Raw genomic sequence first — 60,948 nt, 5'->3', positions numbered from 1 at the left:
AGTTGGGTGGCTTTTACACGTCACCAAGGGATTAATACAGTTTATCTTGAAGTATTATTACCCATGATACATATTTTTGTTACATCTTGAACCTCAAATGTTACATTTTCAGAGTATCAAAAACTGTCTGATAAGTAGTCGTACTAACAACATTGTAATTAAATGCAGTACTTGAATAGATGCACTTAGTTACTTTCTACTGTGATATATTCTGGCTTGTGTAGTTGTTTTATATACTAAGCAACTGTTTCTTTCATTAGGCTTTTTCAATAAAAAAGGAGCCTGATAGTTGCACCCAGTTTTAACGAACGTCACACATCGCGAGGGGGCGCTCGAGCTTCTCCTTGATGTTGTACATCGAAGAAGAAGAAGAGTCAGCATTGTAAACACAGGGCTATGGCTGACGAGAGGGCTGCAGAAGAAGACAACCTTAACGACATTATGGGGAACCAGCTGCAGCTTTTACCAGGTAACGGTGCCCCTCAGCGGGGGACAGGGTTACCTGCCGGGTCTCATCGGGTCAGCGTCCGTCTCCCCGTGCTGCTAACTGCAAGCTAACACTTCCTCAACAGGCCACCGTCACACATCACACCCTCACAGACTCATTTTATAGACCTCACACTTTGTTTCGTTTTACCATCAGCGTGGCTTATTAAGAGGATAACAAGCAAAAATAAGCTCTCCAAAATTGTTAGTGATTTGCAAGCCACACAAACAACTTACGATATATTTGACAGTGTTGCAATCAACAAGGCTAAACACAAACATAGCTAACAATCTCTATAAGAGGTATTTTATTACTTATTAGCCATAAAGGCATTACACTGAAAATGATGAGGGAATGCTTGCTTTTTTATCAAATTTCCTTCCTTAATTGTATAACTTACCGCTCCTTCATGCCCATTTGCACTATTGTATATGTTTTAATGGTGTGTAGACACATATCCATTGAGGTGCACAATAAAGTCGATCTAATCTAAACTACTCTAATGTATCTAAAGTTGCAGCTGCACACTAGACTCACCACTGTGCTTGTGTGCTATGACAGATAATGAGGAAGAGGAGGAGGAAGATGACATGGAAGATGACATGGAGACTGAAGAACGAGACAGTGAGGGGACAGAGAAGCACACCACCATCAACTTTGATCCCAGTCTTCCCACATCACATTCTGTGAGTCATGCCACTTTTATTTCTACAGATAATGGCCCAAATGGAGATTTTTTTAACATCAATTACTAATTGATCATTCAGAAGTAAGGTAGTAGCAGCTGTTGTGGTCTGGTGGTGTTGACTGTTTGTTGTGCTGGCAGTACCTGGGCTCAGACATGGAGGAGTTCCACGGCCGTACGGTCCACGATGAGGACAGCTGTCAGACCATCCCTGTGCTGCCTCACACGGCTGTGATGCTGGTGCCCGGCCAGACGCTGCCTCTGCAGCTCTTCAGGCCGCAGGAGGTCAGCATGATGCGGAGCATCATCCAGAGAGACCGCACCTTTGCAGTGCTCTCACACAGGTCAGTAGAAGTAGACACTGCACTATTGGCAGATAAGGCTTTATAATGAAATATCCCGGCCAGTAATGAACATTTCCTCTGTTACATTTAAATCAATATACCATGTTTTTCATATAACCTTAGTTTTAAATAGCTTTCTTATTTTGCCCAGTCAATGTTTTGCAATGTCTGCATCTGCCAGTAAGCCATCACAAGAACATGTGGCACTTAGCTCCATTTCAGCTTAAAACTGGAAGTTCTCTGCAACTAGGTGGAAAAAAAATATTTGCGTATATCGGCAATTAGCCAAAATTAGTTTTTGGGCAATTTAGCCGCGAATGAAGAACACGGAGCACTTTCAGCACATACATTTACGTACACAGCGTGGGGATGTCATATTGTAATGCACCTTAATACATGGAGTAAAGGGCACCATCACAAAGCAATACTTAACAATAACAACACCCATAATGCTTCACCATTAAAACACCATAGACTGTAAATATAAGGAAAACCCAGACACTCATCACAGAGGTCACAATATCAATCAATCCAGCAGAGCAATAGCCTATAGGCAAAACACAGAAGATCAACAAAATATATGACATCAAATGAACTTACCAAAGCTGAAGTAGATGGTCAACTTCATTCATTTTCTTTCCGTTTTACTGATTTTAATTGCTATAAGCTGCTCTCTCTCGTCTCCTCTTCACAACTACACTTTTCGCGGCACACGTACTTACAGCCAATCAGCTCTGAATTATGAGATGACGTTTTGGTGGGGGTTCCAACACTTGGCCCCACTGGTAATTTTTTTTTGCCGCACACATTGAATAGAAAAATACTCTGAGCATGCGCAGTGTAGTTTTTACAGCACCCATTCATTTTGACAGCAGAAAGAGGGGCTTGCCCCACATCGCTCTACACGGCTCAATAGGCACACTGTAGACACTAATTACAAGAACGCAGACTAAAACAGCAATGTACAGACAAATCAGATGACTAAACATGATCTTAAAATATATTTTAAGATATATTTATTTTGTATATTTTTTTTATTATTATTTTAATTACTTTCTGCTAAATAAACTAATGACGAGTCGCCACTGCATATGAGGAGAACTATTTAACTTAACTGTCTAAGAACCTCAATCTCATAGAAGTAAAACACTTAATGACTCGGGTATCCTTTTAAAAATATTCTTGGAGTGTCATTGTAAAAGGTTTATTTGGTATCTGTTTCAGCAGTGATGCAGGTGAGCCGGACGCAGAGTTTGGGACGACAGCTGAAATCTATGCATACCGAGAAGAGCAGGAGTATGGCATTGAAACTGTGAAAGTGAAAGCTGTGGGAAGGCAGAGGTTTAAGGTCCATGAGATAAGAACTCAAGCAGACGGGTAAGTTTAATTGTGTCTTAAACCATTACAGCAAAGGTTAGGACTAAATATATGTGCACATTTTAATGAGAGCTTGAATATATAAATAAAAATGTTAACATTATGTTGTGGTCTTCATGTTGTGAGCCTGTGGCTGTCTGCAGGAATCTGAGCCCTGCAGGTATTCATCATCTAGGCATGGACTGATTTAAACAGGAATATAAGCTGAATGTTATCATCTGCTATGAAACATATTATAAGACAGAAAACCAGCAGCAGTTTAGACTAGGACTCAAAATCAGTGGATCATCTACGTATATATGAGTGTGCCTCTACATTAATTTCTTCAAATTGAAAATATTCAATCTCTTCATTTGTTCTATAAAAACAATTAAGATTAACTTTGAAGTTTCAGTTTCTTACATACTGTACGTGATGCGTATTTACTCAGCAAAGTCAGGACTTTTTTCAATGTGACTCAGTTGGTGCTCTTATAGTTCACACAGCTAGAGGGCAGACTAACTATTCACAGTCATCTTCAAAAAGTAAAGAGAATAACATTCAAACTATTTGTTTGTGGAGTTACTTCTTTACATTTAAAGATTCAGTTTTTTGTACAATAATAATTCGTTGTGACTTGTTGAGGAAGGGTTCATTCTGTTTGAGTTATTCTGCTTCATGCTCTCGAGAGGGTTTAGTTTATTTGTAATCATCTGTGTGGGTTTTAAGTTGAGTCCTCTTGTTGGAGGGTACAGTAAACAACGGAAGCATCTATGGAGAAAAGCTGCCTATTAAACCACTGTGGTTGTGCTATATATCATGGTTACTTACATCCTCCACCGTTCAGGAAATCATTGAAGCTTTAAAGTCCATTAAACTTGATCTCCATACAGTCAGATGTGTAATGCGCATAAATCGGTTGCCATAATCCTGTTGACCTTGTGTTGTGACCCCAGCAACCATAGAATTGAAGTTATTGCCCACTTACAGGGAATCTGCTGTTCTCCGCTCTTTGTTCTGTACATAGCCTTCTCTACCTCTCTGTAATGCCTCTCAAACATTTCTGAATGTGCAACCTTTGGATGTTGGATCTCTGAATAAAAAGCAAAAAACAAACATTTAAACATACCTTTCTACTGCCATCATATTGTGGCAGTGTTGTGGATTTATTTGCTGTTTGTTCATACATAAGAAAGAAAATGAACATTGTGTTTGTGCATGATTGAAGTTAATAATGTTGTGTTTATTCTTGTACATGGTTACACCTGAAGATCTTTATTTTATTTCTCTTGTGATGTTGCTTAGTGAACGTCTGTTTGTCTGAGCTCCACAGTGTGTGTTTGGTGAAGTATTTCTTATGGCTGACAGAGACATTGTACAGACGGCACCTTTTTATGATCATCTCCCCGTTACAAACATCTTGTCATACACCTGATAGCATTTAGCCATCACACTATTTGTTTAATCTGCTATTCATCCGCTCTGTTTCACTCGCCTTCTGTTGCTCTCTTTCACATTTCTCTCCCTGCTTGTCTTTCTTTCCCTAACTTATGTTTTTGTCTCCCTTGTATATTACATCAGGATCAGACAAGCCAAAGTACAGATCCTTCCAGAACGAATCCTTCCAGATCCCCTCTCTGCCGTGCAGATAGCACCCCTCACCAGGCTCAACATGCACCCCTCCTGCAAACCCCCGACTCAGACCTGCAAGCAGGCCCAGCGCTGGTGGAATAACTACCAGCAGGTCAGACACAAAAACACTTAGAGAAAATGCAGTACACATGTGCCGCATGCAGATTCTTTTGCCATTACATACTTTACAATAACTTCATTCTCCATCACAAGGAAATGGAAATGGGACATGACAGCTCTGGTTACACCAACTGATAATATTTAAAGGGGCCCTATCATGCACATTTCAGGTTCAGATTTGTATTTGAAGCTTCTACTGTGAGATATTTACTTGCTTTAATGTTCAAAAACTCTTTATTATTCTCATACTGCCTGTGCTGCAGCAACTCTTTTCACCCTCCGTCTGAAACCAGAGCCCAGTCTGCTCTGATTGGTTAGCTGACCGGCTCTGTTGTGATTGGTCAACCTCTTAGAGATATCCCACCCCTTAGCCTATCATGTACAATGTGTTGGAGCACCAGCCAATAGAAGTACACATGTTACATAGTGATGTCACTATGTAACTGAAGTCAGCAAAGGACAACAATGGAGGCGTTACAGAGGGGGGGGGGGATTTTAGCCTTTGCAGACTATTTAGATTCACAAAAACCTACATAACCACAGGGAATAACACTTAAAGGGAGACCCAATAAAGCATAAAAGGGCCTCTTTAAATAGTTTTGGGCTTTTAACTTGTGGAAGCCTGGGATTTTCAACATGTAACTCTTAACACAGGAACATTGTCGTGAGTGTGATGTTTGAAAGTCCACATACTTTTAACCATTACGTGTATTAACAATGTGGATAGCAGAGGGAAACTGTCAAATGAAGATAAAGTTGGGTAATGTGTCGTCTGTTGTTCCTCACAGAGGAAGTTTCACTGTGCCAGCCTGACGCCATGGCCACCCTGGGTCTACGCACTTTACGACTCTGTGAGTACTGCGGCCCGTGTGCACTGGAATTTCCTCCATAGATAAACATAACATAGGAGTGAATGTAAACCATGTTCTCTCTACCTCCTGTGTACCACCACACAGGAGTCGCTCATGAACAGAGTGAAGAAACAGCTCCATGAATGGGACGAGAACCTGAAGGATGACTCCCTCCCTACGAACGCCGTAGGTCAGCCTCTGTTCAATGTGTTACAGATGGATAGCAGACGCGTTCGCACATGCGCACGTACGTCTCTTTGTTTGCGTTTTTTATGCCCCTGTCCTTTCCTTCCTTTCATCCCTGTCTCTGCCTTTCTGTCTGGTTTGTGTCAGACTTTTCCTACAGAGTAGCGGCCTGTCTGCCCATAGACGACGCTCTGCGGCTCCAACTGCTGAAGATCGGCAGTGCCATCCAGAGACTTCGCTGTGAGCTGGACATCATGGACCGGGTAAGGAAGGGTCACCACCAACCCCTCACTACGGCCCCTTCCTCCTCTGGCTGTGCAGCCATCCTCTCCCTCACTGTGTGATAAGATTGGCTGTCCCTGTTGTACTTCTTTCCCTTTTTCCTCTGGTGTTCTTTGGTATATCAACTATGCCTGTCAGGGGATGTTTTTGCTGCGATATTTCAGTCTAAACTTGGCCATCACAATGTAAACTGTTCATGAACAATTTAGAGTAAGCAAAGATTAATTGAATCACTAGTAACAGAACAGATCTAACAGATCTCTAATAAACATGCAGTATACATGATCTGTTTGTCACTTTGAGCATGGTGATTTTAACTAACCAAAAATATCATCATGTCATTCACACAGCAGAACAACGTTAATGAATATTTAAGATTTCATGCTTTGCTACATGTTTTCTAATACCTGTAATAAAAGTGTCAACATGTCACCAAGCAAGCTATTACCAGATTAAGATGACTAAACAACAATTTAAAAAGAAGATCACAAACCAATTTTAGTTTTTGATGTGCTGAAAACAGCACTTTCTGCCCTTTTTGTATAATGATTTACCTACATAAAATATATTTGGTGATTTCAAATAAAACTAAATGTTAATTTTGTCAGATACCTGAGATAAATGTAAAAAAAAATACTTTTTCACTTCTCTTATTGTCTCACTGCAGATTTCGAAGGAATAATTCAGCATCATAATCACTAATTAAATCTACCAATCGATTAATCATTGCAGCCCTAATCCCTTTAGCTTTAGGTCAATGTACATTTTAATGTTATAACGACAGGAAGCACTAAGTACTGCTGTAAAGCTGTCGCCGGACGTTTGAATTGCTTCTTTTAAAGTGCCTGCCTATTATCTGCTCTTTCCATGCCGTCTGATTGTGGGTAATATCCTCCTTTTCTCTTTACACTCTTACCGGACACACAATCTATACCTGACCTTGTGTCAGCCAGCTCTTGGCTCTTGTGGAAGCATAAAGGATGGATTATTATAGCATCGTCAGTGAGAACAGTGACTTTTAACACTTCATTATCTCTCCTCCTCAGTGCACATCACTGTGCTGTAAGCAGTGCCAGGACACAGAAATCACCACGAAGACTGAGATCTTCAGGTGAGGACATCTTGTGCATGTTGTATTCATCTATCAAAAGCTTTTAAGAGACGGTTGACACATTTAAAGAGAGAAAACTAGCAGCCTGAATTTATTTTTTCTGTTTTGTTTTTATAACTGCACATAAAAGTTGCATTAAGATTGGAGTTACAAAAGAATAATTGGTCCTTCACACTCTAATTTGGGCACCAACACTCACACACTGTTATGGAAAGTAATTTCATAACTGTTTATGACGTGTTATGGTTAATGTATTTGTCCAAGAGTCAAACACAGTAGCTCTAACGCCGATGAAGCTGTCCAGGCCCTAGCTCTACGTTTATAGGAAGAGTGCATTAACTGTTTTGTCTGAGCACATCCAGATAATCAGAGTAAATGAATGATTATGTGTTTAATATGATTTCTAAGTGTAGAGACTAACAGAACTGCATACCTAGCTAATGCATTTTCAATTAGGGACCAAACCAAAAGTGAAGTGCAGTAAATTGCTGCATAATAAAGTGACTGAAAATGTGTCTTTTTATGTGGTTTTAATCTTGGCAAGTACCTGTAAGATTAAATAATCACCTTGTTGAATGCTGAAAACAAGATTTTCAAATCTCAAGTCTTAGCTTTTAGTTTAGTTTAGTATTTTCATAATTAAAACACTTTAAATGCATAATTCAGACATTTTAAGGAAGTTTGGTTCCATTTATTTCTTTTTTATGGAGTCTCTAATCAGCTTCTGGCTGTTTCATTCCTTCATCTAAAGGTTCATTCTGGTGTTTTTGTGTCAAAATCACTGATGAAATATTCCACCTGCTGTCCTTTCTCTGCAGCTTGTCTCTGAACGGCCCCATGGCTGCATACGTCAACCCTCACGGTTACGTCCATGAAACGTTGACCGTCTACAAAACCAACAACCTCAACCTGGTGGGCCGGCCATCCACGCTGCACAGCTGGTTTCCAGGGTAACTTTGCAACACTCATGGCATTAAGCTCATACTCCTCCCTCGGACTCTCTAATAATGTAACACCTAACGCACAGTGAATGGACTTAATCAGACCTCTCACTGTGCCTTTCAGTGCTTTTAAAATGCATTTTCATAAATGTGAGACAAACCTCTGACCCATTGCACTGGGGGTCTCAAATAAGCTTTAATTGAATATTTCCCTAACTGTGTGGTGACATAAATTGAATAGTCTACATTGCCTTAAATCAGAAGCCTTTGGCCTTTCAGTGTTGCATCAATATCAAAAGTGTAATTTCTTATCAATAGGACATCACTTTTTAGTGATCTGAGTTCATTGTATGACGCCAGTCTTGTGTAGAGAGCAGCAGGGGAAAGATATATCCTCCAAGCTCTCTTTTTCTCATCATAATACACACCAATACACAGATCTGAGAAGATACTGTGAACTTGTGTCAATCATTTTGACAGTGAGATATTTGATTTATGCTTAAAGAATAAAACTGAACTGAATTGTGTAGTATTTAACGTCATGTAGATCAAGTGCTGCAGAAATGTCTGCTACATTTAGTTGTTTGGTTTGTAAGTTATGAGAGTTTTTGAAATCATGGTACACTTTGCCATAGGTTTCTTATTGCATTTAGAAAAAAACATTAGAAGACAGCATTAAGTATTTGCAATGAATAAAGTATATAGATACAGCTTTCAGTTGTATTTATTAGTGTCTAAATGATTGTTTCTGAATGACACATACTAAGTAAGTGCAAGTATGAATTGTGCATAATGGGTTGCATTTAATTAATGAAAAAAAAGTCATTTTTAAAGGGATATTTCACAGAAAATATATGTTTTAACAATCATTACTCAGGGACCAATTAAAAAAAATATATTAAAAAAAAATAAGAAAAATGATTGCATCACCATTTAACCTGTGGAATCATACAACAAAAACCGATGTAATTTCTATTGCAAAGACAAAATGGAAACACACCTCTGACTGCACTGCCAAACATTAGCATGCCATTTGCACATCTTATACATCTTTTTGTGCAACATCAGCCCCTTTCTTTGCAACTGTGTTTCCCAAACTCTCAACGCTGTTTCAATTTTCTAAGGACATCTTGATGCTTGAGGATCAGCCGTGACTGCTCAAACGAGCCACAATATTAACCCTTTTAAAGACTAAAACATTACAATTTAAGCCCCCCTAAATTAAAAAAAATGGTTTTGCCCACTGCTACACTGTTTGAGTTTCACTGTGCGGACTGATGCATGAGTAGTTTTACTCTAAAAGGCTGGTTTAACATAAAGTTTGTAAGCCATTTGCGTCTAAAATGCCACTTGTGTTACGAGCAAACTTAAACCTCCGGAGCACACACTGAAGACTTACTTTCCAGGGAATTAGACGACATCTTGTGTCAAGTAGTTCAGTTATATGAACAATATTTTCAAATGTTCATAGATTATGTACTTTTTAATAAGGTAGAAGAAATATAATAATGTTATATATCTTGTCTTTAATAAATATTGTGCTATTCTTTGCTCTCAGCTACGCCTGGACCATTGCTCAGTGTCGCACCTGTGGGTCTCACATGGGTTGGAGGTTCACCGCCATCAAGAAGCACTTGTCTCCGCCTCGCTTCTGGGGTCTGACCCGGTCGGCCTTGCTCCCCCGCATCCCCCACGGCGAGGTGGAGGAGGGGAGAGAGGGCTCTCGCCTCTTCTGCCTGTGACGACGCACCATCATGTATCGTCAATAAACAACAACAAAAACCCTACAGACCCCCAAAGCCTACATCTCCATGCACTCTCTCACTACAATTACTGTCACTAATAAACACAGCACCTGTCACCCATGGCAGTAAATCCATCATATTAGTGGAAAGGTCAGTTAGCCTTTAAATGGCACTCAATTTAGACCAGGAGGGAACTATTGTCCTTAAAAGCTATTGAGAAGTGGAGGCAGCAGTTAGACAACTAAGTGCATTGAGAGAAAATGAGGAAAAAAAAACAGAGCAACAACAGATTGGTCCATAACACGTTTTAGAAACCTAGCTTGCAGCTGGCTGATCTGCACCGCTGTCCATCTGATTCCATGGTAGCTGCAGACATACACAACAACAAAAGCTATGCTTAATGCATCATTTCCCTTCCACTAATTTCCTCTGTATGATGGAGAGGTTTTCTGCATGCAGTTGAGATAGAGATATCTGGCTGATATGTTTCTGATTTGAGCTGCTGTGGGTCAGTGGAGGAGATGAGAGGGGACTTGTTTCTCTAAGGGTATATTTTGAATCTAGGAATCATATAGGATGTATTTTTATATGCAATAAGATTGGAAAGTTGTTATTATCACAAAAAACGAGATGACAATGTGTGAAGTCCCTGAGATAATCAGCTTTGTATTAACTGAGAGCCCATTGTCCTGTCAGGTGATGTGCTCTGGAAACAAACAAGAAAACATTAGAGAAAACCTGAAGTCTAATGAAGGACTGTTTTTATAAAAAGGTTAAAGCTAGTTTGTTCATGTTGTATGGCATGTTAAAATGTTGTGCCTACGCCCCAGAGTCTTTTGATAAGTTTAATGATTCAATGAGCCACAGAGGACTGAAATATTGTAACTGATGAACGGTGTTTTTTGTTGTGTAGTGTCGCTGTTTTCAGGATTTTACATCTTGCGATCTTTGTTGCAAGGCACTGGCTCATGTTTGTATAAATGTATCTGTAAATGAGAGGCCGTTAGCATAGCATTTGTTGTGTCATATAACTGTTGTTCTACTGTTTGTAGAATTGGATTCTTAAGTCGCACATATCTACATGTCTTAGAGAACAGAGGAAAAAAAAACCTTGATCGCAATAAAAACAAATCTAGAAGTGAAGATGTTGGTCTATCTAATTAACTGTTTTTGGATGTTTTTCTCGAAGGAATACATTTTGTCAAGGGGAGTCATAACTACTCTTAAAAAGGCGGTAGCTGTCAATAATAAAAAATATATATGATCTAAACCTTATTGCCTAAGCTAAGCAGTATGTCATACAGGTGTACATTCCTGAGTTTTGTTGACACTCAGTGAGGGAAATATCGACTCTAATGATAAAGGATAATGACTCGGTGGTTTCATGCAGGGACCTTTTCGGATTCATATTTTAATTAATCATACATTTTGTTATCTTTCCTTAAAAACATATTTCACGTTACACCCCTATAACACTGGGACTCAAGGCGGATCAGTACAGCAGGAGATATTCATTATTTTTAGTCCGGCATTCTTCTTGCTTCTTGCTTGCTTCTTGCTTTTTGCTGCTGCCTACATTACCCATAGTGCAACTCAGCCTCTCACAATTTAGTCAGTTTCAGTTGTGTTAGCCATGGTGACTTACCTGAGGCAATTTATTAGATTTTGTGCAGCTCTATCAACAGCCAGAAAAGGCTTCATCTAACTTTTATTTTCAAAAATGCCGTTGAGAAGACCTGGAAATTGACTTTAATGGACCTCTTTAATTTTTTTTCCTGTTGTACCCTTCAGCAGTTGCATATCGATGTGTTTCATGAAGAAAGATAACAGGTATAATCTAAAAAGTGAATGTCTCTTTGGTTATATTATCTGTAATACTGCTTATTCAATGTTCACCAGGCTGTCAGACTTTCCTTCACCTCAAACAATGAAATGTACGCTTCACAGAAGAATTTAATTACCCGTTTCCAAAGAAAGCTGTTTCTCCTTTTTCCATGACAATCGGTGTATAAAAGAGTAAAAATAAATATGCAGTTCTCCTCCTCTGTATGTTTACTGTGTTATATGTTCCAGAGGCATCAATTTCAAAGAATTCAGATAACGTGTGTGTGTCTTTGTTTGTGTGAGAACATAGAGACCTTGTTGAGGTGATGAATGGAGCTTGACAACATGGGAATAATAGTCCTCTGACTACTGGCAAATTGAGATATGCTTTTTTGTGTGCTTTCTCCAAATAATGAGTTTGCGGTGTATTCATCATTTTGTGCAGATAATGTGGGCATCAGATCATTGTGTGCCGGTATATAGTACCCCCCCCAACAACACTTAATTACAGGGGTCAGTAGCCTGCCTAACGTGAAACTGTTTAGGCAGAAGTCTTTCAAACAAAACATGTGTAACTCAAATGCCAATGTTGGGGAATTATGACTGATGTTCCGAAGGTTGTCTTCTACTGCCACAGTCTAGTCTGTCTTTGAAGAAAAAAAGAAACGCTATTAAATTCCAAAACATAACTTGAAATGCCACGGAAAAAAGTATTTAGCATTTTAGATATTAAATATTGAGAAGTCACATGTTGCATTGCATGTCCTAAACAATGTGCAGATGTTCCCACTCGGAGACTCATTATTAGACTATCACTGCCGGTGTTGTGTCAAATGATGCACCCCCATCATGAAATGCCCCCCTTGTCACGGGAACCCGCATTTCTAAACGAAATAAAGAAATAAAGTGACATATTATCCATACTAAAATTGTGTACATTATCACACATAAAATAAACATTCATTTTGAAGATTAGAGTCCAGTGACATGGTAAGCAATCAAAGTCAGTGTGAACAACATGTCATATTCATCTTTAACCCTTGTGTTGTGTTCGAAAGCTGTTACCGTTCATGGTGTTCTCAGGTCAATTTTGACCCATGATTTATCTCCATCTCCAAAACACTCCAAAATAATGACTATCATCCAATATTGTTTTAACTCCATCATAACCTTTAAATTACAACAGGATTGTTTGGTCATTATTTTGGAGTGTTTTGGAGATGGATTTTAGTATGGATAATATGTCACTTTATTTCTTTATTTCATTCAACATGTATTATTAATTACTGTGTGTATGTAAATGTGTTGGACAATTGCAGGACTAGCCCTCACTCCATATTTGTTTTATTTCTGACTCGGATGATAAACCAGGCCTGTCATAAAATGCACCCCACCCCAGAAGATGTTTGTATTAATCCCACCCTCAAGCATTTTTCAGGGTATAGTTGTAGGACTAGTACCAATGAATGGAGCAAGTTTCATGAATGTGACACTTTTATTTTGTAAGATAGCAAGGGGGGGCATATTGTGATAACCAGGCCTGTCATAAAATGCACCCCACCGAAAAAGATGTTTGTATTATTCCCACCCTCAAGCATTTTTCAGGATATAGTTGTCGGACTAGTACCAATGAATGGAGCAAGTTTCATGAATGTGACACTTTTATTTTTGTAAGATAGCAAGGGGGGGCATATTGTGATAACCAGGCCTGTCATAAAATGCACCCCATCCAAAAATATGTTTGTATTATTCCCACTGTTGGAGCTATATATCTCTTTATATTATTTAATAGTTTAACATTTATTTTCTTGCTGTTTATAGTGATTATTGTAAATGTATTCTTAGTTAGCGTCATAAGTTAAAGTAGTTTCTATGCTCTTATTTTGAAGGCACGTTTGGGTACTGGGTGATTAGAGCACCTGGTGTAATTGTATATATTGGAGACAGGTGGGTGGTTGGAGCCAGAGCACTAGTAGGCAAACGTTTTTTTTTACCAGGGTGTTTCAAGCCACACAAAGGAAAGCCATAGGAAAGGCTTAAAGAAAAGAGATATAGGAAACCTGTTCATTGTATTTTGTTATTGGAATAAAATGCACAAATGGAGGTTCTTGTCTGGACTTGGATGATCATTGCCCTGCGTAAGATCTGCTAACTAGTGCCTCAGCGGCTGTTTTAGGTCTATAGGATTTTGGCCGCTACACCCACCCTCATGCATTTTTCAGGGTATAGTTGTAGGACTAGTACCAATGAATGGAGCAAGTGTCATGAATGTGACACTTTTATTTTGTAAGATAGCAAGGGGGGGCATATTGTGATAACCAGGCCTGTCATAAAATGCACCCCACCGAAAAAGATGTTTGTATTATTCCCACCCTCAAGCATTTTTCAGGATATAGTTGTCGGACTAGTACCAATGGATGGAGCAAGTTTCATGAATGTGACACTTTTATTTTGTAAGATAGCAAGGGGGGGCGTATTGTGATAACCAGGCCTGTCATAAAATGCACCCCACCCAAAAAGATGTTTGTATTATTCCCACCCTCAAGCATTTTTCAGGGTATAGTTGTAGGACTAGTACCAATGAATGGAGCAAGTTTCATGAATGTGACACGTTTATTATGTAAGACAGCAAAAACGTGGCAAAAATATGCTGACAAAGACTATGTAACATTTGTAAACATATATTTTGATTATTATATGACAAATATGTAAAATTAAACAATACATTTTAAAGCACGTGTATACAGACAGGACGTAACAATAAGTTAAAAAAAAAGATTAAAAAAAACAAAAACTGAAAAGGAAGTGACGAATGAATTTCGACACCACTACCATCAAATACGGAGCGAAAAGTTTAACCACAAGAATCAAGACTATATGAGCTACCACTAAACAACTCACAGTCTGAAAATTACCATTAATAAAAACCCTGAACGTTTACTTTTCGTTTTAAACATCATTTTAAGGTGTAAACGTGTCATTTAGAAATGCGCGTTCCCGTGACAAGGGGGGCATTTCATGATGGGGGTGCATAATTTGACACAACACCGGCAGTGATAGTCTAATAATGAGTCTCCGAGTGGGAACATCTGCACATTGTTTAGGACATGCAATGCAACATGTGACTTCTCAATATTTAATATCTAAAATGCTAAATACTTTTTTCCGTGGCATTTCAAGTTATGTTTTGGAATTTAATAGCGTTTCTTTTTTTCTTCAAAGACAGACTAGACTGTGGCAGTAGAAGACAACCTTCGGAACATCAGTCATAATTCCCCAACATTGGTATTTGAGTTACACATGTTTTGTTTGAAAGACTTCTGCCTAAACAGTTTCACGTTAGGCAGGCTACTGACCCCTGTAATTAAGTGTTGTTGGGGGGTAGCCTACTATATAGTAAGGTTTAAGCAACATTTTAACAAAAAAATCGGGGCTTTCATCCATTCTTTGATTCATGCATTCACTGTCACTGAGAGAAAACGATTGATTACAAAATGGTCATTTTATGGATGAACTATTCATTTAACTACATCAACCTGTTTGGTTGATGTCAATTTGGTTGGTAAACATAACATGTTTCCCATAACCATTTCAAACCACAAATCAACCGAAGTAACACAGCTCTAAGTGGATATTAATTATACTTGACTTAAAATGTTTGACTTACAAGAGCTCAACACTTCCTCCTCTGTACAATGTTTCTGCAACAGGAGATAGTATAATCATCTTCTCAAAACGGCCCTGTAGGCCTACAGTCCAACACATCACTTGCTTTTGCCATCCAGCATCCAGCAACATATGGACCGATCTCAATCATGGCAAACCTTTGCAGGTTTGATTCTGGAAAATACTTCCAGAACATGCCATATTTTCAAATGTCAGGGATGTCGACAGATAAGTGTTTTTTTTTTTTTATCTCGGTCTCTCCTGTTCTGAAGAAACAGTTGTTTCAATGCAGGGAAAGCTCACCGGCTGCTCCACTTTTTCTATATCCAGATTGTTGCGCATTGCCTTCATTTTAACTCGTAGACATTTTTGAAGCTCATATACAGTGTGCTGACCAGCATCGCCTCTTCGTGGATTGAATCCCTGCCGTCAGACTGCCGATGGCACAGGAGTCTCCTCAGCCTCTTCGGGAGGTGGCCGCTGAACATAAGGTAGATGCAGGGATTAGCGCAGCTGTTCAGACTGGCGAGCAACATCAGGATGGTGAAAGTCGCAGCTGGAGAGACAGAACAAGTTAAAATCATCATGTGCTTGCAAATAAATTGTGTTTTCCACCTAATGAATATCTTGTGTGTCTTGTGCGTAAATGCGCATTTCTCTCATATATTTATGCCATTACTGATAACGTTTTGAAACGGAAACTCAAAATGAAACACAGTTAAAATCATAAAAAATAACCAGATCAAACTGAGCATCTGTCAGAAATACCATAATGACTTACTTTCTTTTGGTGCATGTGCGTCCCAGGCGGACCAGAGCTGGACTGTGAAGAAAGGAGCCCAGCAGACAATATAAGCCAGCACGATGGCCACCGTCATTTTCAGTGTCTTCACCCTGGCCTTGGACATGCCGGCCACACCGCTGGCTCTGGAGGGCAGAGGCAGCCCCACGTTGCGCTGCTGCTGAGTCTTTTGGTACAGGTTGATCTGGATGACTCGGCAGATGCGCACTTGACAAACAACAAGTGTAATAACAGGCAAAATAAAAATGACCAGCGTAGTCCAGGTTATGTAAGTCTGTAGCCCCCATGGTTGGATAAAATCGGCCCAGCAGTCAAACACACCAGGTGCAACCTCGACCTGTGCGAAAATAAAGATCTGTGGCAGGCTGCCCAGCAGAGAAACCCCCCACGCCAAGCACACAGGGATGTTAAGTCTCGTGCTTGTCCGCTGGAACTTCACCATCGGGTTGCAGACAGCTTGGTATCTGTCAACAGTCATCACAACGATCATGTAAGTAGAAGAAAACATTCCGAGAACTTGAAGGTACTTCACCAGGCGGCACACCAGGTCTGGTCCGACGAACCTGTCTGTTATGTCCCATATGAGCTGCGGGCACACCTGGAAGAAAGCGACCACCAGATCCGCCAGGCACAGGTGGAAGACGAAGACGCGCATCCGGGACATCTGTTTGCGCTGTCTCCAGAGGACCAGCAGCAGGGAGGTGTTGAGGATGGCGGCGCTGATGAAGATGACACTGAGCAGCGCGATCTCCAACCGGGCCAGACTCTCATTTCTCGCCACGTCCCCCGCATCCACAGAGTTACTGTCATTCAGAGAACACATGTTGTCTGGGCTGAGAAACAGGCTGCTGGGGGATAATACAAAATATTACAACTTTTACTTGTTTCAAAACATAAACAGTGTTAGTGGAACTCGAGTTAAAACAACGATGCACGCTTTTCAGTCTGAATTAAAAGTTTCTTTTTTTTAGAAGCTATTAAATCACAGTTATTTGTCAGAAAAGCATTTAATAACAAGTATTTCTACTTACCTTTATGAATATGTGTTTTTAAAATAGTGCCGGAGGGGATACTGATGTGTTCGAGCTCGGGTTGGGAGTAATCTCCAGGGAGGAGGGTGGTCTTGTATATCTGTGCCAATGTGTTTTATGTGAGGATGAAACTGGGTGGAGCTTCGATTCATTCAGTACTTTGAATACCAGGCAAATCAGTCTTAATACTTCTCACAGATGAAAAGACTGTTGTTATCATAATGTAATTCGTATGCATGTAATGTGATTTAAAGGCCCTGACCAATTTATTATTGAAGTGATCATTTATCAAGTGCATTTCATGCCTCATTATAGCCAGGGCTAGAGTTAAGAATACTTATTTTTAATTGTTTGAAAGTGTTTAATTGTCTTATTATGAACATAATTCTTCTTCTTGAAAACATGATAGTAAAGTTTTACTTAAAAAACACTTTGTTTTGAACATGAACCGCATTCTCAGAGACTGATACGTCATCACGCCTTTCGACCAATCACGTACAGTACAGTTTGACGTCCCAGTACTTTCAACCGGAAGAGGGAATATAAACAAAGTAGTTGAAATTTAGAAGAATTGTCGAAGAGACAGTTCTCCAGTTGTATTGTCGCTGAAGTACTCGCTCCTTTTTGTGAACGATGTAATGTAATTCGATAGACAGAGTGATACAATTATCATTATTTCTAAGGTCTCCGTGTGTCGATAGCAGGCAACATTCATGGATATCCTCCCAGCTGCTAGCTAGCGTTAGCTACACGGCTAATCTCACTACTTGAAGTACTAAGCGTTAACCAGCTGCACCAATGCCTCAGGAGGGTGAACCGTCTCTTCCTCTGGTCCGCTCCCTCAACAGCTTAATAGCCATTAATGTGGTGTTTCGTAACTTCAGTCCCCGTGTCGTGCGACCACAATGGATAGATTTCTACGGGAAACCTAAGGCATACGTGGATATACAGCCAGGAACGGGACGGGAAATAACCACCTTCATCAGTAAGGAATTCAATAATACAAGTTATCAAATGTCGACCAAGTACCGTTATTAAGATCCTTTACTTCTGTACAATTCAGAGGTAAATCATGTACTTTTACTCCACTACAATTATTGTATAACTTTACTTACTTTGCAGATTTGGATTAATAATGTAAAGTATTATCAACATTTAAAAAAGCTACCCTGCAGCATACAAAGTCATTCAAACTAGCTGCACCTTTACCAGCTTTGATAACACTTTAATGATCAATAATTATAATCAAAACGTATAAGGAAATAGGTCGATCTGCGTATTGACCCTAACCCTTTTACTTTTAGTACTTTCAGTATTTATTTGATGCCAATACTTTTGTACTTTTACTTGAGTAACATTTTGATTGCAGCACTTTTACTTGTAGTATTGGAGTATTCCTACACTCTGGTACTTCTACTTTTACTCAAGTACAAGATCTGAGTACTTTTACCACCTTTGTAAAAGTAGTAATACCACAGCTTAGAAATACTTCATAACAAGTAAAAAGGCAAAAGTATTATTATTAAATATGCTGTACAAGTTAAAAGTAAAAATACTAATTCAAAGTAATATGTTGTTAATATGTTCATCACTTTTTTGTTGCAGCTAGTAAACTAGGAGCTTGTTTTTTTTACATTTGGTAAGGCATCTTTTTCAATATTAGAAGTTATCAAATGTAAATCAAGTAATGTTATTCAGATCAATTCAATTAAATTGAACTAGCTTTATTGGCATGCCCATAATGACATGCATACAGTATTGCCAAAGCTTTGTACAATTACGATCATTATCATAAACATTTTGAGAAGCAAGAATAACATGCTTTCTTTACAAGGAAAACAATATACTTTTCAACATGAACTATAAAAAAAAAAACACAGAACAATAGAAAAAGTTAAGGTGAGTTTTTAATTATTGTGTAGGATAATGCTGATAGTAAATTAATATAATACATTAATAAGAAAATAATAATACAAATAAAAAGTTGTGAGATCTGACTCAGTCTGATTCTCATGTTGTGGCAGAGACAAACTGTCCTGCGAGAATGCAGCACTGGAACCTGCGATCTAAGTTTTTCATACATTTCATAATTACACCTTAGTATTGTATATGTTATGACAATAAACCTTGAATCTTGAGATCTTTTACTTTGGTAAACTTTTGCACTTTTATTATTAAATAAACTATAAATGTTAAAAGTAAAAACGTGAATTTTAGGAGATCAATAAAGTTAATCTGACCTATAATAATAACTGATACACTATTTGTTGATTTATATATTCTTTCAATAAATTGAAATCTTCAAAGTAATAAAATAATAAAATAAAAAGTACAATAGTGTTGTAATTACAGTGCTTGCGTACATTTACGTAGGTACTGCCCACCACTGCAAGCTTTTACAACATTACAGGAAACACATTATATCTGAAAGGTACACAATATGTGCCCAATCACTTGTCTGCTTTGCAATACACATTCATTAAAACATGTTTTACGAATGGTTTCCCCAGGTCACCCATGGATGTTCAGAGATGCAGATACTGATGAGCCCCTGAGGGTGAACTGCAAGGAACTGTTTCTTCCCAAACCAGCAGAGAGTAGAAATGCTAATATCACTTTACCAGGTAAGGTTAGCCACAGTCCGAACATATTAGACTTTATCATATGTAATGAATTTCTACTCACAGATATAAAACCAAGAGGCATTCATGATGCACTGAAAAAAAAAACATTGTCCTGTGAATAACATCTAAGCATTTGTGTATTTTGAAAGACTGTCAAACTGCTGTTGATTGCTTTTTTAAATGGCAAAAAATTATTAATAGTTTTACACTTGCCTTTTATGATGTTGGATCATGCAGGTAGGTTCTTCTTTATTTGGCAGGATTTGCTTGTTTGATTATTTATTTATTTATTTAGATCCCCATTAGCTAATATATTGCAACATAATCTACTCTTCCTTGCTTTTCCCCCCCCACAATCCCGAATATAAAAACAAATGTATACCAGGGTTTCCGCTAGGATTTTTTCTTGCTGGTCAAATGTCCGGACAGAATTTATTTTACCGGACAAATGTGAAACTTACCGGTCATGTTTCAATAATAATAATAACAATTGTGTAGCAGAGTTTCCGTTAGCAGGTAATTACCGGACTATGCCCGGATATGCTGATGTTTAAAACTCAGTTAATGGGGCTCATTTTTATATTGCTTCAGTTTATAATCGTAACAGATCGAAAAATTCAGATTCATTTTTCAATAAATGATTCCACAAACAACATAATTATTACATTCAAACAAACTACTTGTAGTAGATGAAGTACATTATTCAAAAATGTACATTAACTTTGAATAATAACACAGGAGAAACGGATCCTCTCTCTCTCTCTCTCTCTCTCCCTCCCTCTCTATCCTGACAGCCGGTCAGTATCTCATGCAGCTCGCTAAACAGTGGGCGGGGCTTCAGGTGATCATGCAGAGCTTTGTGTCTCCGTCAGACTCAGCAGCTGATCTGATCTCTGATCTCTCTCTCTCGCGTCCGGTTATACTTCACTCGCGTTTATGTCCATATCGATCAGATCCAGCTCTCCTGATCAGCCTTTATAGAGAGCACCGATCAAACTATTAAGAGTGAATATCGGCCGATAATGACCGGCGGCCGATCGATCGGAACATCCCTAATTATTACCGGACATTTTGACCGGCAGGTTTTGAATTTACCGGTTTTTAATACATTTTACCAACTAAAAACCGGTAATTACCGGCTAACGGAAACCCTGATGTATACATATGTTTTTATATTCGGGATTGTGGGAAACGGTATTTCGATCTCTGTCTGTACACACAAACTGGAAGATTGACAATAAAGTTGACTTTTTGGGCATGGCTTTAAGATCTATTTTACTGGTACTTCTACCACACTTCAAAACACACCTAGGCAAGTAGCATTGGTCTTGTTGTGGTCAAACCATCACAAAATGACCTAAAAAATGAAATGGTAATTTACCGATACAAATGGGAGTACAGTTTCTTGAATGGCCACTTTAGGCTGGCCTCAATTTGTTTGTTTTTTGCACTTGAAGATTGAAAGACAATTTTCAACAACTGTCAAAAACTTGTTTGCTTTACACAGTAGACAGCCTCAAGGATCGTGCTCTTCAGGTTATACGTCGTCTGGTACGAGCAGAAGACTACAGGAGGTTGGAGATAGCACGGTGTCTCCATGAGGAGCTAGAAGATCAGCCCAGTATTTTGAAAGATCTCCATCGCATGAACCAGCATCTGCTGGAGAGAATCCAATGCCAGGAGGAATAAGGCCTGAAACTGGATGGAAAATGGTCATGGATGGACAGCAATATTTTATCCCACACTATTAAAACCAGTGAGTGAGCAGCAGTTTCAAAGACGTCCTTAAAGGTCTTACATTTTTCTGTAAAGGAGTTTGATCTGCTGTCTTTTGAATTCACTCATTGGCTTTGGAAAATGTCTTCCTCCCCAAAAAAAAAACTGTAGCATTTACCTTTTTAGGAAGAGGAGCTTTCATATTGTGATGGCAGCATATTCAATTACATAGTATTTTGTTTGTCCTCTAAAACTGTGTTAAAGGATTTCCATGTTTATTTCTAGAACGGGACATTGTAGCCCTTGATTCCTATCTGTCTATGTTAACATCAAATCAAATCCTATTTGATCATAGGAACAACATCAACATGTTTTTGTCTTGCATATCGTGGTATAACCAATATCCGGTCCTAAGGACATTAAATTAAAGTGTTTATAGTTACATTTGATAGGAATTTCATGACATGTGCTGTCAATATTTTTTACTGGGGGTGCCTGAGATAAAGTGGTCTTGAAAATTCCAGTTTAATGCATTTCTCCTCTAAGATAAACGTTTCCTTGTTATCCTAGCTGTCAAATTGAACAGCCAAGGCTGAGCTTATCAGCAATCATCAGAAAGCTTTGGCTTTGGCACTTTACATTTGGAGAAAGATGGAGTGATTGAAAGGTGTACTTTCAAGTTCACACATGGGCATGTTATCTTCAAAAATTCTGTGTGGCAGCTTAAATAATATTTGGAAACCAAAATAATCAACAAGACTAGGTTGTGAAACACTGAATGAGGACTGTATGCTTCTTTCCTTTTGCCTACTTTGTAATTCTGTTGTTCTGTCAACATGTTCTAACTGGATATATTGTTACAGAAAAAAATAAAAGATTTATTTCAAACTATTCGATTACATGAACTATTAAATTATGAACAAAGGGTCACAAATAAATAATCTTAAAATGAAAACATAATTTCTCAGCGGGTTTCTCAGAGGGGTTATTTCTGAGAAGCTACAGTATTATGATGGTGGAAATGGGCAAAACATTGCAGCTTTATGTGACAACAAACAAGTCCAATAATAATAATAACAATAATACATTTCATTTTTAAGCGCTTTTTCAGGTGCTCAAAGACGCTTTACAGTGGGGATAAAACGAGATATAATAGAATAAAAAATTATAAAAACAGCAACACATATAATTGAATAAAACAAATTATAAAACAGCAACACATAAAATATAATTAAAAAAATATTAAAACAGCAATACAACATAATTCACAAATTAAAAGCCAGTCTGAAGAGGTGTGTTTTGGTCAGTGTTTTGAAGGTGGGGGGGGGGGGGGGTCGGTGCAGTCTCTGATCTGTTGTGGAAGGGAGTTCCAGAGGGTGAGGGCAGCGATGGAGAAGGCTCTGTCCTCCCAGGTTCGGAGCTTGGTTCGTGTGGGGATAGAAAGGAGGTTCGCTTCTGATGAACGAAGGCTGCGGAAAGGGGTGTGGTGGTGGATCAGGTCGGTGAGGTAGGGGGGGGCCTGGTAGTTGAGAACTTTGTGTGTTAGCAGAAGGATTTTGAAGTGTATTCGTTGACGGACAGGGAGCCAGTGCAGGTTTTGAAGGACGGGGATAATGTGGTCTCTGGAGCGGGTGTGGGTGAGGAGGCGGGCAGCGCAGTTCTGGATATATTGCAGTTTATTTAGAATTTTGGATGATGAGCCATACAGGCTGTTACAGTAGTCCAGTCTTGAAGTGATGAATGTGTGGATGAGGGTCCGAGGGTTTCAAGGGTGAGGTTGAAGTTCTGGGTGGTGTTGGTGCTGGATGTGGGTCCGATTATGATAATATCTGATTTGTCGCTGTTCAGTTGAAGATAGTTTGTTTGCATCCAGGATTTAATTTCTGAGAGACAGTTGGTGAATGTGGAGTGAGTTGTGGCAGTGATGGTTTTTGTGGAGATGTAGAGTTGGATGTCATCGGCGTAGCAGTGATACTGAAGGTTATGGCGGCGGATGATTTTTCCAAGGGGGAGCATATAGAGGATGAAGAGGAGGGGACCAAGCACCGAACCCTGGGGGACGCCTTGGGACAGAGGGGCAGTGGAGGAAGTGCAGTTATTGATGTGGATGAACTGGTGTCTGTTGGTGAGGTAGGATTTCAGCCAGGAGAGTGCAGTGTCGGTGATGTTAAGAGATGATTCCAGGCGGGACAGCAGGATGGTGTGGTTGATGGTGTCGAACGCTGCTGTGAGATCAAGGACGATGAGGATGTTGAGGTTGCCGGAGGAGAGGAGGAGGTCGTTAGTGATTCTGAGGAGGGCTGTTTCTGTGCTATGTTTTGTGCGGAATCCTGATTGAAAGGGTTCAAACAGGTTATTGGAGCTGAGGTGGGATTTCAGTTGGGAGGCTACAACACGTTCGAGTAGTTTTGATAGGAAGGGGAGATTTGAGATGGGCCGGAAGTTGGACATGATGTCAGGTGTGAGTCCAGGTCTTTTCAGTATGGGTGTAACAGCAGCCAGTTTGAGTGAGGGGGGGACTGATCCAGTGCAGAGGAGTTCATGATTGTGGTTATGAGTTGGGAGATGGCAGGGAGGCATTCCCTGACAAATTTTGTCGGTATGGGGTCCAGAGTGCAGGTGGAGTTCAATCCAGCCATGAGATTGGACAGTTGCATTGGGGTCAGAGGGGGGAACCGGGATAGGGGCTGGGAGCCAGGAGGGGAGATGGGGAGGGCTGCTGAGGAGGTCAGGTTTCTATAAATGCTGTCGATTTTGGATTGAAAGAATGAGAGGAAAGAATTGCACTGTGCGGTTGTGAAGGATGGGGTGGCGTTGTCACAGGGTTTAAGGAGTGTGCTGATGGTGGAGAACATAGCCTTGGGGTTGCTGGAGCCGGAGTGTATCAGTTGTGAGTAGTAGTTGGACCGGGCTGCTTTGAGTGCGTTATTGTACTGTTGTAGGTAGTCGGTGTAGGCATGGAGATTAACTGTTAGAGTGGCATTCTTGTGAAGGCGTTCCAGTTGGCGTTTTTGTGATTTTATTTGGCGGAGTTCGGGGGTGTACCAGGGAGCTGAATGCATAGAATGAATAGAATACAGTTGCACAGTTGTATGCGATAGGAGTGTATTTAAAAAAACTTTGATTTTAATGATTTAGGAATATCAGAGCTGTCACATCCAATAAAGTTAAAACATAAGATACGATTCTTTATTGTTAATGCATATTAAATTACATGTTGACATTTATTTTGTCAGCAATCATCTTCATTTAGCAGCAGCATATAAAAGTATTCTTAATGGAAAGCAACACGTATAGCAATATCATAGTATATCGAAAATAGAGCAAACACATGGCAGTTAAGGCACATTCAACAGAATAGTCTTTAGCAATGTCGTTACTTGTGCAGGTTTCATCTGTATGTACTGTTTGATAGAAGCCGAATAACTTCACACAAATGTCACTTGTATAATCCTGACTGCATAAACTCACAGACACACAAGGATATCCATTCCAAGTCGAATGTTACAATCAGAAATGATTACCGGCTCCGGTGTACCACAGCAGGGGTACTGTTGCAAAACATGTTGCTTAGCGACAAAGTAACACAAGCCATCTTTGTGTGTGTGTTAGTCGCGGTGAGCTGCCATCAGTATTTTTGAGGACTATGAAGGCAGGAGAAAGAACATGGAACTCGAGTCGTTTCAGAAAAGAGAAGTAAGTAAGAGGTCATCGTTGAGTGCTTTCTCTCATACACATATTACAGAATCTGCTTTTCAGCCTTCTGGTGCATGATGATGAGCAGAAGTTTTAGACGCTAACCAATATTCATCATCTTTTGATTTTCTTCACCAGCATGACATTTTGGCCAAGAAGTCACCCAGTCGTGTTTCCGCATCTCCAGACCGACCACTGGAGCAAAATGAAAACAATGGTAGGAGCACATGAAACAAAACACCCTATTACCAACAGGATGACAGAAAAACAAATGAAAGTCCCGATAAATATAAAAATACTTTGTACTCTTGTGATACTATGCACTTTTATTCCCACCTAGGTTCCAGTTTATCTTGCATCAGTTCCAGCTGCCTTGTTGAAGGACAGAGGTTTGTGAAAATGATCCTATTTCACAGATAATATAAAACTGGGCGATGACGAGGAGAGAGGGCAGAGTTTTCTACTAATGTTCTGCGCAAAAGAAAATGGGTCTCTAATTTGGCTTTATTACATGCCCTAGTGTATCGATCACATGAAGGTGCTCCAAACCGGCTGCTACCTCCTCTGACTCCTGATAAAACTTTGATTAATGATCCTGTTCCCTCCATGGTGGTGCCAGCATACAGTAAGGCCTATATTAAGAGGAATTTAAATATCTTACATTTTATTATTTACCTCCATGCTAATTCACTATATGCCATTTGTTTCTTTAGATGTGAATCATAACAAACCAAAAACCTTACCTCAAGACATGCCGCAGCTCAGGAATGAGTTCAATGACCGTGCCAGGAGGGGCTTCTGCTACTGGGTCCTTGAAAAGAAGGGCTCAGCATGTAAGCACTGATCCAAATGTCACCTATACAAGAAGTGTCAGCTCGGCGAGACATTCGCATGCACATGCACATTGTTTAAATCACTTTCATTGCAGATTCTGCTATTCAGACTAACCACTGTGCGCTCAAGCTTTACAGTTTTAAAGCTTTTATTCAAAGAGGTATCTCCCTGACTGACTCTGGTGCATGGTGGGGAGCAGAAGGTCAAACCTTTCAGTGTTATGCTTATCATCATTTGTCCAAAGCTGAGTTTCTATTCTTCATTCATTTCATTTTACGTTGATATATTATAAAGTCAGTGAACTAAAGCTGCAATGTTTAGTCAACTAACCACTCGTAGGACGTACATGATCATTTAAAAAAAAGTAAGTTAAGTACTTTTGAATGGAAATGGAAGGAAATAATGTTTTCAGCCTCTCAAATAAGACATTCAAAGACATAACGTTGGATGTGGAGAAACTAAGATGGACATATTAGACCAAATTATTTAATAATAAAAAATCAATAGTGACAAATAATTCCCTTTTTCTGTATTTCATAAAAGGGATGCACATAATTGTAAATGTCTGCCAAAGAAGCATGTTGAAGAGGGACAACTATGTGTCGTGTACGTGTCTCACTACATTATGATTGAGGGACTGATGAATCTTCATCCCTTCCTGCAGGTAAAGGATACAGCTTTGGTGCCTACAAGACCTCCCTGGGATTACCAAAAGTCTGACAAAATGTGTTACTGTCGAATATTTTTGTAACCATCTGTCACAATGAATTTTGAATGCAAAAAAAATAGGACTATATCATTTAACTTAGAATGAAATTAAGTCTCTCTTAATCTTATCAGTGTATCGACTCTACAGCAGTGGGCGCAGGAGCTCCAACAAGCCGTTTAGGACAGAGAGTGAATACACATACTACTATACAGAGATGCTGTATGAGAAACCAATGTGAGTTTGGAAAATTGCACAATATAAATCTATTTTAGGATACCTCAACAATGGAATTATGATCAGTAGAAATGGCAATGACATGGGACCTTTAAATCCAGTTTCACTGGCAGTGTTAACCAGTTTTTTTTGTGGGAGTCAATCCTGTCAACCCAACTACATCTAGTGTTTAAATCTCTTTTGCCTCATGAATGTTGTGTTTATCTTTTTCATTTTGTCATGTCTGTTTTTTCAATTTTCATAATCAGAATTGCCTCTAAAATTGTAAACATAAACTCATTGTTTATAATGTATCTCATCCACTATTTAAACGTGTGTTTTCCTTGTATATTTTAAATGTGTTCAAAACACTTTGACTTGAATAAATTGTGACGTATTTATCAATTCATTTGACTTGCTCACCCGCCTGGGGTCAATGCTGTTTTCGCGGTGCTTTCTGCTCTTTTGTCAAATCTCGTTGGTATAATTGATCTCGCGAGGTATGTAGACCAATCTGGTCTTTTGCTTGCGTTCAAACCATGGATGTATAATAAGAAACCCAAACCACAGCTTCAAAGCCTATGGTTCAAACGGCCCAAATAAGAAACCTTTACCACCATCTGGCGGTTAATTGAAACCCACATGTTTTAGTTGAATCCACTTTTAATAATGGCAATGAAGCCTTGTTTTAATTAGTTTTTGTTGAGAAACGGTGTCAACGGTAAATCGTGTAAATTACCGAGCGGACAGTGGCTGACTGATGAAGTGACGCAGTTTTATTTTGACCTCCTGCACTGACTGGCAACTTCTACTGAGCCTTGCCCGAAAAGGTAACGGTAAGCTTGATAAATAAACGAATCGATGCATTTAACTGACTAGCTATAAACGTGATAAAGAAGTTACTGTGATTGTTAACCCGATTTTTGACGACGGAAAATCACTGTTTTGAATAAACCGCTTAAAACAGTTAGCTAACGGTTAATTGGCTGTAGTAAAGGTGCTAACTAACGGCCTCGTTGGTTAGCAACACATCTCCAATGACTGCAGTGTCAGCGTCTTTTCCTCCAAGGTAAGAGCAGACCGCTGCACAAACACCCACAAACACTGCCAGACTGTTAACAAATTATTAAAGCTATTTTACCTAGGTTTAACTTTTAATTTCACCAATCTTAACAATTTAAACTGATTGACACACCCCCAGGTGACGCTAGATAACATTAGCTAACTTAAATAAATAAAAAAAATGGTAGCCATTATGTGTAGCAGAATATGTCTCGTAGTTTTACATCAATTTATTAAGTTAACATCTGAGAATCAGATAAATAAAGTATACGGTTTCGACAGTCAAACCTTACTATTGTTATGGTTATTTCTTGGCGATCCAGTATATTATTAAGGTTCCTTCAGTATCTTGTTGTAGGCTGCTGGGTTTAGCTGTTTTTCCTGGAAATACATCTCTGTCTTTATCGTCCATCTTTCAATATTGTATTATATTGCTGTGCTTAGACATTCACACATTTAAGCATCACTGTCTTTATAATTGTTTTCTCTTAGCTTCTGTAAAGCCTGCTAGTTTCTATCTTAAAAATGCTCTGTATTTCTTGTATTTAACTTTATCAGTTTCTCAAACTAGTCTTAGACTGCTGCTTTTGGTCCCTAAATTCAAGAGAATTGGGCCTCAGAAGACCTTGAATTGGATGTTTAAGAAAATGTGGTCACCACAACATAGTTACAACCTGTTTTAATGAAGGACACGAGACATTTAGATTATGACCAGATAAATTAAATTAAATAATTTGTAACTGCGGGTTTACAGAAAACTACACTTAGGAAATAACCCATAGGATACATTTTCATGCAATATACCAATTATTTGTAAATGTGAACATTGATTAGGTATTTATCTGCTAACTTAATTTTTCACAAGATGATTCCTCATTATGGGAACAATTATAACTGCATTTTTATCTTAAAGGTCCCATGTCATGCTTTTCTGGTTATTACCCGTCCCCTTGTGTGTTATGTAGCTTTTTATGAATGAAACGGTCTGCAAAGTCATAAACCCTCAAAGTACACCCTGTAGCGAGTAAAACTATAACATAGAAAATACCTGTCTATCTATGCTGCCCCAGAACGCCTCGTTGGAGATTTTTCTTTTTCCATTTTTTTCTTCCTGGTCATAGTGACGTAACACTGCGGAGCTCCGCACACACACACACACTCAGTCTTATCTTTTCTCAGCCGCGGTGCTGCACAGAGCTCCGTACACACACACACTCGGAGCTCAGGCTGTGAGTGTATGTGTGTGTGTGCTCAGGCTGAGTTCCGCGCTGTCTCGCAGACCCCACGCAGCAACCAGGAAACAACACCAGTAATCCAGCTCACACTGTCCGCTCCACGAGCCTCAAAGGGAGGCGCAGCGAGCCCCGCAACGTTCCGCCAACACGGCACCCAGACCCCACGCAGCATTCTCATCTGTTTGTCATTACTGGTGTCATTTTCTGGTTGCTAACAAACGCCATTGTAAAACATAAACACTGATGTCCAGCTGTAATGGTGGTTGACTAATCAGAACAGAGTGAGCGAGCTGACCAGAGCACAGTGGGCTCATAGGGAGGGGGGGGGGGCAGGGGGCAGGAGCTCCAACAAGCCGTTTAGGACAGAGAGTGAATACACATACTATACAGAGATGCTGTATGAGAAAACCCAATGTGATTTTGGAACATTGAACAATGTAAATCTATTCTAGTAGACCTCAACAATGTAATTTATGATCAGTAGAAATGGCCATGTCATGGGACCTTTAAGTATTTAAACAGTGATGTTTTCATGTTATAACCTTGTTGCCTGCATGATGAACTGGAGGGTTACACAGATGTGTTAATTCCTTTACTTTGTATTGTATTAGAAATCTCAGACATGGACAGCCGCAGGAAGAAGTTGAAGTTCAAGCAGCTTCAGACTACCATCACCTCACCCACACAGCTTCAGGATAGTGATGCTAGCCCAGGAACACCGTCTTGCTGGAATATGTCTCAGAATGAAGATTCATATAACCTCGGCAGCTCTCCAGGACCTGATGGCCTTGGGGCAATGAGTCTGAACACTCCCAAGAGAAAAGCAAAAGAGCTTGGTGAAAGCACGCCCTCTTTAGGCAAGCTTAAGCTGAGGAAACTGTCCAGGAAAAATTATGAAGAAATCATAACCTCAGAGGTAAGTTTTGCTCTGACCATCTATTAATTGTAGATCTATAGTATGTTGTTTAATCAAAGCTCAAGTTTTATATATGCTATTTCTTGTTAAGTAATTACTGTTTTTATTTTGTCTGTGTGCACCTTTACTATCAGGAGAAACCCATAGAAAACTCATCCAGGCAGCTAGAATCCTCAGAGAGCGAGCACGTATTGTCCACTTCACTTCACTCTTTCCTTATGAAAAAGAGAGAGAGGACACCAGAGGAAGGATCGACAGCTATCTACAGCAGGGCACTAATAGCAGCCATTGGCAGCTCAAATGAAAGGGGCAGCACTACAAATGCCCCTGTGACCTCACCTCTGAAGACCCAAGTGCTCAGTCCGGCATCACTTGACAGGAACCCCACACATATAGATTGTTCCCCAATTAAACCGGTGTATGAATCTGAGGACAACGGTAGTATTCAGGAAGAATCATGGGAGCCCAACGTTCAATCGTCTGAGGACTCTGAACCCCAAGGTGGTGGATCAGAGTTATTAACAGACAAAAGAGTAAGTTAACTCACACCGACATATACGGCTACACCACTTCTTTTTTTTTGTAGAAATGAAACAATTTGTACAATTTGTTATTTACTTTGTTCTTGTTATTTTTCATGTGCCAGGGAAACAAATACATATTTTTTATAAAAGATTATTCAAATCAAAAGCCATTTAACTATCAAAGAAAATAGTCTAATGCCAAGTTTGAATCAGTGCAGCCCTTCCCTGAAATCTCTTTCTTGCATTTTTACTTTAAAATGTTTTTTTTGTCATATTTTCACTTTATTTATTTTTAATGATTTTCAGACTGTGGTGCTAAAAGATGAAGATTCACAGAAGAGGTTTGTCGATCCGGACCATGTGTTGGTAGAAACAACCTCTCGGGACAAGTTATTTGCTGCAGAAAATGGACCGGAAGACAAATGCTGTGACGCTCCCCTTGATGTTGAAGAGTATACCCCAGATTCTAGGTGTTATTTCTCACCTCATCAGTATGATTCTCCTGATACCCATCAATGGGAAAGCCCTCCATTGAATACCCAGGGAGCTACAACTTCCTCTTTCACCTTTTCATACCCTAATGAAACGTCTTGGGCCGCTGTGGAGAGGCCTTTCTCACCATCACAGGGGACAGTTGTTGTCCCCTTTAGGGCCAACCAAACAAACACAGTCCCTTCAAAGGCATCCAAAGTTCGGACTGAGAGTTTCCACTCTTCCGACGCTGTGTCCTATGTATCGGATCCGTATGCTCTGCCACTCCACTCCAGAAGAGGACTGCGGAACTCCACAGCCACACACAGGAAGTCAGATTCAAGCTTCTTCATGCGTCACACCTTGACACATTGTGACCGTCCTAAAAGAAGACGATCCATGGGAGCTGCACCTTTTGGGACCAACTACCCGGGCAGTCAGGTTGGGTTCATAGACACACACTGTCACATAGACATGCTCTATGGAAAGCTTGGTTTCCGCGGGACGTTCAGCAGCTTTCGAAGGCACTACCAAAGCAGCTTTCCTCCCGAGTATAGAGGCTGTATCACCAACTTCTGCAACCCAAGGGCCACGGCGAAGGAGGCCCTGTGGGAAGGTCTGCTGGCTGAAGACATGGTATGGGGGGCCTTTGGGTGCCACCCCCACTTTGCCAAATTCTACTCAAGTGTCCATGAACGCAGTATGCTGATGGCCATGCGGCATCCAAAAGTTGTGGCGTTTGGTGAGATCGGCCTGGACTACTCCCACAAAAACTCCACTGAAACCCCCAAACAGAAAGAGGTACAGTCTTTGACACTGTGAAGTTGTCAAAAATATGTCGTGATTGATTTGTAAAATAATATTGAGTGTTGCTTCTCTGGGAAGGTGTTTGAGCGCCAGCTGCGTTTGGCTGTGGCCATGCAGAAGCCTCTGGTGATCCACTGCAGGGACGCAGATGACGACCTGCTGGAAATCATGAAGAAGTGCGTCCCCAGGGAGCACAAGATACACCGGTATGTGTGGAGGAAAATAATCTGACTAACTTTCCTGTTCAAGTCAATTTAAGAAAATGTAAGTGTTCTTTTTATGGTTAGACGCAGTGTTTCCCATACATTGATTTATCTGTGGCGGGCCGCAAATGGATCTCATAAAAAAGAAAAAAATAATAATATATATATATTTATTTTTATTTTTGTGGTCTAATGGATAGTGAGGTGGGCTGATGATCGGAAGGTTGCCCCCACAAATAGAATCAAATTCTGTGGGAAACACTGTAGACGTATTGTATTAATCCTTAGATAGTCATTTAATCAAACTCCAATGTAATCCTTTGTTCTGGCAACTTCTGTGGCTTCCCAGGTTGTGTGTTGTGTTATCACTGCGGTTAGCGCTGACTTCAAGTTTCAAGGCTTTATTGTCATGTGCACAGTAGCTACAGTGTAGATATGGCAATGAAAAACTTAAGTCACAGACCCCTGCAACATGAATATGTATAGGACATAGAACAAATAAATAAAGTAATGTATGAAATAAGTCATTTATAAAAAATGTAATGTGGTCAATTTGTGCCTGAACTGAATTGACTGAATTCTTGATGGTATCTTATTACTTCCAGGCACTGTTTCACAAACAGTTATCCGGTCATTGAGCCCTTCCTGACGGAGTTCCCCAACCTGTATGTTGGTTTTACGGCACTGATCACCTACTACAAGGCTGCCGAGGCCCGAGATGCTGTCCGCCAGATCCCTCTGAACCGCATCGTGTTGGAGACAGACGCACCGTATTTCCTCCCAAGACAGGTACTCTTAGATTGAGGCCTAGCAAAGAAACACTGTTCTAAGGCTTTTTTTGTCAGCTCCTAATACTGGCAATAACTTCACATTTCCACCAGCTTGCTTTTACAGCTAAACACATCAAGTTTATCTGATGTGACTGAAGCTAATGTCAGTTTATAAGAACGTACTTTTTATGCATTTTCAACTGACAGCTAATAAAACACAGACAGCCTTGTAGCTAAGAGACGTGACAGTGTGTCAGTTCAGGGTAGAATTACTCGTTCTTGGATTTCTTATGTCCAATTTAAACCCAGCTCATGTTGATCCTCTAATGTTATCACATACTCTTTTGAATCTTAATTTCAAGAATGAAGTTGTCTATTTTGTTGCTATTGAATAAGTATGATTTCAGTTGCTTTTTTGTTAGATTAGAAAAGTAAAAATGGCCAGAATGGTACTGTTTTCAGCATTGTAGCCCTAAACCATCAGGAGTACATTTCGACTAAATACGAGTGTGTCTCTCCTGCAGGTTAAGAAAGATGTCTGCCAGTTCGCTCATCCTGGGATGGGCATCTACACGCTGCAGGAGCTCAGCCTGCTGAAGGGGGAGGACATGCACACGGTCCTCAGCACCATCCGGAACAACACCGTGCAGCTCTACGGCATATAATCTAAAGATGGTGGATACAAACTAGCAAGAAAGAGGAGACAGAATCAACATTTCTTGAGCTGGTTTGTGACGAACATTTTATGTGGCTTTTTTGTTTTGGATGTACCAGTCCTCCGTGTAGAGATGTGGATGATCAGTCTCGTTTTAATCAATCTGAAAAACTCCATAGAAATGCAACAAAAATAAATGAACACTTCTCTGACGGAGATGCTGTATATTATTGATTATCTGATTTAAATTGTATTCCATTGTTTATCAGAGAAATTCATTCCTAAGCGTTTTTTTAGGTTTTGTTATCTTTGCCGGTTTGAATCCCCTGTTTGTTCACATTTGTTTGGATATTTGTTTTGTGTGCTGTGTAGTTTGGGTTTAAACTGTGGGGACGTATTCAAATCCTCTGATCCTGTTTTTTAATGTTAAGCTATGGTTTGTTTACTGACTTGTATCAGAAAAGTTCTGACTGATGAGCAGATAAAGATGAGAAATATAAGCGAATACTGTGTGGTTTGTAACGCAGCAACACAAACACGTTTGCTTTGAGCAAAGCAGATTCTTTGTTGGAGAAAGGAAGCGGCTGCAAGACTGTCCATTAGCCATCTTTGATGCCAACGTGTTTGTCACACTCCTGAGTGCTTTTTATATTGAGAATGATTAACCTGGATTCTTGTGACATATTCTGGTGGTTAGAGTATGCCAACAAAGGACAAGAGTAGTTTTAGATGAATAGAAGTACACACTTTTTACCCAGGTTCCTAATAAAGCTTTTTTAAAGATTTTAAGAGCCTCTCCAGAAAGCAGGCCAGAGAACATTATGTTCAGGGTTCTATATCCGTGGGATTAAGAGCAAAAAGATAAAAGGCTGCACAGATGCATGTGCACTCTGTGTTTCATCTTATACTTCACATTTCTTCTTCTTTCAACAACATTTAAACCTGCGATTGCCGTTCTAAAGGGAGTTTCCCCAGCACTATCAGGAATAGTTCACATAAATCTTAAACCTGTTTTCCTTTCCTCTGTATGTATGTATCTGTGTGTTAACAAAATTTTTAAAAAAAGTGAATTTCACCTGCGAGCCGTATCACCTCTACAATAGTTCATCTCCTCATGGACAAGAGGCTTTACTGTTAGCTTTCTCAGGTGCTAGAGTAGAAGCATGCCGGTTAGTATTTGTTTAGGATCAAAGATACGAGACGGAGACAAACAATTAGTTGATGCTTTTATTTATACAGGAACATGTGGGTCTCTGAAGATGAAAAAGAACAATGGATTTTGTGTTTTCTTTTTAAAGCTGAAAGACATAAGGTCACTACACGGGTATGAAGATGATTCCTTTACTGACAGATATTAAAACTGCAGAACACAGTATGATTTAATGAAACGTATCTATGATAGAAATATTTCACCTGATTTTACACATTTGAGATTGGAACCCTTATAAAACCATAGTTTTACCTGAAGTTTGTCAACTTCAATCTTTATATTTGACGTTTTATATTGTTAAATTATAAACCTTGTTTTTAAATATTTTAAAACCAGCTAAGCTTCATGAAGAGTTCATAAAATGAGAGCTGAACCAACTCCATCACTGATACAGATCCTGGGATGTGGTTCAGGACTCCAAAATGATCTTGAAGATCACATTTTAAACAGTTTAAGAAGATTAACATTTTCAATATTGAGTTTTTAATGACTCTGACATCAGCAGGTAGTAAAAGACTTAGGACTGTTTGTTAATGTAATTGGCCATAGTCTTGAGTGACAATGTTTTGAAGAGATTTGAGTTTAAGACTACACACAGATTAGAAGAAAATGAGACCGTCATGTCTATAAATGAATTGCTGAGTGATCACTATCTTATAACGTTTAAATTGAAAGGCTTTTGGGACAGCAACGTTTACATTCCTGTGCATGATCTTCAAAGTCGTGATGGTCATTCTGAAAACAAGATGTTCACATATTAAAAAAGGCTTTAATTATTTGTATACATACTGGCTGAAAGGAACACAACCTTTTTAATGTATAAAACAGAGAAATGAGGCCTACCTGCTGCAGGGTCTGTGTTTCCCAGCAGACGCTGAATGACCTCCTGCAGCGCTGTGCCGTACTCCTCAAAGTCCTGCTCCCTCACAGTGAAGCCAATCTCAAAGGGAGCGCTTATCTACTCAGAGCAGAGGAAGACAATACAGTAAGTGGGATGATTTTGGGAGAGATGGTGTGGTAAAGAATGTGATTTGCCCTCACTGTGATGTGGTTCTCCTCAGCCGGAGGACCCGGCGGCTCCATGAGCTGGCGCCCGACCCTGGAAGACCTCCCTTTGTTCTGTGGTGAGACCAGAGAAATGTCATGGTTATAATCAATTAAGCTTTTGTATGTTCAGATGCACTCAAGGAGATCACATACTTCTCGGTTGCATCAACATGGATTCATTTAGAGAGAAAATTGGTTTAAAATGAGTAAATACAGATTCAAATCAAGCACAGCTATGCTGCCCAATTAAAAAAACGGAATATTGTATTGATTTAAATTCAAATGATATAGTTGAATCAATATGGGGAAGCTTGATAAGCCACATTAAAATGAATAAATAAAATCATTTGTTTCTTACCTGAGGTTTTTGTGAAGGGCTGAGATAGCTGGAGCCTGCGCTGGTCGACTTGCACCACAGAGTCAGAGAACACAACAGAAAGACCATGAAACAGGTGTTTCTTTTCAGAAACATGATGGCATAAAAATCTCAATATGATGATCAGCGGAAATGGTTAAAAGTATCAATCTGATATTGACAGCGAACTTGGTTGTCTTTCCCTTGAAATGACTTTGTTTCGGTGCTTCTGGCTTAATACCTTTTTATACCTTTGCATTTTGGTTTAAGAAGGCATTAAATACATACAGTATCAGATACTGCTGTCATATCCTGGTAGCATTGGACTGTTCAAATGTTTAAATGGATAACAAAATGGGCATTTCTCTGTTGTGACCTGATAGCAGGCCTGCTGATCATCTAATCTGTTTGCGGTCATAGAGAAACAGATAAATGGGACTGATTCAGCACATTATGCATGCCTAAAGGAACATGCCAATATTGAGCTATTATTCCTGGGACAAGAGCAATACACATGCAAATGATTAACAGAAGTATTTACTCAGGCAGACTTTATATCAACACAGTAACACAGTTTGTCAGCATCAGAGCCCATACATGTTTATTTAATAAGCGTAACACTTTTAAACAATCAAAGCTACAAAAAGATGGTGACTTCCCTGCACTACAGAAACATTTCATATCCTTGCTATGAGTTGCTGTTTTCTCCCAAGGGGAATTTGATCAAAACTAAATATTTTAAACTGTGGACATATTGCGCTTTGCCTTTGATTATTACAGAATCAGATTTTTCCATGCTGAAGGCTATGCTCCGTTTTTTTAAAGAAAAAGTTAGAAAGATATGAACCAGATCATGAAACCCTACCAAAAAGATTGAAACACATCAAAGGACAAGGCAGGAGTTCACACAAGGTTAATAAGAATACAACATATAAGTAACAGTAGTATAAAATAGAATTAGGTTAAACGGTCAACATATATAAGTTATTGGGAATATTATAAATATGTCTATGTGCAAGTGTAAGTCCAAAGTAGAAACATACAGTATTGAAACATAATGTACTTAAGTCACTTTTTCAGATACTCCTGATTTACTTGCTACTTCTACTACTCAACAATTCAGAGGGAAATATTGTGCTTTTTACTCCAGTACATTTATTTGACAACTTCAGTTGCTTTGAAGATTTATATAAATAATACAACATATAATCACCCCTTATGTGTAAATGTTAATGCAGGACCTTTACCTGTTAGAGAATAACTCTTCATTGTGGTATTATTACTTTAACTTAATTAAAGGATCTGAACACTTCAACCAGCTCTGCTGATTGAGAGAGAATATTCTTCAGAGCAAAGCAGAGTGTTTACATAGACTGAAGAAAGCAGTGGTGGAAGAAGTACTCAGATCTTGTACTAAAAAAAAGAAATACTCTGTTACAAGTAAAATAACTGCATTCGAAATCTAACTTAAGTACAAGTAGAAAAGTATTGCCATTCAAATATACTTAAAGTAACAAAAGTAAAAGTACTTGTTATGTGTAATGGCCCATGACATTATTGGATTAGGATTATTGATGCATAATGTTTTCATCACAATTGGAACTCATTTGAAATACTTTGCATACGGCTGCTGGATATCTTAACCTAATCTTATGTTGATTATTTACTTATTAGTGGATTTATATTGATCTAATAATCAGAATCCATAAAGTAACTAGTAACTAAAGCTTCAAATATATGTAGTTACGTATAAAGTACAATATTGGCTGCTAAAAAGTTAAGTGTAAGTGATGAAAACTAGCTAAGTACATTTACTCAAGTACTGTACTTAAGTACAATTTTATGGTACTTGTACTCTACTTGAGTATTTTATTTTTTTGCTACTTTGTACTTCTACCCCACTAAGATTCAGAGGTAAATCGTGTACTTTTATTCCATTACATTAAATTGATATACTTTTAGTTATTTTGCTTGTTACTAGTACTCTAGTACTTCTACTACTTCTACTGAAGTACAAAATCTGAGTACTTCTCACACCTCTGCTCAAAGGGACATTTAGCAACCAGGAGAAGGGTCAAGATATAAATACAGACAAATTAAAATAGACTACAGAAAGGAACAAAAACACTTCAAAAAGGACTTAACATCAATAAATAGACACTAGGGTGCATCAAAATACACAGTTCCAGCATATTGATCTGTCTGGGTGCTAAAAGTGTTACCATCCATGAAAAACAATAAATGCAAAAATATTTTTGCGATACGTGGTGATTTAGAGGTGGAACGGCACATCAGCTTTTACGGCAAAAGGGGGTAACCAGCACCCATTGGGGAGCCATGATAAAGCGGTTCATTTTTTATGTCGTTCTCTGGTGCCATCACTTTGGGCTTTGGTTTCAATGTTTGGTTTCAAGAAGAAGAAGAAGAAACAAGCCATGTGACAAAGAAGAAGAAACCCATGTGGCAGCATGTCAAGGTCTCCACGTCCTACGCAACAGCAGACCGAGCGTGCCGCCACACGCTGGAGGCCATCAGTGAGGAACAGCATGAGCAGTGGACACCACGTCCCATGTGCACCCTGCACTGGGACAGCAAGTTGACGCCGATGCTCACCAATGTGCGTCAGTTGGAGGAGCGTCTGACAGTGGTGGTCGGAGATGCGGAGTGGCTCAAACTGCTTGGTGTGCCAGCCTATATGAAGGGAACTGACGAGCCATGCGGAATGATCATCGCCCGGCTGACATGCAAGCTGCTGCAGGAGTGGTCCTGCACCGATCAGGTTGTCAACATGGCATTTGACACCACCGCGTCAAACACTGGCCACGGCAGCTTGCATTGCCATCCAGCCCTCACTGGGTCGACCACTGCTCTGGTCCGGGTGCCGGCACCACATCGGCGAGGTGCTCCTCAGCCACATTTTCACTGACCTCAAGATGGAGACGACACGCTCGCCAGAGGTTACATTGTTTAAACGGCTCCGGGACAACTGGGACCTGGTGCCACATAAGGACAGCGGCCAATTGTCCCGATACATTCCTGATGAGGCCGAACCACCGTTCCTGGGCAAGTTGCGTGCTGAACTCATTGCGTGCGCTGCAGTGCTCGACTACAAGCGAGGTGACTACCGTGAGTTCGTGCAGCTGTGTCTTGTGTATCTGGGTGCAGACAGTGCAGCACACACTCCAGTTACCTTCCAACGGCCGGGAGCACTGCACAAGGCGCGGTGGATGGCCAAGCTGCTCTACACTCTCAAGCTGGCCTTGATGGAGCAGCACATTGCCTTGCTTCCTCAGGGGACCATCACCACGTGGCAGAAGGTGCTGAGGATTCGGGCATTTGCCAACTTCATTTTGCACATCTACGCAACGTGCTGGCTGACCTGCGACACGGCCGTAGATGCCGCATGGAATGACCTCACACTCTACCACCACCTGTACACGTACAAGTCTGTTGACGAGGGCATCGCAGCATCAGCGATCAAGGCACTGGAGCGGCACCTATGGTACCTGACAGGTGAGATGCTGCCCCTGGCACTCTTCAGCACTAAGGTGCCAGTTGGTGAGCGGTGCGCACTTGCAGATGCCATCTTGGAGCACAAGCCGGCTGACATGCGAGCCCCACAGCTCTGCTTTGGCAACCCTCTCACCAACCAGCAGCTTGGCTGACCTTGCCAACCCAGACTGCTGGTTCGGCATGCACCAACTACACATCAATCCAGCGTTTCTCTCACTGGATGTAGAGGATTGGGCTGCCAGTGAAGCATTCCAAATGGGTGCGGTGAATGTACGTGGCGTCAAACTCACCTCAGACTTTGTGGCAGCAGCCAGGAGTGAGGAGCACCTGCAGAATGTGCTGCAGGCAGTTGAGCATGACCGCTCTAAACAGCCAAATCTGCGCCACTGCAAGCGCAAGCTGGACCAGGACTAGGACTCAATTTCATGTTGTTCTTTTTGTTCTTAAAAATAAATGTTGTTCTCAAAAACAATTTCTTGCATTTTTAGAAATTGCCTAGGAAAACACCCAAAACGGCCAATTTTCATATTTTTCACATGCTGTGTTCCATCTATAAATCTCAATGAATTTTCCCAAAACTTTGCAAAAGTAATTTGTATGTGTGTCTGAACAAAATGCAACCCCAGACAGTTTGATATGTTGAGATTTAATTTTTGCATTGCAATTTGATGCACCCTAATAGACACAGAATAATACATAAGCTGAAGAACTACATACAGTAGTTCAACTGGAATTTGGAATTCTGGAGAAAGTATTCTGCTCCAGAACTCCAGAATGTTCCAGACATTCATGGAACTCTGCTGGATCTCCATACCAACTGAGGCCTCTCTGCTGTTCATTTCACACAAACTAGCTGAAGAGAGAGCATTCGAAAACCTACAGAGAGAAAGTTCAAATTATGAACACTAACATGTCTTCTAGACAACACCTCATTGCTGAGATGGAGCTTGTCCATACTTTATCTAAACTGACCCCAGAGGAGAGAAAGGTGGAGGTCAGAAGACAAATGTATGTGGAGCTCAAAGCAGTGGAGATGGAGCGCAGACAAACAGCTGCTCTGGAGACCCTGGCAAAAAGTGAGAGGGACAGAGAAGAGACTCAAAAAGTGACAGAAAGTCTCAAGAAAGTAAACATGGAGAAAGACAGGAGGAGGCAGGAGGCCCAAAAGGAAAGACAGCAGAACCAGTTGAAGCAAGAGAGGCTTCAGTGGCAACAGGTGATGCTGAAGGGGGTCAAAAGCCCAACTCACAACTTCCTCGCTCTGAATGAAGAGCAGGAGAAGAGACGAGAGGAGGCTGACAGCCTGACCCCCGACCTGAAGTCAACTGAGAGAAAGAAGAAGACTCTCCACAACAACTGGGTTGCAGAGAAAGAAATGTACAGTAGGCCTGTCGTTGATGACGCCACCTATCTCCTGTTTGCTGCCAAACCAAACCCAAAGTCTGATGGTATGTATCATCAGGGTTGGGAGGGTTATTTTAAAAATGTAATCTGTTACAATAAAGTTACACGTCAACAATTGTATAAATGTGTCAATAATGTAGTATCCTTATTATGTTATGTCGTTACATGTAATCCAATACTCCACACGCCTGTGTCATATTCCTCTACTGTGGCCTTGTTTTACATTTTTAATTAACATGCAAGTCAACTTTTATCTTCTTTTATCTGAAGGAAAAACAGCTGAGGTCAGAGAGACCCTGCAGTCCATGCAGAAGGACAGACTTTCAGTTGAACACTGGGTTGGAAAGTACCAGCAGAACCACGAGAAGAAGCGGGTTAAACGCCGGCTGAAAGCAGAGGCTCAACACGCCAAATACATCGCCTCCAAGAGCCATGGCCCCCAGCAATCTCTGCTCGATGAACTGTTGGACTGGCCCGTCTGCTAAAAACAGCAGCTTGAAATCCAGATCTAACCTTGTTTTTTTGTTTTCTTTATTGTTTTTTCTTAAAGTGTTCATTTTAAAACCTCAAATTGTTCTGTCTACTCTCTTACATTAATGTTGGTTAGGATGTGTAATATACTGAGGAGCAGTGTTTGTCCGTAACTAAGTACGTTTACTCAAGCAATGTACTTAAGCAGGGCCGTCCCTGGCCAACTTGAGGCCCCACGCAAAGTTAGATGATGAGGCCCTCTGTTTCGCGAGCGTCGTCGTCGTCGGCGGGGGGGGGGGGGGGGGGGCTAGTGGAAAACCGTGCCGCGCCACACTAATTGTGCCACATAAACGCATAGGTGCGCCTCAGTTGAGGCTCCCTCCGCAAGATGAGGCCCCCTCCGCAAGGTGAGGCCCCACACAGTCTGCGTGATCTTCCTGTAGGGAGGGACGGCCCTGTACTTAAGTAAACATTTTTGGTACTTGTACCTTACTTGAGTCTTTCCATTTTAAGCTACTTTGTACTTCTACTCCACTACAATTCAGAGGTCAATATTGTACCTTTACTATTCTACCCAGGTTGATAAACACAACAGTACATCAATCATTATAATAACCAAATAAAATATATGATTCTGAAATGAACCAACCTGCATATTGAGTACTTTTGTTAGGCCTACTCCTAAATGTAGATGCCCATACTTTTGTACTTTTACTTGAGTAACATTTTAATTGCAGTAATTTTACTTGAAATACAGTATTCCTACACTCTGGTATTTCTATTAATACTTAACTACAAGATCTGAGTACTTCACTTCTGTTTTTTACTTTCCACCACTGCTATAAAGACCGTAAAGGGTGTTTACAGTAAATTGTATTTTAAAAGGCCACTAGTTGGCGGTAAAGCCACATTTCATAAACGGGAGAACCACCAACGAAGAAGTCAGGAAGTCAGCAGCAGCATTTCAGCAGCAGCAGCTCGCACATCATGGAGTATTAAAGAAGTGATAAACATGGATAAAAAGAAGAAACCCTTCAACGTGACGGCTTCATCTGTGAGTGGCATTCAGAAGCAGCTTTACAAACTACTATTGCTGCTGTGTGGCGTTTAGTTAAATATAACAGCTAACGGTAGCTAACTCTCAGGCTATGTTGCTAACACATAAACAGAGTTACAGCTGTGTTAGTAGCAAAACAATAACTATTGATTTAAGTATAACGTTATTTCTGATATCACCTTTGTTCTTACAGCTGGTGGACCTTAAAGCTGAACTGTACAGGAAGCAGGAACAATTCAAACAGGACAAACTTGGGCATGACAACACTGGAGCTGGGTTCACATCAAGAGCCAAAGTCAAGGTACAGTATGTGGTATTTGTTTTGGGGCCTATTTTTACCTGTTTGTTTAATGAAAGAGATCTAGAGCTACAACGATTGGTTGACTAATTATTTTGAATTTGTAAAAGTATGTTATCTTGCATAAATGTCAGAAAAGCTTATAACATTTTCTGCTTCTCAGATATATTCTCCTTCTTCTATTGTATATCATATTAACTGAATATCTCCCGGTTATGTACCGAAAAAAACCGAGATATTGAGAAAACTAGGATGGACATTTGCACTATTTTCTGACATTTTATCCATTATCGATGAAGAAGATAATCATTACCACCCTTCTATTTTTATTTTTCTATTCTTTTTATTTTTTTTATTGCTTTTTATTAATTCTACCGTGTTGTGTCATGTCTATTTATACTGTTCCTGCTCACTGCTTGTAGCACTTCGGGATTTGAATTCGAATATGAAGTGCTAAATGGAACCCATTATTATTATTATTATTATTATTATTAAATGTTAGTGAGATCACTAACGATGTTTCGTCTTCATGCTCTTGAGTAGAAACCTAATGTCTGGATCAAACAAAACACTGGAGTCTCAGCAAGAGCTGAGAAAGATGCGGAGCAGCTGTCTGAGGAGCAGAGCAGTCTGGATACCTCAAAGTGAGTTCAACATATTATATTGTAGATTCACTGTCATGATAAAATGATGACAAAAACCTCTAACTTCTAATCTTCTAATAACAGACGCAAGCTAGAGGAGAAGGCCAAACTCTACGAGCAAATGACAAAAGGAGACTTTCCAGGTTTGTTGAGTAAAAATGATATCTTCTAATAATTTAGTTCCATAGCTAAATGTACTTTATAATAAACTTGTCTTGTATTCCCCAGATGAAGAGACAGAAGGACTGTTCCTGGTGGATTTCACCCAGAAGATTATTGACAAAAAGAGAGAAACGCTTGCACAGAAAAGAGAGGATGAGGAAAGAGGAAATAGGTCTCCTGTCCCTCCTCCTGAAAATCCAAATGAGGAATGGTAATGTCTCTTTCATATATTTTTAAGGGTTTGATTTAGGAAATGTAAAGTGCAGTTAGTATTTTTGTTTCAAAGTACATATGTTAAATACTATAGGGCTGTCAGAAAGAAGTATGATATTCATACCAATTCCAGTACCATTAAAGTGATACCTATACCAATAGGGTGCTTCACTTATTATTTAAATGTATATATAAAAAAAAGTATATCCTGTTAGTAATCTGTTCTGCTGTTTTGTTAATCTGTAGGGTGGATTATGAGGATGCTTTGGGCCGATCTCGGAGATGCATGAAGAAAGACCTGCCTGGGTTTGAGAAATTGGACCAAAACCTTTACGGAAAAGCGTAAATATCCTACAGATAAAACCTTTAAAATGTGCTGGAGTTGGTTCCTTGATGATGGGAACTTTATTGATACCACTCTTCCATGTAGAAAAGCCTCTGCTGAGAAGACCTTACTCTCGGAGGACATGCGCAGAGAGTTGCAGAGGCAGGAGTGGGAGATGGAGGAAGAGGAGGCCATGAAGAGGCCTGTCGGACCCATCCACTACGAGGATATCAGGGGACAAGGTTACTTTTAACGCATCTCTTAAATGTTTCCAGCACACGTTTGAAATACAGGTATGTGTTCTGTAAGTCTTGTGCTGTTCAAAAAACATATTTCTGTCTGTTCTGTCTCACAGAGGCTCGAGATCTCGGTGTGGGTTACTTTGCGTTCGCTCATGATGCCGAGCAGCGCAGGAAGCAGAGAGAAACTCTGGACATGCTCAGAGACCAGGTGAGAACACATATCTAGCCTGTTAAAATATAAATATATATTAGGAGAGGGCATTTTAAAAGTTCTATGGATAACATAGTCCCCCACACTAAAAGCATACTCTTACATGTATGTCGATCCACACAAATCCACACTTTGATGGACTTTATTATGTATTTGTAGTTTACCCACTTTTGCTCAGCCGACTATACACTTTAAGTTTATGTTATATTGTTGTCTCTAGTTAATCAAATCTATATTTATTTAAAAAAATGAATAATGCTGTCTTGAGTGTTTGCTCAGTCTTTGTTCTTGTCCTTCAGACAACCGAGCAGCGCACTAAGAGGGAACAGCTGAAGGACAAGAGGCAGGCCATCCTGAAGGCTCGATTGTCTAAAGTGAGGAGTAGGAAGACGAAGAAGGCCAAGCTGGATGGCACGGAGGACGACGACAATGAAGGTGTGTATCCTCAACTCCCTCACATCAAATGCAGCCGTTTGCATATAAAGTCTGCATGCATGCTGCAGTTCAAAGATCACATGAACGCTAATGAGGGATTGTTGTGAATTGTGTGTCCTAGGAGGGGACGACGAAGGGGACTTGATAGGACCCCCGGCTCCACCAGAGGAGGTACCAGAGGTCAGCAGAGCGAGGAAGGTGGAAGTTGAGATCCAGGAAAGGAAGGACTCCAAACCAGGAGTTCCTCATGTCAGGGAATGGGACAGGGGCAAAGGTATGTCTCATTTTGTAAAGGTCTCTAGTGAGAAAATATTTAGGACTACGATTAAGGTTTGTTGGGAAAACATGTGAGTGCCCAGCAAAATTAGGACTTGTACTTCTCTGCCTTTTTCAAACAATGGTAAATCATCGATGCAAGAACAAAAAATAAATGACGGTTACATTTCATTCAGCGGCTTCAAAGGCTAAACCGACTGCTAAACCCAAAGTCCAATGAGTTAAGAAGAAAGGGAAAGGGTTTGACATCCCAGATTTCTAAGTTCAGAAGAACACTTATTATTTCACATTGCACTTAAGTGTTCTGAACAGATAGTTCTTCAGAGAGTTTGGAAACCTCTTACCTTTTTAGCAATGACTTTGGAAAGCTGACAACATTTGTATTTAATGATGGCAATTATTTAAAGAATAATATGCATTGCATTATATTAGAAGAAACCTACTTCATGTTACACACAAGATCATTCGTTTTCCCATCTGGTTAAGATCCCTTTCCAGTACTGTTTTGGTGTCCTGATCATTCTCTCAGTCAATGCAGGTGCTTCCCTGCACATGCATACATTTGCAAGTGGAATATTAAGTTAAAGGTCATATAGTTGGAGGTACTGATCTCACTCTTTTTGTAGTACTATGTTATGCAGCTGTGGATATATATCTATACTGACATGTGCCATGGGTGGAACACAAATTCAAACTTTTATAAACAACGTATGCCATCGTCGGCTTTAAGGGATTTCAGTAAAGTTTCATTACTTTGTGAAGTAAGTAACTTCTTTAACTCCTCCTTTTTCCTGTTTCCTCCAGAGTCCATGTTTAATGAGTGGACATCACGGCGTCGCGATGAGCGAGAGTCAGAGTTCGCCCCTCCCACTGCGTACTTTTCTGAGTGGAAGAGAGAGCGATCGGTGAAGGTTAAAACTCAAGAGAGTAAATCCAAGATGTCCTTCAAGTGGAGCAAGGGCCCAGAAGAGGTCTCTGAGAGCAAAGAGCAGCCACTTTCTCCGCCAAAAACTGCCCCCTCACCTCCTGCCCCTCAACCACCTCCTCCAACTCCTCCACAACCACCTCCACAACCACCTCCTCCACAACCACAGACTCCATCCCAGGCTTCACCTTCAGGTCTCCCAGCAGAGTCCGCTCCGGTGTCTGCTCCTCCCTTTAATCCCCAGTTTCCCCCTCATTATGCTCAGTTTCCTCGTCCACCTCCTCCTCAGTTTGCTGGACAGCCTCACATGTATCCCCCCCAGTACCCAAACCAGTATTACAACCAATATCCGCCCCAATATCCTCCACAATATCTGCCACAATATGCTCCACAATATCCTCCCCAATATCCAACACATTATGCTCCCCAATATGCTCCTCAGTTTCCTTCCCAGGTTCCTCCTCAGTTTCCTTCCCAGGTTCCTCCTCAGTTTCCTTCCCAGGTTCCTCCTCAGGTTCCTCCGGAGGTTCCTCCTCAGGTTCCCCCTCAGGTTCCTCCCCAGGTTCCTCCTCAGCAGCAGAGCCAGTCTCAGCCTGAGCAGCCTGAACAGAGTATGGATGAAATGCTGTCCTTCTACAGGAGCATTACCTGATATCTAAATGATTCTACTTGCTGTGTAGTTTGTATTTAGAGTGTAAATACTGCTGTCTAATTTTTTTTAATGACATTTTAGAAACAACAAACACATTGCCTCAGATCTTTACAGTTTCAGCATGTAATAAACACAAGGAATACTGTAACTATGTTTTTTTTCTGACAGTTAATTTAATTCAGTTTATACAATTTAAAATCTTATAAAGCTTCACCTTATGAGGATCTATTGTAATGGTGAGAAAGCATATCATGAAGAGGTTACTCCTGGTTTAAGTATTTAAGATATTTGAAAGTCTAGAGAGGATTCTGCAGTATGAAAATATCCACCAGATGGTACTGTACACTTTCATGTGGAGAACATATCTGCAAGTGGCCGAACTGTACTGCAGTGATATATCTGAACTGTTGAAGGACATTAATCTACAGCTGCTGCTATTTTAATGAACATCAATCTGCTGATAATTTCTCCCATTAAGTAAACAGTTGTTATGTCTATCTAAAACCCAATAACATTCAGTGTATTAGCAGATATGAGGAACAAAAGCGGCACATTTTCACAACTGGAAAAAACGTTTTGAGTTTAGAACGGACTTAAAACATTTATGGATAAATGTGTTTGGATTATGTTTAAGTCCATTTACAATTTTATTTTTGTATTAAATGATTATATTTGAGTGTTTGGATACAATACTTATTTTTTTAAACGGGTAAAGAATACTTGCATTGTGTCTTATTTCTCAAAACTGTATGAAGCCATGGCAGCTGGGTAAAGGCAACCGGTTGTGAGTGTGTTTAGTTTTTAAGAGATGTTTTCTTTACGTGAAATGTGTGTTAGAGGATTGTAGCGTCCTGCTGAAGCCATCAGTCATCAGAGCTGAACCTCTTCACTGCTCCCTGATGCCGGACCGGACTCATCCTGGTGTTCTGCATCACCAAGTCCCAGTACCTGTTGGACTGGTGAGTTTCAAACTTCTCAACTCGGCTTTATTTGTATAGCAAATGAATACAGTCATGCAGGCCACAGTGCTTCACAGAGTCAGAATAAACAGCACAGACAGACAACATAATTAGAACACTAAAATAGACCTCAATCATAATTTCAATTGAACACACTGTCTTAATCTGGAGAAGAGAATGTAAATGCAGAATGAAAGAGTTATCTAAATATAGAAAGGTATAATTAGTAAAGAGGAACACATTGATCCTCAAGAAAGTGCAACAAGGTCTCCTGCTGTGATGTATTGCCATGTTGGTGGTGACTATCTTTTAAAAGAGCACTGTGCAATGCAGAGGGAATCAATAACAGAAGAACATGATTTAATAACTGCTCAGTGCACATTAAGACAGCGAAACGGCCTTAAACAGTATGTGTTGTGGCTGTAGCAGCTTCTTTTATACAGTATTTAGCTATTTTTCTGAACGTCCACCCCGGACTGAGAAGAGCAAGAGACCTCTTCTGTGTGGAATCACCTCTGCACTCAAAACGAACACAGGCTTGATACAAATGTGCATCTTCTCAGCTTAATTTGACCTGCTGACTCACCACTTTGTCGAATCAAATCACTTATTAGGGACAGGAGGGAGTGTCTCTCTGACAGATACTCCTCCTCTCTCTTGGCAGTAAAACCCTGCTGTGGCTGAGGAAAATTAAAACCTGCTGTTTTCATGATGGAAATTAAACGACCTTCAGTACATGGAAATCGCTTCCAATCTAATGTGACTTTTCTACATTATAATATAATGGGATTTTTCTTTCTAAGCAGTTTATTTTCTTAAGTTTTATTTGTTGAACCAGCATTCACATACACACTGATCAGACGTCCGGTCACACACACACACAGTGGAGGTGTCAGTTTAGTGATGTTTCTTTCAGTAGTGCAGGAGCTAATGGAGCCTTTATGAGGTCTGACACTTGTTTCTCAGTTATTCTGCCCTGCAGTATGTCCTGAGCAGGGAATCAATGATGTCTTCAATGCACTGCAGGTCTGGTGGAGCAGGTCTGGACTCTTGATAATGCAGCTTTACTGGGATGTAAGGCGACAAAGGGTCAGGTCAATAAGCTCTGATGTTTACAAGCAGAATGAAACCTCATACATGGTAAGATCAAATCCTTACACATCCTTCACTGATCTGAGAGAGCATTTCACTAAAGTAGTGCAGTGGTTTTGTGTTATTAGTTGGATCTGCCCTCATTTTTTATTGTATTAATCTGTAATGACTCCATCTAAGACTAATTCCAAAAGGAACAGGCATGCACAGCGGCAGCAGTAGTAGTAGTAAGATGCTTGGTCCAAGAGATACTTTTATTTTAAAGTTGCCGTGTACTAGCAAAATGAAAAGCTTTTAATGGGACTGGCACCCAGATATGAAAACAACATAACCAACAAATTATTAAAATAACACCAAAAATGCCATTTAACACTATTAAAGGAACAAATGTACAGCACATTCATTTGTAGATTTTCTAGGGAATGCTCTCTAAATGTGTGTAATGTAGAAACCATTAAAGAAACTCATGGTGCTCAACGCGATGAGCCTAAACACGAATCTTTCCCTCCAAACTCTTCAATCAGTCGAACTCATTTGCTTAAGTAAATGAATTGTCCTTTCCTCAAACATTCTCTTGAAATTCCTATGACTTTTTATTGGCTGAGAGCTGAACTTTTTATACGAGCTCAGATAAGACACTCGTCTGAAAGGGTTTTTTAATTGAGGCAGTTTTTATGATGCAGATTCTCGATTGGGACTGGACTCAACATGAAGAAAAAGGGATTCAAAATCATAAATTGTCCCAGTCTCAGGGCAGATTCTGAAACTATGTCACTAAGCTGGAGGAATCGTTGGAACTGAAAGGGTTACCTAATTTTACAATGCAACAAAAGAGACACAAATAGTCCAAAAAGCCAGGATTTTGAGCTTATAGGATCAGTTTAGGATTCTCAAAATAAAGTGCAGACATTAACATAAAACAAGTGAAGGGAGTAAAGGAAATACCACTGGCTCCATTAAGTATAATAGGCCATTAAAGCTTTTTCAGTAAAATCAGGCATATTGAGTCAACAAACAAATGTAGAAAACTACTGCAGGATAATGAGGTGTATAAAAATAATACAGTCTTTAAAGGGAGACTGCAGCTTTTAGACACTGTACGTTTTTTCAAAAGCATTTTCTGGCCATTCTAAAACCAGGATGTAATGTTTACATGCACAACACATAACTTGAATACTCCAGAAACAAAACATAGCTGCAACACTGGTGCAAATGTACAAAGAATATGTTCAGAACAGACACTCAGGAAATAACTTTTGGACATTTTAAACAGGAGAATTGGAAAGATAAATAATAGAAAAGTTTTGAAAAACATGACGAATGAATCCCACCCGAGCACATGTACATCAGAACATCATTATAATCAAAAATATGCATCAATATGTTACAACACCAACATAAAAATAGATTTTATCGGGCTCAGTGGTTTAAAAAAATGTTTCATTTTACTAACCTGAATGAAGAAGGCTTCTTTTATTTCGTTAAACAGATTAAGAGGGAATTCCAATCTGGAGGGACACGGCCATCTTTGGAAATATTTTCAAAGTGGACACTTAAATGAAAGGTTACAATAATCAAGAAAAAAAAAAATAGGCTTGTACCTACAACTACCAGTATTGTCAATAAAGTATCACAGTGGTATGATATATGTCCTTGAGTACATTACAAATGTAAACATCTTTGGATAGCATTGAATAACACTTGGGTTGTACAATTGATGAGGAAACATGGGACATCAGACAATGGGGGATAAATCAGAGAAGCTATAGGCAATGTATTCATTACATGATTCCACAGATGTTATCATCCCTCTACAAGACTATAAAATGTGCCTAATTAAAGTTAGTTTATGTTGGAAATGTAAAGCAGAGTGGGGCGTATACATGCACACATAAGTTCAATAGTCTCTCCCTTGTGGATAAAGGTTCTGTAATGAATGGGTGAAGAGTTACAATGTGAATTGTACAGAATCAGATCAACAACGTTATGTTTCCTCGGAGACAATACTCTAGTGAAGCAGTACATTTGCATTTAGTGTATCAACACTTTTAATAACCTGTGCCCTGGGTTAATTCGGAGACATTTGAAAGAGACTCATTCCCATTCAATACAAATGTAGAGGGAACAAATGATGGACATTGTTGCATGAGAAATAATGCTTGGAAAATATGACTAGAATATAATACGGCTAAAAAACATTGGGACAGCTTTAATGGAAATATACCTTATGTGTGTACAGTACAGTGTAATGGCTGCCATGTTGCTAAATTCTTCCCAACCAATTATTGTTAAAAACTTGCCTTCGTTGTACGAAGTATCATTTTTCTTTGTGATTTTGTTCGGTTTCTTCTTTTTCCGTTTTTTTTCAGATATTCCAAAAATGTGATGAAACTTTAAATTATCACAAAGCATTCAAAATGCAGGTCAAACAAAGACACACTAACTAGCACAAGGTGACATTGCTGGACTGGCAGTAAAGTTACTTTGAGATGAGTTTTTCAGTGAAGTCATAAAACAATAGGGGGCTTTTTGTGTCGTCCGGCAAAACTTAAAGAGAGACATGTGGAAAATCAGACATTCATTAGAGCTTATTACATTTCATTTCTGATATGTCAGCATGTTTATCCATCTAAATTAATTTCACCTTCTGTTCTGTACTACCTGAGATGGACAGCAGGTCTGTTTCATTTCCTCTCAACATGACGTGATTCTGTGGTGGCTCTACTCTTCAGCCACCTCCCTTGTGAGTGTGTGTTCCCTTTCCCTGTCTGTGTGGGCGTGGTGGCTGTCACTCCTGGCTTCCGGCTCAATCTCCACCTGCTGCAAATCTCCACCTGCTGCAATCAGCTTTACACACCTGATTCCCATTCAGCCAATTACTAATGGTATATCAGCGGAGGCTCCACAACATGTCAGCGCCAGATCGTTGTTTAAACCCCAGTGGTAACTCTCAGCCTTCTTAGCCGATTTAAGCTATTTCTCTGTACACGGAATACTTTTCTCACCTGTTTCTCTTATGCTCCAGGATCACTCTCCAGCCGCCTTGTTACCATCACCTGCCGCCACCAGTCATCATTCCAACCGGATTACTCTCCACGCTCCTCCCCCTCACAATAAACCTTTTTTCCAACACTCTGCCGTGTCCTGCGTTTGGGTCCTATCGGATATCGTAACAGAACGATCTGGCCAGTATGGACTCAGCGGACACAGGCCACCAGTCCAAGACTGCGGACGAACTCAGCCAAGCCCTGGCCAATCAAGGTGCTCTCGTGGGGCATCACGACGTGGTTCTCCGTGAGGTTGTGGAGACTCTCCGGAACCTCTCCGCTAACGTGCAAAGGATCGGCACACAAGTGGAACTGCTCACCTCACAGTTTTCTCCCCCGCAGCCCGCTGCACAGCCGACAGCTCCTCCCCCCGCTCCTGCCGCACCTCTCCATCAGCTACGAGAGGCTGTTATTCCTACACCGGAGCGATACGCTGGAGATTTGGGTATTTGTAGAGCCTTTTTGTTCCAGTGTTCGTTAGTTTTTGAGCAGCAGCCTAGTACTTATCATACAGATGGGGCTAGGGTAGCATATGTAATGAGTCTGTTGAGGGGGAGTGCTCTAGATTGGGCTACAGCCGTTAGGGAGAGCCAGCCACACATTTGCTTATCATTTGATACTTTCATTTCCGAAATGAAAAAAGTTTTTGATCACCCGGTACGGGGGAGGGACGCTTCTAGGCGCCTTCTTTCTCTCCGGCAGGGCTCCCGTAGTGTAGCCGAATTTTCAGTTGAGTTTAGAACAGTTGCTGCTGACTCAGGCTGGAATAACGAGTCATTGCAAGATGTTTTTCTTCAAGGGCTGAACGAAGCAATTAAAGACGAGCTAGCTGCTAGGGATCATCCAGTTAGCTTGGATAATTTAATTGCCACAGCTATCAAGATTGATAATCGCCTCAGAGAGAGACGCAGGGATAGGAATAGCCGTCACCCCAATCCCAGCTACTCCTCACTTGATCCCCGAATTGGCACTGCCACTGCCCCAATCTCCAGATCCTTTCCGACTCCTTTCTCGGTTTCACCCCCCGAAGATGAGCCCATGCAAGTGGGAAGGGCCCGCCTCTCACCATCTGAGCGGGCTAGAAGGATCCAGGCTGGGGAATGTGTTTATTGCAGCCAAACCAGTCATCTAGTTTCCTCCTGTCCTAATCTGCCAAAAGGTCAGGCTCGTCAGTAGCTGTGGGGATTCTGGCGAGCCCTTCCTCCTCTTTCAACCCCCGACCCAGAACGCAGCTAGAAGCCGTTCTTTGCTGCAACCAACAGTCACTACCCCTGCTCGCCTTAGTGGACTCGGGGGCGGACGAGAATTTTTTGGACATTGACATTGCAGCTCAGGCAGGAATTCCCTGCGAAGTGTTAGATTCACCTCTTAATGCCAATGCTCTAAATCAGGGGTGGGCAATTATTTTTTACAAGGGGCCACTTCAGAAACTCGAGCTGTGTTGGGGGGCCGAATTATAAAATAAGTTGAACTTAATTCTGCTCAATATACCAATACTGAAAAGGTGTTTTACAGTATGTTAAAGATAAGAAATGAATCAGCTTTATACAAAAAGAAATGAGTGCTTTTTGTTTTTCAGTTAATTTTACTTGTTCAGTGAGAAAAATCCAGTCTGTCTTGGGCTTGAACAAGTGCACGGAAATCTGGTTCAATGTCTGAGGTGGATATGCGAAGGACAGCTGAGAGGTGATCATCAGTGATAGAGGATCTATATCTGGATTTGTTGAACTTCATCACTGAGAATGTCTGTTCACATATGTAGGTAGATCCAAAGAGGACCATCATCTTCTGAGCACGTCTCCTGATGTGTGGAAAGTTCTCCTCTTTCAGGGAAGAGTAAAACTCAGGCAGTGAGACTGACCTAAAGTGCTCTGACAGAAGTGTGTCAGACTGCAGGTCAATGAGTTCAAGCTGAACATCACTGGGTGCATCATCCACATGGCATGTAAATGGGGAAAAGATCATGTTCATTTTATTCTCAACTGTTTTGAAGTCTTTAAATCGCCTTGAAAACTCACCATGCAGTGCTTCTAACATGGATGAGTACCTCTGGAGGTGATCAGCTGATGGTGTGGCTTCCTTCAGTGTTGGCAAGTGCGTGAGAATGTTGTCCTCCATTTGGCTTGAGAGAAGCGTAGGAAGATGAGTAGCTGGGCAGTGTCACGTACATCGCAGCTCTCATCCAAAGCCAAGGAAAAAAAGTCAAAGTTGACCGCTCTGTTCTGCAGCTGAAGCTCCAGATTTCCCGCGATGTCCTCAATCCTCCTCGTAACAGTGCGTCACTTTCTCATTTCACTTTCGCAGAGTCCAACAAACACTCCTTAATGAACTCTCCGTCCGAAAACGGTTTACTTTTTTTTGCAATTTTGTGGGATAAGACATAACTTGTCTTGACAGCTGCATCTCTGGATGTGGAATGTTTTGTGGAAATGTGTTGTTGACTTTGCAGCTTAGCTAGCAAAGCATCCGACCCCTTTTGCCCGCTCTTCCTCAGACAGGTTATTGTATTTATCTGCGTGTTTGATTGCATAGTGGCGACTCAAATTGTACTCCTTGAACACAGCGACCTGCGCACCACAAACTAAACACACAGCTTTACCTTTCACTTCTGTAAATAAATACTTAGCGGTCCATGTCTTGTTGAAAACGCGGCATTCAGTATCGATCTTTCTTTTTTTGCCCATAGCGGACATTTCGAGGACTAGCCGGCCAGCATCACTCGTAGCTGTTCACGGCATGCGCGTTTACGTAAATAAATAAAAAAAACAGCAGCGCCCTTTTCAAAATAAAAGCAACACAGTTAGAAAAGTATTTACGCCATGCAAGCAATACAGCTGTGTTGCTTTTATTTTGAAAAGGTTGCTGTTTTTTTTTATTATGTTATAATTTATGATCAACCTCACACGGGCCGGCCAAGGCCGGCCAACGGGCCGGATGTGGCCCGCGGGCCGTAAAATGCCCACCCCTGCTCTAAATGGACAATTCCTGGCCCAAGTCACTCACCGCACCAAGCCAGTAAACCTCATTCTGTCTGGAAACCATTGTGAGTTTATTCAGTTTCACCTTATTTCCTCACCTCATGCTCCCATAGTGTTGGGTCATCCCTGGTTAAGAACACACAACCCCCAGATTGATTGGGTAACTGGCAAAATCATTAGTTGGAGTTGTTTTTGTTTATCCTCATGCCTGCAGTCTGCCCTACCGCCAGCAGAGGCCGCCGCTTCACCACCCAAGATCGAGCCGCCTGACCTGTTATCTGTCCCCATGGAATATCATAGCCTAGGAGAGGTGTTCAGTAAACAGCGAGCTCTTTCTCTTCCTCCTCATCGACCCTACGACTGTCCCATTGACCTCCTTCCCGGGGCCCCTCTGCCTTCCTCACGTCTGTTCAACCTGTCTCGCCCTGAGAGAAAATCCATGGAGAGTTACATCCATGACTCCCTGGCTGCTGGTGTCATCCGCCCATCCTCCTCCCCGGTCGGTGCTGGGTTCTTCTTCGTGTCCAAGAAGGACCGCTCACTGCGGCCCTGCATTGATTACAGGGGTCTCAATGCCATCACTATAAAAAACAAATATCCATTACCCCTCATTAACTCCGCCTTTGAACCCCTCCAGGAAGCCACCATCTTTTCTAAACTGGACCCCCGCAATGCCTACCACCTCGTCAGAATCCGTGAAGGGGACGAGTGGAAGACTGCCTTTAACACACCACTCGGTCACTTTGAGTATCTGGTGATGCCTTTTGGACTGACGAATGCCCCAGCAGTTTTTCAGTCAATGGTGAACGATGTGCTCCGTGACCTCCTCAACCGGTCAGTCTTTGTCTACTTGGATAACATTCTCATTTTCTCCCGTAACAAGGAGGAGCACATTATCCATGTCAGGCAGGTGCTGCAGAGACTCCTTGAAAACAGACTCTTTGTGAAGGCGGAGAAATGCGAATTCCATGTCAACACAGTCTCATTCCTGGGCTACATCGTTGAGGAAGGAAAGATTAAGACCGACCCTGAGAAGATCCAAGCGGTGGCGGGGTGGCCCAAACCAACCTCAGTTAAACTGCTTCAACAGTTTCTTGGTTTCGCCAATTTTTATCGGCGCTTCATCAGAGACTACAGCAGAGTGGCGGGCCCTTTAACCAGACTCACTTCCCCTACAACTGGTTTTTTCTGGACCCCAGAGTGCGATGCAGCCTTCTCGGAGCTAAAGAGACTTTTCACCACTGCCCCTGTGCTCATCCACCCTGATTCCTCTCGCCAGTTCGTGGTGGAGGTCGATGCCTCCAACACCGGGGTAGGGGCAGTTCTTTCCCAGCGCTCGGAACGAGACCAAAAATTACATCCTTGTGCATTTTTCTCTCGCCGCCTCACTCCAGCTGAGAAGAACTATGACGTGGGTAACAGAGAGCTGCTGGCTGTCAAACTTGCCCTAGAGGAGTGGAGGCACTGGCTGGAGGGAGCCGAGCTCCCTTTTATTGTATGGACAGACCACAAAAACTTGGCGTACATCCAATCTGCCAAGCGCCTTAACTCTCGTCAGGCTCGATGGGCCCTGTATTTCGGCCGCTACTCATTCACCCTTACCTACCGTCCAGGGTCACGGAACCTCAAGCCGGACGCTCTCTCTCGCCAGTTCGCTTCCGAAGGACCAGCTGCCAATCCAGACACTATCCTGCCTGCCTCCTGCGTGGTGGCGACTGTTACCTGGGAGATTGAGTCATTGGTTAAGGAGGCTCAGCGGGCGCAACCTAACCCAGGTAACTGCCCAGCTAATAGTCTTTTTGTGCCTACCCCTGTTCGCTCCAAGGTCCTGCAGTGGGCACACGCCTCCCGTCTCTCCTGTCATCCTGGTGTCCATCGCACACTGTTTATTCTAAGACAACGGTTCTGGTGGCCTTCCATGGCTCAAGACACCAGGGCCTTTGTTGCTGCCTGTACAGTATGTGCCCGCGCCAAGTCCTCCCACCAATCTCCCTCTGGCCTGCTTCGCCCGCTGCCGGTACCTAGTCGTCCTTGGTCGCATGTGGCCTTGGATTTTGTCACTGGACTTCCACTGTCACAAGGAAATACCATCATCCTAACTATTGTGGACAGATTTTCCAAGATGGTACACTTTGTTGCTCTTCCCAAGCTTCCCACAGCCCGAGAGACTGCAGATCTTCTGGTCAATCATGTTGTTCGACTCCATGGGATTCCCACCGACATCGTCTCTGACCGGGGTCCCCAGTTCATTTCCCACGTTTGGAAAGCCTTCTGTCAGGCTCTGGGAGCATCAGTGAGCCTGTCATCTGGATATCATCCTCAGACGAACGGGCAAACGGAACGGGCCAACCAGGATCTGGGGGCGGCTCTTCGCTGTGTGCCTTTCAGGAACCCTTCGTCATGGTGCCCACATCTGCCATGGATCGAATATGCCCACAACTCCCTGTCAAATGCAGCCACAGGTATTTCACCCTTTCATTGTGCCATGGGTTTCCAACCACCCCCGTTTCCATCCCAGGAAGAGGAGGTTGCTGTTCCTTCCGTTCAGACCCACCTTCGTCGCTGTCATAAGGTGTGGAGGGACACCCGAGCCGCCCTGCTCCGCTCCGCTGCCCGCAACTGCCTCATCGCAGACCGCCACAGGACCCCGGCTCCCAACTACTTACCAGGTCAGAGTGTTTGGCTTTCCTCCAAAGATCTCCCACTCAAGACAGAGTCGAAGAAACTCACGCCACGTTATGTCGGCCTCTTCATCATCGACTCAGTTATCAACCCATCTGCAGTAAAACTCAAGCTTCCCCCACACATGAAGGTTCATCCGACATTTCATGTTTCTCTGTTGAAACCTGTTGCCAGCAGCTCCTTGTCTCCTCCAGTGAGTGTTCCCCCAACCCCCCCCGCATCATCAATGATCACCCAACCTACACCGTCAGGCGATTGTTGGACGTTCGTTGCCGTGGAAGGGGATTCCAATATCTTGTGGATTGGGAGGGCTATGGTCCAGAGGAGAGGTCTTGGGTTCCCCGGCGAAACATCGTGGGCGCGTCCCTGGTTCGGGACTTCCACCGGGATAACCCTGGTAGACCGCCTGGAGGCGTCCCTTAAGGGGGGGGGTACTGTGGTGGCTCTACTCTTCAGCCACCTCCCTTGTGAGTGTGTGTTCCCATTCCCTGTCTGTGTGGGCGTGGTGGCTGTCACTCCTGGCTCCCGGCTCAATCTCCACCTGCAGCAAATCTCCACCTGCTGCAATCAGCTTTACACACCTGATTCCCATTCAGCCAATTACTAATGGTATATCAGCGGAGGCTCCACAACATGTCAGCGCCAGATCGTTGTTTAAACCCCAGTGGTAACTCAGCCTTCTTAGCCGATTTAAGCTATTTCTCTGTACACGGAATACTTTTCTCACCTGTTTCTCTTATGCTCCAGGATCACTCTCCAGCCGCCTTGTTACCATCACCTGCCGCCACCAGTCATCATTCCAACCGGATTACTCTCCACGCTCACCAGTCTTCATTCCTACCGGATTACTCTCCACGCTCCTCCACCTCACAATAAACCTTTTTTCCAACACTCTGCCGTGTCCTGCGTTTGGGTCCTATCGGATATCGTAACAGATTCTTGCTTTGGGATGCAAGTTGTTCTTCTGTGTGCTTATCTCAGCTGTGGAGCGCTGCAGGAGTTTAACTCGTCCTCATAGAAAAGCCACCTAATATAAACTAAATGAAATGCAGTGGGAAAATGATGTGTACAGCTCATTTCTGAAACTGTTTGTTTAATGTTTTCATATATTGTTTTCAAGTGACTCAAACAACTAGACCTAGTTGTTTAATTTTTTGAGGTGTGAACTCTTACAGTGTTCTTAGTATTATCAACCGTTTTTACCGTTGCACATGTTGTTTTCAGAAATCCTCCTAAATGGACTTTTCATCTGATTAAAGCCAAATTTCGAGGACACACTTTTTCAATCTTGGTCATTTTTAGTAGTCCTACCCGATAGAAACTGAGCACAAAGATAAACTCAGATACTCACGATTCTTCACAATGGCATCAAACTCGTTTTGTATGGTTTTGATAACTACCCCTACTTACAGAAAATAACATATTGAATATTTAATGCAAATAAACCCCTTATACCCCCAATCAAAAACATATCCTTGGAAGTACATTATTTATATTCAAAGGACCAAAACTGCATATAATAGTAAAAGGCAAAAAAAAAAAGTAATTTGATCGCATGCTTTCACATCAGAGCAGGGTCCATAGGGCAGACAATTAAAACACATTATTGCCTCAACATCCCACACTGCTCAACGAGAGCCCTGTTTATCTGCAGTGGGCTTCTCTAATGGTCCATCAGTGAATAACGTGTTCCACTGGCATGTCTCTGCACACTGTGAGGCTCTTCTGATGGAGGCCCACGTCCCCCTGACAGCATCACCCCACGGTGAGCTGTAATGAGCTGGTGTGTGTGTAATGAGAGCTAATGCTGCCGCAGCTATTGAACTGCTCTTGCCACCGGGACATAATGCCCCTCCTGCTGTGTTGTGTCAAGCAGCCACATGTAGAACAGCCTTGTGCCAGTGAGCGTGATGGCAGGCCTGCTGCAGCGCCCCCCCAGCAGCAGATGGATCACAGAGAGAGGGACAAAGGCCCTGTGGAGTCTATAATGACAGCATTTGGCTGTTCAACTCACACCAAGGGGCGGCTGAGTTTATGTTGTAAACACCACTTTGCTCTCTGTTGACCACACCTTTTATCATTGGGGCTGCACATCATTTGAAACGTTTCAGCTTTGGTCATGAACCCTGATTCTGATACACCATTTTGAGAAATAAAACACGACTTTTACAAAAACAATTTTGTCTTCCAACAAGAAGTGACCGCTTTCAAAATATATAGTTACATTTGCCAAAACGAGTCTCATGCCAGCAGCTTGAAAATAATAAGTGGCAAATTGAAAATTGATGTTCATGATACGTATTTACTATATCTAATAATATCTAATAATATACTCAATATATCGGCCAGCTTTTCTTAAAATTGTACTTAAGTACAGTACTTGGGTAGACACACTTACTTTAAGTTAGTTTTGTGTTTCCTCATTACAATGAAAATGGGCACTTCCCTTCAATCCCTTTTGCTATAAATACTCACTCGATCATCAAATATTATAAATCTGTATCTGAAAACAGTCCCCAACAATTACACTATTTACCTTTTTGAGAAGTGTTACCCAATAACTACAGTGCCCAGTTGGTTGGGAAAACATAAGCTTTTTTTTAAATAACTAAACTTTATATTTGTAATCTGTAAATTCACAGGAACAGGTGTGGGGCTGAGAGCCACTGACACGGTAGGAAAAGAAAGTAAAGGGTGACAAACTAACACATTTTTATTTTGTATCTTCTCATGGGAATTGTAGATCAGTTTAGAGAAGAAATAATTTTAAAAAAGTATAAACTTATTATTTGAATGCTAAAGAATGTGACCAAACTACAACTATTTGATTATAAAAAATAAATACAAAATACAGGATTACCAATATATCCATAAATGTGTTGCCATCTTTCAAGACACATGTTGGTTAGTACTAAGCGTTCGTTAGCATGCACCTAAATATATCTCGGTGTTTTGCAAAAGGCACTGTTTTGATTTTAATCCTCTGGGCATCTGACCAGGTTTCAGTTTCCTCCTATAATGACAAACCTGTTCTTTATAAGTGTTTGCTAACGCTGAATTCATTATTTAAAGGGGACCTATCATGCAAAATGCACTTTTGTACGTCTTTTATACATGAATATGTGTCCCCGGTGTTCCAGGGAACTCACCAAGTGTCAGAAAACACAACCCTCTCTATTTTCCTCCATACCCAAATCTCTAAAAACGGGGCTGCAACGGATCTGATAAAAACTGATCCAGATTTGAACACGT

The 60,948-nt window shown here is 41.0% G+C and overlaps 6 protein-coding genes across 9 annotated transcripts; 4 read left to right on the top strand and 2 right to left on the bottom strand.

Moving 5' to 3' along the window:
* The first annotated feature begins 312 nt into the window (after positions 1 to 312).
* On the top strand, positions 313 to 11,785 carry crbn (cereblon). 2 transcript variants are annotated; one of them, XM_034139311.1, is made up of 11 exons: positions 313 to 469; positions 1,049 to 1,173; positions 1,314 to 1,516; positions 2,744 to 2,893; positions 4,454 to 4,616; positions 5,413 to 5,475; positions 5,581 to 5,665; positions 5,809 to 5,924; positions 6,990 to 7,054; positions 7,873 to 8,004; positions 9,554 to 11,785. In XM_034139311.1, exons 1-11 carry the CDS (start codon positions 397 to 399, stop codon positions 9,735 to 9,737), a joined length of 1,359 nt encoding a protein of 452 aa, XP_033995202.1. In that variant the 5' UTR covers positions 313 to 396; the 3' UTR covers positions 9,738 to 11,785. The 2 variants fall into 2 exon arrangements, with proteins under 2 accessions (XP_033995202.1, XP_033995201.1); XM_034139310.1 differs by having other exon boundaries at positions 2,741 to 2,893.
* Positions 11,786 to 15,575: 3,790 nt separating this feature from the next.
* LOC117489709 (oxytocin receptor-like) lies at positions 15,576 to 16,855 on the bottom strand. The gene is made up of 2 exons (XM_034139222.1): positions 16,012 to 16,855; positions 15,576 to 15,786 (listed from the first exon to the last, which is right to left on the bottom strand). The coding sequence occupies exons 1-2, from the start codon at positions 16,853 to 16,855 to the stop codon at positions 15,578 to 15,580; spliced, it is 1,053 nt and encodes a 350-aa protein (XP_033995113.1). The 3' UTR covers positions 15,576 to 15,577.
* Positions 16,856 to 17,592: 737 nt separating this feature from the next.
* vhl (von Hippel-Lindau tumor suppressor) lies at positions 17,593 to 22,294 on the top strand. Its single transcript, XM_034139454.1, has 3 exons — positions 17,593 to 18,048; positions 19,574 to 19,687; positions 21,195 to 22,294. The coding sequence occupies exons 1-3, from the start codon at positions 17,862 to 17,864 to the stop codon at positions 21,374 to 21,376; spliced, it is 483 nt and encodes a 160-aa protein (XP_033995345.1). The 5' UTR covers positions 17,593 to 17,861; the 3' UTR covers positions 21,377 to 22,294.
* A 5,113-nt stretch (positions 22,295 to 27,407) lies between these two features.
* Positions 27,408 to 34,573, top strand: tatdn2 (TatD DNase domain containing 2). 3 transcript variants are annotated; one of them, XM_034138646.1, is made up of 8 exons: positions 27,420 to 27,685; positions 27,880 to 27,924; positions 29,764 to 30,068; positions 30,203 to 30,601; positions 30,899 to 31,864; positions 31,949 to 32,076; positions 32,679 to 32,862; positions 33,368 to 34,573. In XM_034138646.1, the coding sequence occupies exons 3-8, from the start codon at positions 29,775 to 29,777 to the stop codon at positions 33,506 to 33,508; spliced, it is 2,112 nt and encodes a 703-aa protein (XP_033994537.1). In that variant the 5' UTR covers positions 27,420 to 27,685; positions 27,880 to 27,924; positions 29,764 to 29,774; the 3' UTR covers positions 33,509 to 34,573. The 3 variants fall into 3 exon arrangements, with proteins under 3 accessions (XP_033994535.1, XP_033994536.1, XP_033994537.1); XM_034138644.1 differs by lacking the exon at positions 27,880 to 27,924 and having other exon boundaries at positions 27,408 to 27,685; XM_034138645.1 differs by lacking the exon at positions 27,880 to 27,924 and having other exon boundaries at positions 27,412 to 27,691.
* An 865-nt stretch (positions 34,574 to 35,438) lies between these two features.
* On the bottom strand, positions 35,439 to 36,227 carry ghrl (ghrelin/obestatin prepropeptide). Its single transcript, XM_034139120.1, has 4 exons — positions 36,114 to 36,227; positions 35,750 to 35,827; positions 35,498 to 35,666; positions 35,439 to 35,443 (listed from the first exon to the last, which is right to left on the bottom strand). Exons 1-4 carry the CDS (start codon positions 36,225 to 36,227, stop codon positions 35,439 to 35,441), a joined length of 366 nt encoding a protein of 121 aa, XP_033995011.1.
* A 6,193-nt stretch (positions 36,228 to 42,420) lies between these two features.
* ccdc174 (coiled-coil domain containing 174) lies at positions 42,421 to 47,657 on the top strand. The gene is made up of 11 exons (XM_034139559.1): positions 42,421 to 42,552; positions 42,749 to 42,856; positions 43,397 to 43,497; positions 43,582 to 43,640; positions 43,726 to 43,870; positions 44,119 to 44,214; positions 44,303 to 44,439; positions 44,553 to 44,647; positions 44,950 to 45,085; positions 45,207 to 45,359; positions 46,166 to 47,657. Exons 1-11 carry the CDS (start codon positions 42,511 to 42,513, stop codon positions 46,936 to 46,938), a joined length of 1,845 nt encoding a protein of 614 aa, XP_033995450.1. The 5' UTR covers positions 42,421 to 42,510; the 3' UTR covers positions 46,939 to 47,657.
* The last annotated feature ends 13,291 nt before the right edge of the window (positions 47,658 to 60,948 follow it).

This window comes from Trematomus bernacchii, unplaced genomic scaffold (genome assembly GCF_902827165.1).
Source record: "Trematomus bernacchii unplaced genomic scaffold, fTreBer1.1, whole genome shotgun sequence".
Lineage (NCBI taxonomy): Eukaryota > Metazoa > Chordata > Actinopteri > Perciformes > Nototheniidae > Trematomus > Trematomus bernacchii.
The sequence above is the reverse complement of the archived record's forward strand: the minus strand, read 5'-3'. Positions and strand labels throughout refer to the sequence as shown.

Excerpts from the sequence above, each read along its gene's own strand:
- LOC117489709 (XM_034139222.1), bottom strand. The coding sequence starts at position 16,855 with ATGTGTTCTCTGAATGACAGTAACTCTGTGGATGCGGGGGACGTGGCG. Across the intron at positions 15,787-16,011 it reads CGCACATGCACCAAAAGAAA|CTGCGACTTTCACCATCCTG; the intron begins GTAAGTCATTAT and ends CTGTCTCTCCAG.
- crbn (XM_034139310.1), top strand. The coding sequence starts at position 397 with ATGGCTGACGAGAGGGCTGCAGAAGAAGACAACCTTAACGACATTATG. Across the intron at positions 470-1,048 it reads CCAGCTGCAGCTTTTACCAG|ATAATGAGGAAGAGGAGGAG; the intron begins GTAACGGTGCCC and ends GTGCTATGACAG. Across the intron at positions 5,925-6,989 it reads AGCTGGACATCATGGACCGG|TGCACATCACTGTGCTGTAA; the intron begins GTAAGGAAGGGT and ends TCTCCTCCTCAG.
- vhl (XM_034139454.1), top strand. The coding sequence starts at position 17,862 with ATGCCTCAGGAGGGTGAACCGTCTCTTCCTCTGGTCCGCTCCCTCAAC. Across the intron at positions 18,049-19,573 it reads GGAAATAACCACCTTCATCA|GTCACCCATGGATGTTCAGA; the intron begins GTAAGGAATTCA and ends TGGTTTCCCCAG. Across the intron at positions 19,688-21,194 it reads TGCTAATATCACTTTACCAG|TAGACAGCCTCAAGGATCGT; the intron begins GTAAGGTTAGCC and ends TGCTTTACACAG.
- ccdc174 (XM_034139559.1), top strand. The coding sequence starts at position 42,511 with ATGGATAAAAAGAAGAAACCCTTCAACGTGACGGCTTCATCT. Across the intron at positions 43,641-43,725 it reads GACAAAAGGAGACTTTCCAG|ATGAAGAGACAGAAGGACTG; the intron begins GTTTGTTGAGTA and ends TGTATTCCCCAG. Across the intron at positions 44,215-44,302 it reads CAAAACCTTTACGGAAAAGC|AAAAGCCTCTGCTGAGAAGA; the intron begins GTAAATATCCTA and ends TCTTCCATGTAG.
- ghrl (XM_034139120.1), bottom strand. The coding sequence starts at position 36,227 with ATGTTTCTGAAAAGAAACACCTGTTTCATGGTCTTTCTGTTGTGTTCT. Across the intron at positions 35,828-36,113 it reads GCCCTTCACAAAAACCTCAG|AACAAAGGGAGGTCTTCCAG; the intron begins GTAAGAAACAAA and ends GTCTCACCACAG. Across the intron at positions 35,667-35,749 it reads CTGAGGAGAACCACATCACA|ATAAGCGCTCCCTTTGAGAT; the intron begins GTGAGGGCAAAT and ends TGCTCTGAGTAG.
- tatdn2 (XM_034138644.1), top strand. The coding sequence starts at position 29,775 with ATGGACAGCCGCAGGAAGAAGTTGAAGTTCAAGCAGCTTCAGACTACC. Across the intron at positions 30,602-30,898 it reads AGTTATTAACAGACAAAAGA|ACTGTGGTGCTAAAAGATGA; the intron begins GTAAGTTAACTC and ends AATGATTTTCAG. Across the intron at positions 32,863-33,367 it reads CGTATTTCCTCCCAAGACAG|GTTAAGAAAGATGTCTGCCA; the intron begins GTACTCTTAGAT and ends TCTCTCCTGCAG.